The sequence below is a fragment of the Podarcis tiliguerta genome (genome assembly GCF_965153285.1).
Source record: "Podarcis tiliguerta genome assembly, chromosome: Z".
In the NCBI taxonomy this organism is placed as follows: domain Eukaryota; kingdom Metazoa; phylum Chordata; class Lepidosauria; order Squamata; family Lacertidae; genus Podarcis; species Podarcis tiliguerta.
Genome location: NC_139553.1, coordinates 7,685,486 through 7,757,574, shown reverse-complemented (window position 1 = coordinate 7,757,574; position 72,089 = coordinate 7,685,486). Strand labels below are relative to the sequence as shown.

Here is a 72,089-nt window from a genome sequence, read left to right as displayed (position 1 = left end):
TGGAATACAGGGAAGGGAGGTCTGGGGAGGTCGGAGAAATAAGTTAATGCCAAGAATATAATGTGGATAAAAATTGTTTTTATTTTTTATTTTTATTTTTTCATATTTTTTGCTGTTTTGTGTTTGTGTGTTATTGTATTCTTTTATTTTTGTTGTGCTGTGGTTTATTTTTTCTTACTTTTGTCGCTTTATATTTATTGTAAAACTTAATAAAAATGATTAAAAAAAAAAAAAAGAACCTGGCATTTGTCCCTATTGAAATTCATTTTGTTAGCTTGTGCCCTGTTCTCCAATCCGTTAAGGTCATTTTGAATTCTTATTCTGTCATCTTCAGCATTAGCTACTCCTCCCAGTTCGGTGCCATCTGCAAATTTGATGAGCATCCCTTCAATTCCTTTATACAAGTCATTTATAAAGATGTTGAACAACAAGTGGCCCAGGACAGAGCCCTGTGGCACCCCACTTGTCACTTTTTTCCAGGATGAAGGCTGCAGAATGCAGACTGCACTAGATTCTTTAACTGGCAGATAGATTTAGGGTACTAGCAAATCAGGGACATAAAAAGAAATCATGAGATTTTTTTTTTAAAAAAGGATTTGACTTTGATTGCGAAGCTTTTGTAACCTGCTTTCCATTTAGTGATAGGTGGGCTATAAGTGCAGATAAATTAAATTAGAATAACAAATGAAAGGAGCACAAAATCCCAAGTTGAAAGAATTAGGAGGGTGTGTGAATTCTGTGCCAGATATTGCGTTCCCTAACCACATGGAATGTGTGTGGCTCTGACTCCATTACCTACCTATATACCAAGGATGGTGAACCCCAGAACCAGGGGCCAAATGTGGCCCTACAAACCTCTCTGTCTGGCCCCTGGACCACTCTCCTTCTCTGTCTGGCCCCTAGGCCACTCTCCCTACTGGCTCTGCTTCACACCCTCAAAAAATGTACATTTTACCTGTACAGAGTAGGTAGTTTCCAAACACACACCTCTCTATCACCCGTCCAGGCAGTCATATAGTTGTCATTCTTCCATCCACTTTTGCCTCTGGCCCTGATCAGCACTGACATGCAGCCCCAGAGGATGGTCCAGAAGGGAATGTGGGGAAAGGTTCCCCAGTCCTGCTTTTAACACCATCAAAAGTCCCTCTTTCGAAAGGATCCCCAGAAGAGCACAGCAAGGCTTGTGCTTGCTTGCATTCAAGCTGTCCTGTAAAGCGTTTGAGAAATTCAAGCAGGAGAAGAGTCAATCCCTCTCTTGCTGGAGTAGTTCACATTATGCAAGCCAAGGGATCCATTTATTGGAATTTTCTGTACAAATATCTCATCACCATAAAAATAAAAAGGATTTGACATTTGATTTATTTTTTAAAAAACAGCAAAGTAGTCATAATGGAGGAAATCAGAACTTACTTAGTTTTCTTTTAACTCCACTATTAACTCTTCCAGCATTTTTCTGTTTTGCTTTTATTATTTGTTTGTTTGTTTATGCTGCCAGTTCCACCAGTCAAAGTGGTTAAGCTGGCACATGTGAGGTAAGGCGATCTCGTAGGTGATATTACTTTGTTGTTGTTGTTTAGTCGTTTAGTCGTGTCCGACTCTTCGTGACCCCATGGACCAGAGCACGCCAGGCACTCCTGTTTTCCACTGCCTCCCACAGTTTGGTCAAACTCATGCTGGTAGCTTTGAGAACACTGTCCAACCATCTTGTCCTCTGTCATCCCCTTCTCCTTGTGCCCTCCATCTTTCCCAACATCAGGGTCTTTTCCAGGGAGTCTTCTCTTCTCATGTGGTGGCCAAAGTATTGGAGCCTCAGCTTCACGATCTGTCCTTCCAGTGAGCACTCAGGGCTGATTTCCTTCAGAATGGATAGGTTTGATCTTCTTGCAGTCCATGGGACTCTCAAGAGTCTCCTCCAGCACCATAATTCAAAAGCATCAATTCTTCGTGATCAGCCTTCTTTATGGTCCAGCTCTCATTTCCATACATCACTACTGGGAAAACCATAGCTTTTACTATACGGACCTTTGTTGGCAAGGTGATCACCAGCTAAACCAGGGGAACGCCCCACTAACATGCAAATTAATCAGGTCCTTTAACGTGTTGTAATAAATCTGTATCTCCACATAAAAACAAGCACATATTGTGTAAGTTGGATTTTTTTATTATTTTGAATTACATATTCAGGCAGCATAGTTTTTCCAGTACTTTTCAGATCCTCTTAATCCATCCCTGAATGCAGGGGCAGAGGAAGGGGGGTGCAGTGGGGGCGGGTTGCCCTGGGCGTCACCCCTGGGCGTGCTCCCACAGAGGCCCGGGCGGCTTCCTCTGCCGCTGCCTAAATGCCAACCACCAGAGAGATGATTTGGAGAATGAGACTCACAGAACTATCTCAAGAGTAAAGTAGGGGAAACAAAATCCTTGAACTCCACCCAGGACCATTTTACAATTACAGAAGCTTTTCAGTTCCTGCAGCAAGCAAACTCTAGGTAGGGTGCAATAAGAATTGCATGTAGCGTATCATATACAACCTGGCGGGAGAACATGCTCATTACATCCAACTCTCACTTTTTCTCATTAGATTCCCCCCATAAGTGCATCACTTAATGGAGCCGTCTTGAGAGCTGCATTGATTTTCTTCAGAGCAATTTCCATCCACAATGCAAAGGAAGAGTGTGTCTGTGTGCACATAGGTATGAAAGAGACCTTATTACCGGGCTCTGATTAGGTAATTTGGTTTAGGAAGGATACCAGCATCTCTCAGGCAGGGAATATATTACTTTCAATTTTCCTCTAATGAGAGGAAACTTGCTTATGTTCTTGCACTGGCAGCAAGTTTTCCCTGAACTTTTCTGTTTTCTGTTCTGGGGGTGGGGTGGGGGGTGGAGAGAGTACCAGCGACACCCCCCCCCTTTGCCACCTATTTCTTTTTAAAGCCTGGTTTACACATCTGTAACATAAAGAGGTGGTGGAATCGTCAGGTGGCACAACAGGCTGTCCCATTTTGAACTGTAGATGAAGGATACAACTTAGAAGGGTCACCATTAGGCAAGGCCATAGCTAGGGGGTGGTGAGGTGGGCCCTTGCCAGGGGCACAGGTGGGGGCGGGGATGATGACACAAAATCTGCTAAAGATATGTCCATAAATATGTCTATAAATAAAAATATCGATTATTGCCTCATAAGATATTAAATAGAGGGTGAATTAAATGGGTGGAGGGGGCAGGGTTGGAGGAGAGGCGGAAAGAAGAGCTAATTTGTCCGTGGCTAGGGGGTGCAATCTGGACGGTTCTGCTACAGGCGTTAGATCACCTAGCTACGGCTCTGACATTAGGGGTGTGGGAGAAAGTTGTAATTCACTTATCATTTAAAGGTGACCTTCACCTGATCTGCACTTTCCTAAATAATACAGCTAGCATTCAAAATTCATACTTTGCATTGGAAAAAGATTGGAGGGAAGTGACCCAATGTCTATATCCCACGAGTCATCAACAATTTGGGGCATCTGGGCACATTCAGCCTCCCTTATAAAACATTTGAGGAGGGCAGCCCCCCCCCCCAAGTTGATTAGCATTGCCATTCAAATGATGTGTGTGCACCGCAGCTCACCTTGCTATGTTCATTGGAACCAACTTCACTCATTTAGCTATTTATGGGAATTTAGTCTGCATGTGCTCAGAGGCATTGTTCTTTATTAGGTAAAGGTAAAGGTACCCCTGACCGTTAGGTCCAGTCGCGAATGACTCTGGAGTTGCGGCGCTCATCTCGCTTTACTGGCCGAGGGAGCCGACGTTTGTCCACAGACAGTTTTTCCGGGTCATGTGGCCAGCATGAATAAGCCGCTTCTGGTGAGCCAGAGCAGCGCACGGAAACGCCCTTTAGCTTCCCGCCGGAGCGGTACCTATTTATCTACTTGCACTTGCTTCCGAACTGCTAGGTTGGCAGGAGCCGGGACCGAAGAACAGGAGCTCACTCTGTTGTGGGGATCTGAACCGCCGGCCTTCTGATTTGTCTCAGTGGTTTAGACCACACCACCACCCGCGTCCCTTGTTCTTTATTAGTTCTGCCTTATAGCCCGGCTGACAAACTAAGGATGTTTTTGGTGCACTTGACAGTGTCCCAAAACTTAGGCACAACCTGCTCTGTCTTGGGTTCCTGTTGTGCTTCTGCTTCCCACTGGAAACAGAATTTTGGATTGGAGGGACATTAGATCTGATCCACCAGGGCTATTTTAAGGATCTTCTGTCTCATCACATGTGTCTACATGAAACAGCCACTAGATGGAGATAGCTCATTGCACTTATGAAATGTACATCTGCTCTCCTCAAGATTTGATTAACTTGTCACACTGCTGCTCCATAAGCCAGCAACCAGCAGGGGAAAGGAGTAAAAGTTGTTTGCAATGCCTGTAGGCAGTGTCTGTTTCAAAGAGCACAATGCCGTTTTCCCTCTGTAGAGCAAAGAATCCCATTCAAGAATCCCTGATGAGCTTTATAAAAAAGACCAAGGCACACTTGCTTATAAGTAAGCTCCACTCAACTGAACAGAACTTGTTTTTCCATTGTAAGTGAGGATATGATAGAAGTGCATTAAATTATGCATGCTGTAGAGTAGGTGGGTAGAGAGAATTTTATCCCCCTCTCTCATAATCTACCTTAGGGCCATCCAGCGAAGCTGAATGTTGGGAAATTCAAGACAGACAAAAGAAAGGACTCATTCACATAGCGCACAGCTAAGCTATGGAATGAATTTTCTCCCACAAGTGGCAGTGATGGTCACCAACCTGGATGGTTTTAAAAGTTTACACAAAATGGCCTTTAGTGATTATTAATCACTATGGCTATGCTCTACCTTCATCGTGGGAGACAGGACTCAGCTACATAAGTAAAGAAAAAGCATTTAAAATGCATTATAGCACTGTGACACCAGGTGGAGATGTGGAGTTCCGTCTTTCGCCAACATGATTTCTCATTGTGTGTGTCAGGGAAGAGTTAGAAGTTTCCAGTTTCCCAGAGGGAGAAAGCTTTCCACAAGGTGGGTAGGAGAGCAGTGAATCTAATAGAAGGGAGCAAGAGGAACAACAGGGAGGGACAGGATGTTCACAGGAAAGGCAAGGGTTAAGTTCTAGCTCAGGTTCGGAGGACGGGAGATACAAGCCAGCTCTAGTGAGGAGGTTAGAAAAAAGAGCAGGAAAACAAGGGAAAGGCGCCTTCGCCATTTTGAGGGTGGCTGGTCACGGAGATGCAGAGCTCAGAAGGTATCTGAAATAAGGGACTCTGAGGAATAATAGTTAAATATAAGAACCGTTTATAAGATTGTTTGTTAATACACAATAAAAAGTTATAAAAGAACAAGTGTTTTGGTGATCTGAAGAGGACGGCAACCAACCCTGACAGTGTGCCCAGGCGGAGACCCCCTCCCCCCCAGAGACAGTCCAGAATCAATGAATCACACATGACAACATGTTTTGGGATTTAAAATGGCCACAACTTTATTAACAGTTCCAGGTGTAGGAAAGCTTGGCTTAGGCATTGGGCATGTAGCCCTCTCAGCCCCGCAGCCGGGGGACGGAGGCACAGCAGGGTTAGTTGGATCTGAGGGGGCACTGCAAAACACCTGTTTACACAGCCAGCCCTCCCCCCTCTGTGCAACTTTGGGGAGTTCACTGACAACCTTTCAGCGTATGGCCAGTGACTCTTTTCACACAATCCCCTTTAATGGGGAACCCTGGAATGCCGCTGGGGGGGGGGGTGTGAGTCACCACTTCACACCCCCCTATAGGAATGATAGAATAAAGGATTCCACCCAAGGCTTAAAACCGCCAAAGTTGTGACAACTGCTACGAGGAAGGCGAAACCTGCAGAGCAGGGGGAATTCCTTCCCAGCTCTTCAACAACAACCATCATAAGACTGTAGCAACACCCAATAACCTGCAATAGTTAACCTGCAATAAAAGCATGAAATCAAAGGGAGGGTTGGGTGCGTGAAGCTCTGGAGCCGATTGCGCAACCTGCACTGGCTCCGCCCTGCTTTTAAACCCCCAGAGTGGAGCTGAGTAAAGCCTGCTCACTCTCGGTCCATCTCCTCACCCCACTCCCATCGACACCATGGAAGATGGAAGGGTTCATTTAAACAGGCACCAGGAAGGTGGCCCAGCTCTGGCAACCTGGTGTGTCTCACAGATGATTGGTGGTGCTGTGTGCCGGTCCGCAGATGGTGCCCACCATTGAATGGGTGCTTTGTTATTATGAGATTTACAACATGTTTCCTGAAACATTTTTTTTTATGTGTCTAGATCCAGCCACAGTATGCCTCTGAACACCAGTTGTTGGGAATCACAAGGGGAGAGACTGATGTTGCACTCAGGCTCCAGCAGGGCTCTTATGTTCTCATGACTGCTGAGTGCAGGCTTGGATATTAACCTCTAAATTCTTCTCCTGATTTGATGACAATCTAAACCAAGGGTTGTCAACCTGGTCCCTACTGCCCACTAGTGGGCGTTTCAGGATTCTAGGTGGGTTGTAGAGGGTTCTACGGCACAAGCAGGTGGACGACTGCTCATACCCTCAGAAATGTGTTTCTCTCTCCAGAGAGAAGCGAATGGACCCAGCAACAGGGAGCTTCCCCCTTAATGCTCCAGCACTGTGCATGCCCATCAGCCGGCGGCGTGTGGTGTGCATGCTCAGAGAAGGCCCCCTTTTGGCTGTTTGGGGGAGGACGCTTCATTTGCCAGCTTCTGTCAGATGGCTGGATGGTGAGCAGGGTGGGGGGGTGAGGCAGGACACATGCTTGTTTCGCTCACGGTAGAAAGGTTACGGTTATAGCCAGGGCGGGAGAGGTCTCTGCTCCAGAGTGGTTTTCCGTTTTACTTCGCCTCACCCTAAATCAGGGGTTGTCAACATTCCATTGAGCACTGGTGGACAGTAAGGAATTTTTACCATCAAGAAAGATGCATTAGTGGGCACTAGGTATAAAAAGGTTGACTACCCCTGATCTATAGGGACACGGGTGGCGCTGTGGGTTAAACCACAGAGCCTAGGGCTTGCCAATCAGAAGGTCGTGGTTCAAATCCCCAAGACGGGGTGAGCTCCCATTGCTCGGTCCCAGCTCCTGACCACCTAGCAGTTCGAAAGCATGAAGTAGTTAAATAGGTACTGCTCTGGTGGGAAGGTAAACAGAGTTTCCATGCGCTGCTCTGGTTCACCAGAAGCGGCTTAGTCATGCTGGCCACATGACCCGGAAGCTGTATGCTGGCTCCCTCGGCCAGTAAAGAGAAATGAGCGCCACAATCCCAGAGTCATCCACGACTGGACCTAATGGTCAGGGGTCCCTTTACCTTTACCTTACCCATGATCTAAACCAAATTCCAGTCCTACCCACATAACTCCCAACACTCCCCTGCCTCCTCCTATCCAACTCTTATCAATTGCAAAAACGCAGAACATGCTGATGACCCTGTGGTGTGTTTCCCCCCCTCAGTGGCCCTAGAGAGTGTGACAATAGGAGGCTACTTTATGCCATCCGACCATTGGTCCATCTCTGCCTGTCTAAATGGATTTGAAGTTGCTTTGCAGGATTTCAGACTGGAAGGTTTCCCAGCCCTACCTGCAGATGCCCAGCATTGCACCTGGAATCCACTGTGCTCATTGCATGTCTAGCATATAAAAAGTGTGCAAGTGGTACATCATAATGTGACCATTTGCCTTAAGAAAGAAAAGATTTTTCTACTGTAGGAATGGCAGCATCTGTTTTTCCCAACAGCATCCAGAGGCATAGAAGAAACCTCTATCAACTTCTGTTCTCCATGGCTTGGGGAAACACTTTGAGGAAATCTGCCTGCCAGAGTACCTCTGATGTTCCAAGATGAAGGCCTCTCATTCCCTCCACAGAAGAAAAAGCAGCAGAGGAGAACCCAACACCAGTCTCACTCCTTCTGAAGTCCCTTGAAAGCTGAGATCACAAGATTCAGTCGCAAAACATTGCCAGCACATAACTGGAGGCAAACAAAACCATTTATTTGACTAATGAATCCCCTGGGTGGCTGGGTTCTTTTTTATTTTATTTCTTTAAGCAACCAAACTCTTATCATTCGTCATCCTAATTTACTAAGCAGAAATGTCAGCTACAAGGATGAATGAAATGCAGAGCAATCCTGTTAAGGTTCCACAGATAGTTGTGTGTTGTGATGATAAAGGGCTCCCAGAAGGGCAAACATGGAGACTGGTTCTGGCAAGTTGGAAGGGTGCCAGAGAAGGACCAGACCAGATAAAATAGCTCTATGGCCTGGTTTCAGATACTGTCAGGAGGTGCTGGAACTCTATGCAGATTCCCTGTGTGGTGAATCTTCTCAGTTCCTTCATTTCTTGGACCTATTGCATCCACCCAGCTGATCACTGGACACTCCTGGGCAGAAAATAGTGTAACAGAGCTAGGGAGCTTTTTTTAGCCCAGAGGCCACATTTCCTCACTTTCTGGGAATTCCATCAGGAAAAGTAGGCAGAGCAATAATCGTGACATTGTATGATAGGTTGTGTACCAGACACCCAGATTTCTATGCACCCACACACCCATCTCTCTGTCATCCATCCATCAATCCAAGCAAGGTGATGCTATCATATTTCCATTATAGAAATCTATGTTGTAGCCACATTTGGAATATTACGTACAGTTCTTAGAACCATAGAATATAGAGTTAGAAGGGACCTCAAGGGTCATCTAGTTCAATCCCCTGCAATGCAGGAATCTCAAGTAGATTATACATGACAGGTGGCCACCCAACCTCTGCTTAAAAACCTCCAAGGAAGGAGAACCCACAACCTCTTGGAGTCTGTTCCCTCTGTCAGACAAGTCCTACTGTCTGAAAGTTCTTCTTGATGTTCAGTTGGAATCTCCTTTCTTGTAACCTGAAGCCATTGGTATGGCCCCTGCCTCTGGAGCAGGAGAAAACAAGTTTGCTCCATCCTCCATGTGACAGCCCTTGAGATATTGGAAGATGGCTATCATATCTCCTCTCAGAAGCCTGCCTCACCTCAAAAAGGATATTGTAGAGCTAGAAAGGGTTCAGAAAGGAGCAACCAAAATGATCAATGGGGATGGAGCAACTCCCCTATGAGGAAAGTTTTGAGAAAAGGTGAGTCAGAAGGGACATGTTAGAAGTTTATAACATTCTCTGAATGTTCTTGCCAGTGCTTTTTTTCTAAAAAAAAATGTTTAGGGGTACTCTCATTTTCTTACTCATATTGAAATACTGCCCCTCAATGAGGCCAAATTTAGATTCACAAAATGTTTAGGAGTATGTGAACCCCTCCGTCCCCCCAGAAAAAAAGCACTGGTTCTTGCTGTCATAGTTCGAGGACATGTTTCTAGCCTGACAAAAGCATTTGAGCAGAAGGTGGAGCGGTCTGGTGAGGTGGTGTTACCTGAGAAAGTCTCAAGGGCCTGGAGGGCACATTCAGTCTCCAAGTCTAAGATCTGTCACCCTTACTGGATTTCTGTTCCAGATGAGTCTTGCCTGAGCAACCAGGGCTTCCTGAGCTCCATCATATTCTTGTACTTCCTGTTCATTCTCAGGGCCTAACGTCCGACGTTCTTCAGCCCCTTTGCCCCTTCGTCTGATGTTCTTCAGCCCTTTGCCCCTTGGTTCAGCTCCAGGGCAGCTGGTCATCCATCAGTGATGGCTGGTGTATTTAGATTGGTGGGACGTAAGGTAGGGAGACCAACAGAAGGTGGAGACCAACAGAAGATGGTGATGGTTCAGACAGCAGGCTCCAGAGCTCTGCAGATCACAGGATTTTAACTGAGTTTTAATTGGATTTAACAGAAGGTAGAGCCAAAGCCTGTAAATAAGGAGATATGGATTGGCTGAAGGCAGCCTGAGGGTAGTGGGGCCATGTCCTATTCAGCCTAACAGCCCTGTTATTATTATTTATTATATTTCTAGACCGCCTTTCATCCAAGGATCACAGGGCTGTTTATAATATAAAAATACATAACGTAATAACAAAGAACAACAACAACACACACACACACACCCATTGACCATTGTAGGAAACCCGACAGGCTTTTGGTGTGGTCCAGCAGAACTAATCTTACATCCTGAAATTGTCAGTGAGTAAACCCTGCCATCTCCACCTCTGCTACCAAGAACATGGAGTCAACTGCGCTGGTGCAAACTGACTTTGACTAGAAGGGGCATTCGCTTGCCTGCTTCCCCAGTCCTGGGCCTCAACATGCCGACCATGCAAATGATGGTGTCCAACCCACTCTTCAAAATGAGAGCTCACAAAGGTATTTTCATGGGACAGCATCTTGGCTTCTGCTTAGCTATGTACACTAGAGCAGTGCTGTGCTTCCTGACTTTGTAACTTGTAACCCAAGTTATGTCTGGGCCACTTGGTGGATTTTGGAGTAAAGCTTTCCATCGTAACAATGGATTTGAGAGTCTCAGTACCGCATCTGTGAGTGGGAGTCAGGACAGGCTGTCTCCTACCAATACGTCCATGGATGCCCTCCTCTTCTTTCCTGCATTCCTCTCCTCTTGCTCATCCGCCTCTCTAGTCCCCCATGTAAGTAAGCATTTAATACATTCCCGAGCAACACTACCCCCTCTCCAGATGCACAACACATCTTCATTAACTCCCCATGACATTCCAAATTGCTGGCGATAAAGGCAAACTAAATCTGGAAAGACAACTAGAAATACTTTCCCACCCCCACACCTCCTCCTTCTCCGTGCCCCTGCACAGTGCACTTCCCGCCCCCCTGGGGCTAACGTGCAATTACAAAAGATGAATGGAGTGAGCATTCCGCTCTGGAAATGCTTGCAGGAGAAGTGGAGCTGGCATGTCTCCCACCAGATGGCGCTGGAGCTCACCAGATGAAACACCACTGCAGATTTTTCAGATCCAAGGGAACACACTTTTGATCAAAGTTCTGAAGTTGATCAAAGGTCTGAAAGAGATACGGGCTCAGGAGGAGATTCATGATTGGGTCTTTCAAAACTTAAATTGTTTTATTTTGCTTGTTGCAAGTGTGATGGCGGATGGAGTGTTTAAACCCTTACGTCTGTGGTATATCTCCCAACTTGATGTTTGCTCTCTCTGGAATTTGGTAACACACAGCTTGTTCTTCTTATATATCAAAGTCAAGGGCTCTGGATAGCCAAGGGATATGGAGCCTCAGAAAGGTGCCCCTCTAGGCAGGGACACTGAGTGGAAAGGGCCAGGGGGTCAGCCCCTCCCCCCCCCAATTCTGATGAAAGGGCCACTGCCCTAAAGTTCCATGGCAGCCACACAGGCATGCTGGGTGGTGTTCTATGACACATCAGCATGCTCCGCAGCTTGTGAAGTTAGCACACCACAGGGAATGCATGCATGGTGTGCTGTTGTTGCACAGCCCCAGGCCCCCTCAACTGCGGGTACAAGGTGGTGTGTGTGCCTCCAAGTCTTTCTATCTGGCCCTTGGAACACTTCCTCAGCTACACCTTCTGTCCACAGGCTACATACCCTGCTGCCTTTGCTTTGCACTCTGTGTTTTTGTGTAGCTGGAATGTGTGCTTGGTTCTGATAATGACTTGTGTTTGTCTGGAGCAACTGTTACTTGAAAGCAAGCATTGAATGGGGTTGGGCTAGATGACTCTCTGAGACCCAACTCTACAATTCTATTATCTTTATTCTGGCTAATAGCAGCTGCTACAACAAGGCTCAGATGTCAAGAGTCCGGGATACAGGAGCTTGGCAAGAGAACCATAACCAGGAATAGAAACTACGAAGATGTCTTGACAGTTGATGTGGCCCTCCCACCAAACCTTTAAAGATGAGACCAGGCAAGCTCCCCCATCGAACTCTTTTGCCCTATGAGTCTGCTGCTCAAGCACACGAGTGATTCTATCTACAAAGTTGGTGCCTAGTTCTTGATGGCAAGACTGTCTCTTGTCCCTCTTCCAGCATTGATGCCACCTCCTCCTGTTCAATTCCTCCCTCAGGCTGGTCGAAGTCCTCCCTGGTGAGCCTCTACACTCCTCAGAGCAGTGCAGAGAGGGCCGGCACATCTGCCTTCTCCTTTCCGACATCCAGAGTCACAAGGAGAGGACCTCTGTCATTCATACTTGGGTGCCAGTTTTCCAGACACCAACCTGCTCCTTCTCTTGCTGCCTCCTGATTTATCTGCACTACCAAACCATGCTAGATCCTGATGACCTCTGAGCCTCTCATCTGCCACCCATTCACTACTCCCTTGGTCCATGGGTTGTCTACCATTTTCCTCTCTTGAAAAGTGCACAGAGCTGAAGGGGCAACCTGAAAGAGTGACACTCTTCCCTACTTCCTTTTCCAACTATGTTTTGAAAGCTCAGCTAAATTCTACTAGATCTGACTTCCAATTCCCTGGAATAAGCAAAGTGTGTAAATGGGTGATTTCTCTCTAGGCCTGGGTGCAGGGCCATCTTTAGCAGATGCTGTGCTGGGGTGCAAATATCTGCCCAGCACCCCCAAATTACCACAAATAGTGCTAGGGTGGTCATAACTCCGCACTGCCAGCCGTTGGGGGAGGCGCAACTCTTCCCCATGCCGCTGCGGGAGAGCGCTCCCCGCAGAGGCTTGGGAGTGAAGTTGTGCCCCCCCCAAGCCTCCTCGGGAGGAGAGCGATCCCCACAGAGGCTTGGGAGGGAAGATGTGCGCCCGCCAGCCATATGGTTAGTGGGGTGCAACTGTGCAGGGAAAGGGGAGGCCGCCGGCAAAGCCACACAGCTCCCCCACTCCCTGGGGTGCCCCTGAGAGGCTGTCACCCTGGCGCGATGCACCACTAAGCCCTATGGGAAAGACAGCTCTGCTTGGGTGATACATCAATATATCGCCCAGGACTGGTATCAGAAGCAGACCATGATGTTGGCTTCACTCAGTGGTATATTGCTGGTTAAACTGCCACCACTCCTGAGTCCCTCTGCTAGCAGTGTCCTTCCTCCAGTGGTGCTACTAACAGAGGGGCTCAGGAGCGGTAGCATATATCGCTGAGAGAAACCACCATTGCACTTTGCCGACATATGATGCAGAGGGAGAAACAAGCTGTACTAGCAAGGCACCGATACAGCTTGTTCCTCCCTATGCATCTTTAAACTGCTCAACAGTGGAGTGTGCAGCTGCCCTTACCTGAGCCAAGCTGTTAAGAGAGCCTCCAGTGCAATGCTGGCTCCTGTGGGCTGGCAGCAGGGTGGGGGCTCTGCTTGGTTGGCACTCCCTGCACAGAGCAGTTGAAGGAGCCCTGATGCTCTGTCTGCTTGCCCATGAGCGGGAACCTTCCTCCTCCCCAGCCGAGCTGCGCCAAGAACTCCTGGTGATACTGCCCCTCATGTGCAAGCATCAGGAGCTCCAGGGCTGTCTCAGCTGGGGAGGGGGAATCTCAATGCGCAAACAAGCTGCATTGACCCAGCCTGTGACTGCCTGGGTGAAACTGCCTGGGTTCCTGAGGTGAGAGCTGGGGCAGTTTCACCAGGTGCCTCACAGGCAGAGGCCAATACAATTTATTTTTTCAACATCGCAGTATATCGCCAAACCGCAATGTTTGTCTGGCGATACACCGCCATGTTGAAAAGCTGATATTGCCCAGCCCTTTTTCTCTCTTTCTGTTTCTTGGAGGCATGGGAAGCAGATCTAGGCAAGACAACAGAAAAGTGACCAGATGAGACTGGCACCTACAATACTTGCTTATAAAATAAACTTGCATATTCAAACACATATCATATTTACGTGTCTGGGTAGGCTTGTTTAAACCAAGTAAGGTTTTAGTAGACGCTGAATACAGTACAGTACAGTGAAGGAACCTGCCTGATATCAATGTGGAGGGTTTCCAAAGGTGGTAGCACAGTGAAAGATCAGCTCCTTGAAAGCTCAGTGCCGATGTTATATGACATTTGTTATATGCCAGTTCCACAAATGAGTGTTGTTCGAGTGGGCATATATTGGGTAATATCCTTTTGTGATGTAGTGGCACGCCCATTTGGATCAGGGCTCAATCCAGCTGAATGATCCTTTATTTTCAGGTGATGCTCCTGGTGTTTGGGGAGAGGTTTTACTGCCAACTTCCTGAACACCCGCATCTCGCTAAAGGGTGCCCAAGCCTTGGTGAAGCCTCTCCTTGTCCCCCCACTGCTGCCACCAAGGAGACCTGAGAGCTCCCCCTTGCAGTACCCTTAGGGTTTGTTCCTTGTTTTTGTTTTCAGTCAAACCATCTCAAAAGACCTTTGAGGAAGCTGGAAACTGTGAGCAGGTTTCATGTATGGGAAGTTCCATGAATCATGGAAATCTGAATGAAGTCATTTTCAGCTTGAACCTGGTTTCTGTGAAGTAAGCCTCAGGTTTCTTCATTGCAAATGAAGGCAATTTTAGAAAAAGAAGAGTGGGCTGGGGGAGAGACCAGGTTTGTATGGAATCGGGGGGTGGGGGGGTGACTCCCCCACCCCATTATAGATCATTGGAGTTTGCTCTTGTTTCCAAAGCTTGGAATTTCTTTCCCATTTCTTACAGAACTCAAGGCTTTGCCTCTCGGCTCCCATGTCTCCCCACTGCAAATAGGCTTTTCAAAACATTTTGCGTGCCACCATCAGAAAGGATAGGGGAGGATTTCATTGTGAAGCTCACCACACCAAAAACAGTTATGTGAATGGCTTAGAGGCTGAATGTGCCACAGAGCTGGCCTTGGAAATTTTAATCTTTGGAGAAAAGACAACATGACGGATGCATGACATGGAGAAGTGAATGGAGAAAGGTTTTTCTCCCTCTCTCATAATAATACTTTGTTGTTATTGTTTAGTCATTTAGTCGTGTCCGACTCTTTGTGACCCCATGGACCAGAGCACGCCAGGCACTCCTGTCTTCCACTGCCTCCCACAGTTTGGTCAAACTCATGTTCCTAGCTTTGAGAACGCCATCCAACCATCTCGTCCTCTGTCGTCCCTTTCTCCTTGTGCCCTCCATCTTTCCCAACATCAGGGTCTTTTCCAGGGAGTCTTCTCTTCTCTTGAGGTGGCCAAAGTATTGGAGTCTCAGCTTCACGATCTCTCCTTCCAGTGAGCACTCAGGGCTGATTTCCTTCAGAATGGAAAGGTTTGATCTTCTTGCAGTCCATGGGACATAATAACACTAGAACTTGTTGATACCCAATAGGGCCAAATGTTGGATGATTCAGGGCAGATGAAAAAGCCCTTGTTCACACAGCACAGAATTAAATTGCAGAACTCACCTGCGCAGGAGGCAGTGATGGCAACCACTCTAGATGCTTTCAAAAAGACCCTCCTATTTTGCTAGGAGGGAAGAGTGCTGCTGTGGTTCAGCCCTGCTTGCAAGTTTCCCATAAGCATCTGGTCGGCCACTGTGAAAATAAGATGCTGGACCAGGTGGGATGTTGGCCTGATCAAGCAGGATTTTAATATGTTCTCATGGATATCAGGAGAAACATCTTGAGGATAAAAGCGGTTTACATTGACATCAATTACCTACAGGGGCATAGAGATCTCTTTTGATGAAAGCTTTCAGACAAAGGCTTCTGAAGTTGCTATAGCTTAGGAGGCGGGGAAGCTCAGGTTGGGGATCAAATGTGGCCCTCCAAGCCTCTCTGTCTGGCCCTCAGGGCTCTCCTGAGACTATGCTCCTTCCCAGAGCACACCTGTGACCAGCAGTGCAGCACAGGCACGATTGTGCACCCTTGAAGGAGGAGGGGCATTGAGGGAGCCAACTGCACCCTGGGTCAAGCCTGAACTAGGGGTGGAGCTGCCACAGCTGGCACACTACAACTGAGGAGAGTGGGTGGCAGCGTTCCTGCAACTCTCCTCTCTCCACCCCTGGTTAGTCTTCACCCAGGGTTGGAGCTGTGGGTGACAACGTTGGGCCGATTCAGGATCCAATGAGGTAGCCTGTCATGGGGGCACCTGATCACGTCCCCCCCAAAAAAACATGTGTCTGAGGGCATGCCCCTCCCTCTATGCTACAGCCTGTCAGTGGCCTTGTCCCACCCACTCCTAGAGGGCTTTTGCCTAGCTGGGTTGTGCCCTTGCTGTTATAATGCCTCTTACTTCCCTAAGTATGTTTGTATAAACCACTTTATTTCGCATGCCTTGAATGTAGGGATGTATGGGAAGATTTTCCCATTTCAGTTCCTCATTTTTTTCAATCTTCACTTCCTCACGTTTCTGCATTACTTTGTGGTTTAAAAAAAAACAAAGTTGCTCATGTGAAAACTTATCTGCATTTAGGAGTGAATGTCTGCTAATGCATAATGTTTGTATACAATCTTGCCAAATGTGCTCATCTTTGCAATCATTCCCCCCCCACACACACAATGTAATGCATTTTGGCTTATTAGTTTAATAAATATTTGCATCTTTATGTTGTTTTGTTTGTTGTTTATTGAATTTATATACCGCCCTATACCCAGAGGTCTCAGGGCGGTTCACAGAATAAAACCACAAAATACCTAATAAAAATAAAACCAACAGCCCAAAAAACACCCCCACATTTTAAAAGGGCAAAGGATGTAAATCAGATTAACCAAAGGCCTGGTTAAAAAGGAATGTTTTTGCCTGGCGCCTAAAGGTGTATAATGAAGGTGGCAGGCGAACTTCCCTGGGGAGAGCATTCCACAGACGGGGAGCCACAGCAGAGAAGGCCCCATTCTCACCCACCGAACCTTTTGAGGAGGAGGCTGTGATGTTAACATATGAGAGTACTGGAGGTGAAATAGTTAAACAGGTTACCCAATCAGAACCCAGGGGGTGGAGTCAGAGGGACTATAAAACCAGCTCTGGGAGGGGCAAAGAGGGGAGTTCGTTGGGAGTTGGGTGGTTGGTTGGAGTGGGAGTGAATTGGGAGAGAGTCTGTAGGTTGAGTTAGTGTCGCGAAATAAGCTGAGTCAGGAACAGTTATGAGCTAGGAAGACAAGTAAATATCTGAGAGATGGTTTAGTGAGTGAGAGCAGGTAGCGGAAGTTATAGGTCTGGATAGGCACCCCATGATTGTAATTGACTGATACCGTTTATGAAACCACACGCTTGTTAAACTGCAATAAATAAACAGAAGTTTATGTTCCAATTTAACCCTGACTGGACTCAGTATTTTACCAGGTAGGGCCTGGGTGGTGGCAGCGAGAAATAAAGTGGTGGCACAGGGATCAATAGACCGTGAAACATCCGGGGACCCTGTGAGATTGCCACAGATGCACACGAAGGAGGGCCTCAGAAGATGATCTCAGGGTCATCTCGGTTGGTTATCACCATTTCCTGTGGGAGCCATTTCCATGGTTTAACTATGTGACGGGTGGAAATATGCACAGCATGTGTATTTCCACACACATTATGTGTCCGGAGATCTGCACTGCAAAATTTGGAAGTGTGTGAATTTCAGAGGGTGGCCGTGTTCCAGTTCTCAAGCTCTTTTTGGAGAGTATGAGTAAGGTAAAATCAACTTTTAAATGTGAATAGGAGCAAATTTCTCCTCCAACCCTACTTTAACATAGCCTACCATGCAAAAGAAAGAGTCACATCAGAGCTAGCATGTGTGATGTTGTAGGTGATATGGTAGCAGAGGCATTGCTTGAGCTCATGGCACCTGGAGCGGGAGGGCATAAGCAAGCACCGGGGGAGCGGGGCGCCGAGGGTGAAGGAATCTGGCGTGGCACCCAGCCCTGCGTTCCAAGGGAGAAATGAGATGCCATGGCCAAGAGAACCCAGTCCTCCCTCGGCTGCAGGGCCCCCAAAATGTGCCCCCTCCCCAAAATGCACCTGGGCCCCCTGCCCCAGCTGCCCCCTCCATGCTATGCCACTGTATAGTAAAGGTAAAGGTACCCCTGACCGTAGGTCCAGTCATGGACCACTCTGGGGTTGCGGTGCTCATCTCAATTTACTGGCCGAGGGAGCCGGTGTTTGTCCGCAGACAGCTTCCGGGTCATGTGGCCAACATGACTAAGCTGCTTCTGGCGAACCAGAGCAGCACACGGAAACACCGTTTACCTTCCCGCAGGAGCGGTACCTATTTATCTACTTGCACTTTGACGTGCTTTTGAACTGCTAGGTTGGCAGGAGCAGGGACCGAGCAATGGGAGCTTACCCTGTCGTGGGGATTCAAACTGCCGACCTTCTGATCAGCAAGTCCTAGGCTCTGTGGTTTAACCCACAGCACCACCTGCGTCCCTTCTCCACTGTATGGTAGGCATCTTCAAATAATGGTAGGCATCTTCAAATATTTGAAGGGCAGGACCCAAACCAATGGATTCAAACTACAAGAAAGGAGATTATAGCTAAACATTAGGGAATGGATAATCTTGGAAGGTGGTTGGTCCTCCTTGGTTGGAGGATTTTAAGCAGAGGTTGGATGGCCATCTGCCAGGAATTCTTTAGCTGTGATTCTTCCATTGCAGGAGGTTGGGTTACATGACCTTTAGTGATGCCTTCCAACTGCATGATTAGTGGATGCCTTAAAAGGAACTAGGGTTTTCAAAAAGTGAAAATCCAACAGCCCCAAAGGAACCGAAGGTAGAACGGAAACCATACTTAATATTAACCAGTTGAGTCAAAGTAATGTTGGGATGTGGACACTAGGGGGCAGAATAGGTTAACAAGTAAACTCAGGTGGTACCTGCTTACTCTATAGGAGGATTGGCACAGAAGCATCATCCTTCATACTGACCTGTCTCCCATGTTCCACTTGCTGTGAATTTATGGAGCAGCGATTGTGTGAGTTTCCTTCATTATTCCCAATGGCATTTTCACTTCTTAAGTGTGTTTCCATAATTATGGTAATTATTTTTTTTCAAAAAAAGAATAATAATCAAACTCTCCATGAGTAATGGGAATGCCAAAAGAAACCTGACAAACCATAATTTTATTTTGCTGGGCGATAAATCAAAATGCGGGCTTGATTTCACAGTTGACTGGGATATTTGTTTCACTTGATCGCACCTGCGTCCCAGACGTTTCTTGTGCCAAGCATTCTCCCCAAAGGCCCAGCATGGTGCTGCAGAACCTAAATCTTCACCTTCGAAGGGGCCAAGCTCTAAGGTGATGCTAAAATGCTCTTTGTCTCATAGAAGGTGGAGGGAGCAAGAGTCCTTCGCTGACCTATGTTGGTGGCTATGGTAGGATGTTCCTATTTTCATTAGAGAAATATTGAAGGGTTTATAGAGTTATGTAACCCCCGAGCCAAGGAGATAAGTAGCTTTATAACTTTTAGAAGACATTTAGAAGACATCTGAAGGTAGCCCTGTATAGGGAAGATTTTTTAAATTTTTATTGCTTTACTATGTTTTTATATATGTTGGAAGCTGTCCAGAGTGGTTGGGGCAACCCAATCAGATAGGAAGGATGTTGTGGTTGTGGTTGTTATTTAGGACATCCCTATTGGGAGGGTATGAAATTAGCAACAGCCACTACCCTCCCCTTACCCTTTCTTCAGGACAGGTAGAAAAACTGACCTGGTTGTGGAGTAGTTCATGTGTAAATGAAGATAAATTAAAGGGATGGGTTAAGGAATCATTATATTTTCATTGTTACAATACCCCAGTGCTGATTGCTGCTGCTATTCATTCACAACTGTATTCTTGCAATAAGCTTTTAATTGGCAATATGTAGACACATAAATTGAAGTCATTGAGGTTTCCGCTTTTTGCTTAAGAGAGTCATTAAGAGAAGCACTTCAGCACGTTTGGATTGCAAGAAATCTGGGGCCTTTCCAGTCGTCAGAGCAGATGGTAAAGGCTCATCAGGGGCACATTTGTCAGAATGGAAATTCCTCTTTAGACTTCCCAAAGGAATAAGCTTTAGACACACATTTCATAAACTATTTTGGTGCATCTGGCAAGGAAACATCACTTTTGATGTCACTTTTTCCTGAAGGGGACATATTGCAGAGATGAGTTGCCCCTCACATCTGTTCCAATAAGAAGCTACAATTGGCTGGATAAAGGCAACCACACAGAACTCAAAATGCTGGTGTGACTGCTAAGCCAGGCTTGAAAACAAACTTCAGCAGATCTTAAAAGCCCAATTCTAATGAGATTTCAAAGCTCTGAAATTATTTCCTGGCTCAGATAGTAATTTGAGCTAGAGAAGAATTATTGGGGATGGGTTGTAGCTCAGTGGTACATACAAAAGATGTTGGGTGCATCTTCCACATCCCCAAGTAGAGCTGGGAGAGACCCCTTTTTGAAACACTGGAGAGCTACTATCAGTCACTGGAGACAATACTGATCTAGATGAATGGATAGTCTGACTTGGTATAAGGCAGCATTCAATGTTCCTACCACCATCACCCACTCTGAGTATCAGCCCCCAACTCCCCTAAATACCTCCCTGGTTGGCGTTTTACCTGGAAATGGCAGCAGCAATTAAACTAACACTCTGGAGAATTACATGTCCCATCAATTGCTGAATCCATGCATATCAGCCAGCCAGGATGCCAGGTTGGGATGGCAGGATACTAAAAACCCTCCCTCCTCCCTCCCTCCACTACTGATCCCACTGTTGCTACATAGCCAGGAAAAGTTTCACTTTTGTGAAATATAGTTTACTGGTTGCTGGTTTCAGACAGTGGACATTCCCAACCCTACCTGAAGTTGCTGGAGATTGAACATCAGACCTTCTGTGTGCAGATCTCTCTGTGGCTTTTGATATCACTGACCATGGTGTGCTCCTGGAAGGGCTCTGTGGGATAGGCAGCAGGGGTATTGCATTACAGTGGCCCTGTTCCTATCTACAGGGTCAAGTTCAGAGCGTGGTTTTTCGCCCTCTGACAGCTATGGTATGGAGTGCCACAAAGCACTATTTCATCCCCATTGCTGTTTTTTCATCTACATGAAGTTGGTGGTCATTAGGATATTTGGGTGCCAAAAAGAGCATAGGAAAAGGCCTAATATTGATCATGGTACATCTAGCTCTGTACTGATTTGCACTCAGCTCTGTTTTTCCATAGCATCCCTGCACCAGTGCCTTGACGAACCAGTGAGCTGGACAAAGGGAAGTAAACCAAGCTTGAATTCTGGCAAGAGAGAGATGAGTGGACTTTGAAAAATCAACCAATTGCCTGGTTTGAAGCAGGAAGCACTCCCACTGAAGGAGTAGGTATGCCATCTGGGATGGCTCCTGGATCCAGCTTTGTCACTGAAGGCTCAGGTAGCCTTAGTGGCCAGGAGTGCCTTTTTACTGCTATGACTGTTGTGACTGTTCCTGGGCTGGAACCGCTTGATCACATTAGCTCAGGCATTGGTAACTTCAAGACTGGACTACTATAATGCACTGCATGTGGAGCTTCCATTGAGGTTGACTTAGAAACTCTGGATAAAACAGAATGTTGCCACACAACTGCTTGCAGGAGTGAAATCCTGTTGGCATATTAAATCTGTGCTCAGGTATCTGTACCAGCTGCTCATTTGTTACTAGGCCAAGTTCAAGGCCCTTCATGGTTTGGGACCAGCTTATTTGATGGATTACTTTGTCTGATACATGCCTGTTTAACCACTTTGATCTGTAGAACTTGTACTTGTACAAGTGCAGCTCCTATCCTTTGGAAGCCACCCCACTCACTGAGCAGGCCTACCCAGGCATGTACCATATTTTTCCATGTATAATATGCCCCCGTGTATAAGACACTCCCTACTTTTGGGGACCCCAAATTAAGAAAATGGGGGGGAGAGAGAGATGGCTCAGAGATGTTGAGCCTTATGGGGAGAGGATTGCCAAGGGTGTTGAGATTTTTTAGGAGGGGAATGCCCCGAAAATAACTTACTTGACGCTGCCAATCGTGCACGTGGCATAAGAAAACACCTTCTTTTAGAGTAAAATAACCTTGTCTTATACACAGGAAAGTACTGTAATTTAGTTATCTATATTTCTGTTTCAAATATTTACTGAATATTGGTGATTATTTTATGCATGCAGTCATACCTCGGGTTAAATATGCTTCAGGTGGAGCGTTTTCAGGTTACGCTCCGTGGCGACCTGGAAGTAATGGAACACGTTACTTCCGGGTTTCGCCGCTCGCGCATGCGCAGATGCTCAAAATGACATCACGCGTGTGTGCAGAAGTGGCGAATCATGACCCGTGCACGTGCAGACGCGGGTTGCGTTCTACTCAGGATGCGAACGGGGCTCCGGAATGGATCCCGTTTGCATCCCGAGGTACCACTGTATTTATTTCTGCTAACAGTTTTGTGGATTCTAGCTGCATTTTGTTGATAATTTTATTACATACACAACCTAGAGGAGGATTGGGGAAATGTTTTCAGCCCAGGAGCTGCATGCCTTTCTTGGCAAACTTTCAATGGTCATATGCCTTGTGGTGGGTGGGACAAAATAGGTGTGTGGGGGGGAAATGTATTCAAATTGTACCATTGTATAGTAGGCTCGGACTGAGAGAAACCTCCATCTGAAATTCTGGCGAACAGTTGCCAGTCAGTGTTGGCAGTACTGAGCTAGATGGAATAATTGGTCTGACCCAGTGCAGGGCAGCTTCCTAAGTTCCTAACCTTTATTAAATAACATTGATTGCAATGTTTCTAGTTTGTGTTCCTCGATCTAACAAGGAAACCTAAAGAAAAGTTTCATGAACTCATTTGAACCTTGGAGTGGAGATGCTGGGGAGAAATGTCAGGGTGTTTTACAAGTCAGGTTGATGGTTCTAGCCTGTTCTTATTTTTGTCTAAATTTATGTACCCAGCCAAGAGTATTATATTGTTTGGAAAGAGAAACAGAGAGAAAGAGAAAGAGAGAGAGAGAGAATATGTACACAGAGGCTTACATTGGGGGTGAAATGGAGGGGATGGTGTTCTTCTTCAAAAAACAATTAATTTCATATATTTTGGACAATGACAAAGAGGGAAACAAAAAGCCTTCCAGGACAATATTTGCTATTGGAGCTCAGATGGAAATTCTACAAAATGCTGGCTTTGCCCCATGCAGGCTTCCCACTCCACTGTTCTTAAAAGGATGAGAAATTGCTTATCTTAGCATTTGTAAGTTTATTTTTGGATGTGATTACAAGGCCTGTCATGTCAACTGTCTGAGAAGGTTGCATCCATTGTCCTTAGAAAGCTAAAGTGTGATTACTGTGGGGATTGCTTTTTTCTGTTACTCAATTGTTTAAAATCAGAGAAGTCACTAAGGTTGTTCTTCGACCCAGCTGTGTTGATGGATTAAAGATGGAGTCAAATATTTACCACAAGCCACACACACAAAAAACAAAAAACCCAGAAAAACAGTCAGTGCCCATAGGCTGTGGCAAGTGGCTGCAAGACGCTTCCCTCAAGATAACATCCAAATAAAACCTTGGCTCTATGTCACGCCCTCAAGACTGTCCCCAAACCACACCACTCACTGGCCCCAACCTGCAGCTTCTTTGAGTCTCCCCCAGATGGATAAGATATAGAGGGCTGTATGAGTGTGTGTAGAAACTAGACTGCTATAGGTAAAGGGACTCCTGACCATTAGGTCCAGTCGTTGCTGACTCTGGCATTGCGGTGCTCATCTCACTTTATTGGCTGAGGGAGCTGGCGTACAGCTTCCGGGTCATGTGGCCAGCATGACTAAGCCACTTCCGGTGAACCAAAGCAGCGCACGGAAACGCCGTTTACCTTCCCGCCGGAGTGGTACCTATTTATCTACTTGTACTTTGTTGTGCTTTCGAACTGCTAGGTTGGCAGGAGCAGGGACCGAGCAACAGGAGCTCACCCCGTCGTGGGGAATCAAACCACCGAACTTCTGATTGGCAAACCCTAGGCTCTGTGGTTTAACCCACAGCGCCACCCGCACTATACTGACTACTATACAGAGGTCAAATTTACATTAGTTTCTCCACCCCGCTTGACTTTGTGCCCACCACTGTTATATGCTCCCCTGCAAACAGGAGTTGCCCAACCTATTTCAGTGCCTGAGGTGAAATGGGAAGGCATATCCCCCAAGTGTCCTGATTTTCCAGGGACAGTCCTGGAATTATAAAAGCCATCCTGGCTTCTGATTCAATCCCAGAATGTTCCTGTTTCCCCTTCCAGTGCTGCCGCCACTGAGCTCAGAGAGGAGGATGAGCCAGGGCTTGTCCCGAGCAGTGGTGATGGTGGCTGCGAGGGAGCAACGCATGGCCTCCCCATGGCCACTGCTGACAGTCTCCTCCCTTGGGAAGTTCATTGTGGTTGCTGGAGAGCAGGCAAGGAGGAGAGGCTACCAATGCAGAGGCCAGCTCTGTGTGGCATGCCGGCTCAGAGGGGCAGGCAGAGGGCTGGGAGAGAAGAAAGGAGGAGCAGAGCACAGCGCAAACAATCTTGATTTCTTTTTTAAAAAATAAAAATAAAAAAATGCTTTAGGTGTCCATGTCTAATTTTGCCCCTTTCTATTTATTCATTGGGGTGTATTCCTCTTTATGTAAATCTACGAAATCTACTAAAGAAGGGCCTGTGTCCTGTTAATGTACTGGTGGTGGCACTTGTCCTACTGGTAGGAAATGATCGAGGGGGGGGGGCAAAAATGGGGGGTTGGGGAAGGTCAGTTGGAGGGTATTGGAAGGTGCTGCACTGCTGCTGCCCCTGCCCCACCATTGTAGTCTTGCTTACTGAGACTGCATGACTGAGGCTTCTAGGTTCTCACAAGAGGTCTGTGAGATGTTGCCAGAACCCAGAAGCCTCAGCTGCTTCTCCTTGCTTCTCCGGTGCCAGCGGCAGAGGGCAAGCAGGACACCCCACCCACCCCCATACCATGGGAGAAGTGAGGAAAAGCAGCAGCAGCAGTGAGATTTTGTGAAAGTTCCATATGATCTTGTTTCTGTGGGATTCTGCTGCCCAAGGCAGTTGCTTCAGTCCACCTTCAGGTGGACGGAAAGGGAAGGCAGCCCTCACACTGAAAAAGACTCCCTGATGTGGCTGTATATGTTGATTTTATTTGAATCTGAGAGGGAGTTATGATAAAGGGGGTTTCTTTATCTGGACATACTGGAATTTGAACTTGGGATGTCCTACATTCAAGGCCCAAAAAGGGACTACTGAGATACTGTGCTTGTCAGTAGATCCAATGATTACTGGGAAGTTTGCCCAATATCATTGGGCCTATTCTGGCTAGAAAGGCCATGTTCCTTGTCACAAATGTCCTGCCATTCATAACAAAAGAACATGTATCAGGGCCCTGCCAGATTTAAGATGTTACATGAAACTCTATGGGAAATAAATTGTGGGTAAGCCTGCACCTTAGGGGGAAAGACACTGTGTTCTTAAAATGTTCTTGGAGGGTTTGACACACAAAGTTGCCTCAGGTTAAGTGCCTCGTGTACTCTCTTTGGGGGGGGGAGTTTTCACAAGAAAGAAAAGCTTTTACAGGGATATTTTTAGAGAGATACAGAATGGTGAGAGATTCTGGCATAGGAGCCAACTCCTAGAGGCCAAAGTGCCTTCGCGCCCCCTCCCCAAATATTTGATGGGTCTGCCCTCCCCCAGATGATGGGCATTGCGATTCAAATGGTGTGGGTGCACTGCATCATGTGATCGATTATGCAGGGTGGGGCTTACCTGCCCACCACCCAATATTTTACTCAAGTTGGTGTTGCAAAACAGCAGTGTCCGGGCTGAAGGAAAGCTCCACGCAGCAAATGAGGAACAACAAAAGGTTTATTGCCTGGCTAGCCAGCAAGCTGACTCAGAGGAATCAGTTTCCAAAGTCTGAGCCCCCTAATAAAGGGAGGGGCTCCTTCATATATACATTTCTGTTATCTCTTAAGACACTACATATGCATAAACTGCCGCAAAATCCTTCCAATCCTCGGCTACATAGCCCTATTAGCGATTTATGGTCTTTCCTTAATTGCATATACTTTAAGCAATCACACAAAGAACTCTCTCTAAGCAGCACCTGGCTGCACACGATCCCTTTGCATTCCTTTCCCTATATGGGTTTACCTAAGGGAGTTTAGGACATGGAGCAAAGGCACATCTCCCTTTCTTATGCAGACACTCTGGAATGTGTTTTTGCGAGGCAAAGATGAGGATAGCCTGGCTTGAAGGTCTCTATATACATCATTGGCACCCCTGGATTCTGGACAGACAAAAGGAAGTCTTGTCACATGGAAAATGGAGCAAGCTTTGTTTTCTGTTGCTCCAAGGGTCCCAGCCAACAGATTCAAGTGACAATAAAGGAGATTCCAACTAAACATTGAAGGTAAAGGACCCCTGACCATTAGATCCAGTCGTGACCGATTCTGGGGTTGCGGCACTCATCTCGCTTTATTGGCCGAGGGAGCCGGTGTATAGCTTCCAGGTCATGTGGCCAGCATGACTAAGCCGCTTCTGGTGAACCAGAGCAGCACACGGAAACACCGTTTACCTTCCCGCCGGAGTGGTACCTATTTATCTACTTGCACTTTGACGGGCTTTCAAACTGCTCGGTTGGCAGGAGCTGGGACCGAGAACAGGAGCTCACCCCGTGGCAGGGATTCGAACCGCCAACCTTCTGATCGGCAAGTCCTAGGCTCTGTGGTTTAACCCACAGCGCTACCCGCGTCCCTAGCTAAACATTAGGAATAACTTATTGATGGTAAGAGCTGTTCAACAATGGAACACACTCCCTCAGGTAGTGGTGGACTTTCCTACATGGCCATCTGCCAGAGATTTTTCACCTGTGATTTCTGCATTACAGGGGTTGGACTGGATGATCCTTGGTGTCCTTTCCAACTCTACAGTTCTATGATTTTAGAAGTGCTTCTTCACATAGCACACTTAAACTATGGAATTAGTTCTCTCAAGAGGTAGTGATGGCCACCAACTTGGATGGAATTAAACAAATCTATGGCAGTTAAGGCTATCAATGGACACTAGCACTGATGACTATGCTCTACCTCCACTGTTGGAGGCAGGTTATTCTCTGAATACCAGTTTCCAGGAAGCATGAAAAGGGAGTGTGCTGTTGCGCTCTGGTCCTACTTGTTGGCTTCCCTTTTGGGCATCTGGTTAGCCACTATGAGAGGCGGATGTTGGACTAGGTGAGTCTTTTTCCTAATTCAGCATGGCTCTTCTTATGTTCTTAGTCTTAGTAAGGGTAAAATGGTATGAAAAGAAGCAGGGAAGAGAGAGTAAGGGAATGAGGAGGCATAAGCTCTATTCAGTCATTCCATTAATGTCTTAAATGTCTTAGCTATCAGTCTCAGTTTCCTCTTATCCACACTAAACATACACAATGCCCTCAACCATTCCTCATAAGACTTAGTTTCCAGGCCCTTAGTCATCTTGCTTGCCCTTCTCTACACACGTTCTAGCCTGTCAACATCCTTCTCTAATCATGACACTCAGAACTGGACACAGTATTTCAGGTGTGTTCCAGATGTGTTCTGACCAAGGAAGAATAGAGCATGACTATTACTTCCCTTGATTAGTACACTATACTTCTGTTGATAAAGCCTAGAATAGCATTCTCTTTTTTTGCTGCTGCATCACACACTGTTGACTCATGATAAACTTGTGTTCTACTAAGACCCCAAGATCCTTTTCAGGTGTCCTCCATCTTCTATTGGTGCAGCTGGTTTGTCCTGTCTAGGTTCAGAACCATACCTTTGTCCCTGCTGACATTTATTTTGTTAGTTTTGACCCAGTTCTCACATCCGTTAAGGTCATATTGAATCCTGATTCTGTCTTCTGTGGCATTAGCTACCTCTCCCAGTTTGGTGTCACCTGCAAATTTGATGAGCATCCCCTCAATTCCTTCATCCAAGTCATTTATGGAGATGTTGAACAATGGGCCTAGGACAGAACCCTGCAGCACCTCACATCTAATTTTTTTCGAGGATGATGAGGAACCATTAATGAGTACTGTAATCCTTGGGTTTGGTCAGCCAACCAGCCACAAATTCACGTAAGTTACCTTGTTCAACCCACATTTTACCAGCTTCCTTGCAAGAATATCATGGCAGACTTAGTTGGTCTCTAAGGTGCTACTGGAAGGAATTGTTTTATTTTGTCAAAACTCTTACTGTAATCCACCAAACTTGTAATGCCATCAAAAAAAGAAATGAGATTTGTTTGACATGACTTGTTTTTAAGAAACCTGTGTTGGGTCTTAGTAATCACATCATCATTTGGATATAGCACATAACCTACAAGGCCACCTTGTAAAATAATCCACTAGACTGGGGATTCTAAAGTGGACCATTGTTTTGTTTCAGGTCATGATCCATTGGGACTGAACAGGGTAGGCATAAGAATCTAAGAGCTTGCTGGATCAAGCCAATGGCCCATCTAGTTCAACATCCTGTTCTCACAGTGGTGCACCTGCAAACAGGATTTGAGCACAAGAGCACTCTCCCCTCCTGTTGGTTCCAACAGCTGGCATTCAGAAGCATCACTGCCTCTGACTTTGGAGCATAGTCATCATGGCTAGTACCGTCAATAGCCCTCTCCTCCATGCCTTTGTCTAATCCTCTTCTAAAGTCATTGGGGTTGGTGGCCATCTGTGCCTCATGTGAGGCATTCCATGGTTTAACTATGAGCTGCATGAAGATATCCTTTCTTTTATCTATCTTGAATCTTCCAGCACTCAGCTTTGTTGGATGTCCACAAGTTCAAATATTGTGAGAGGGGTATGGCACATGGACACCAATTTTACAATGGCAATGCCCATCAATTGGGGGGGGGGCAGTCCCCTCAAATATTTTATTTGGGGGCTGAATACCCCCTCGTCCCCTAGGAGTTTGCTCCTATGCTAGTGGGATACCTACAGATGGTGCTTTGAAGTAAGGCATCCATGAAACTAGCACTCTAAAAATGGATCCTTCTAGGGAGGAACCCTTATGAGCTCATCCACCTTTTCATTGGATTGGCTGGGTTGGATGGAATTTATCAATAAAAGCAGGAATGAGATGACTCATTGTTATCTCCCTGGCAATGAGGTAATACACCTAAAAGAGGATGTGACTCTCATCTGTAAAACGTATTTCCCCCTCCTCTTTGAATTCATTTCCCTGATGCAATGTGGCACAAAGAAATTAGAGTCATTGTATTAAGATTAAAATGGGTATCTGTGTCAAGGCAATTTAATTCCGCCCAGAGACAGCAATTCAGAAAATAACCCTCTCACACTGGAACTTTCTTCCCTAGAAGCTCAGAGGGCTTCATCCCACTTGCATATCGGCACTACACCAATTTTAAACAAATTGTGTGTTTTTTTAATTATACAAGAGGCTATAAATTGTAGCTTTGAAGACACAGGGATGGATAGTCATAGATCATTTCCTAATGAGTCGCAAAATGTTATTGGGATAAGGGAAGGAGCAAGGAGGCAAGATATCAAATGAGCTGTCATTTGAGTGGCGGAGTTTGTCAGGAACTTCTGCCGCTCATTGCCTCTTGTGAACAGCATCAGTGCAGCTTCTTCCAGGTTGTCTCCACCAATCGTGCCTGTTGGCTTCTCCTGTGCCACAAGAAGGTTGCCAAATCAGAAAAAAAGATACATTAACAAATGAATGAACTGTGCCCTGAGGACTGAAAGACAGCATTTACTTTTGCAGCCAGAGGACTAAGGCTGCAGCAGGCAGATAGGAGGGAAGCAGGGCAACTCTATCAGTTCTGCTGAAACCTGCAACATTTGCATCACCTCCTTGTTTCCTCGGTTTCTGCATGAACATATCCCCTCCTCCCTCACAATCCCCATTCCTTGTATAAAGGTAAAGGACCCCTGACAGTTAAGTCCAGTCGTGGACGACTCTGGGGTAGCGGCACTCATCTCGCTCTACTGGCTGAGGGAGCCGGCATTTGTCCGCAGACAGCTTCCGGGTCATGCGGCCAGCATGACTAAGCCACTTCTGGCAAACCAGAGAAGCGCACGGAAAGACCGTTTACCTTCCCGCCAGAGCAGTACCTATTGATCTACTTGCATTTTGACGTGCTTTTGAACTGCTAGGTGGACAGGAGCTGGGACTGAGCAATGGGAGCTCACCCCGTCGCAGTTATTTGTGTATTTCCTTGTGTATTGTGCCTTTTAAACTGTGAGCCTGAGCACAGGGACTGTCTTTTCACTGATCCTTGGCAGCTGATCTAGGAGTCTTTTCAGCTGAAGAAGAGAGTTAAAAAAAATAGTTCTTAATAAGAAAACATATTATTTCTTGCCATGTATTATTTTACCATTAACTTGAAAAAGAACGCATGCATTTCAATACTATATAAAGACCCTTTCCTTGAAATAAGGAAAAGGTGGAAAGCCTAGTCCCAATGGGATTACCGGTACATATGCATTACTGGCCCTACATGTCTAATTAAAACAGTAATGCAAGTGGATTTCTTTAAAATGCTTGATCAATGTTGGATATGCCTGGCAAAATTCAAACCATGCATTCATCAGCCATCCAGACATTGTTGGAGGCAAAGTAATACAAGTGAAGCAATTGTTTTTATGCTTGTAGTGGAATGTGCAAGCCTATTAGAGGGACGTGATGCGAGATGTGAAAGGATGGGTCAAGAGTTCCAGTAGCGCTTTTCATTAGGATTTGTTTGAAAGGTGATGTTGCATTTGAAGATGAAGAAGTAATGGGTGCTTATTGATTTCTGCACACACAAATCAACACAAAAATGAAACGGTAAGATTTCCCAAACTGTGTAAAAGTGAAGAACACTAGAATTTATGGACATCCAATAAGCTGGATGCTGGAGGATTCAGGATAGACAAAAGGAAGAACTTCATGCATGATATTGTTAAACTGTGAAACTCACTCGCACAGGAGGCAGGGATGGTTGCCAACTTGGAGAGCTTTGAAAGAGGATTGGACAAATTCATGGAGGATAAGGCTATCAGCAGCTACTAGCCATAGTGGCTGTGTTTTGCCTCCCTCCACAGTCAGAGATACCACAGGGGTGAGGGAGAGTGCTCTTGTGCTTGGGTCCTGTTTCTTGGTTGACTACAGGCATCTGGTTGGCCATTATGATAACAGGATGCTGCACTATGCTTCTCATGTTCTTAGTATCTTAAGAAAGTAGGAACGCATCATGGGTCAGTGGTAGGGCACAGGCTTTGCTTGCCAGAAAAAGACAATTCCCACATTCAATCATCAGCATCTCTGGTTAAAGCAGGGAAAGACTCCTGTCTGAAACCCTGGGAAGCCACTGCCAGTCAGTGTTGGCAACAGCTGGGTAGGTGGTCTGACTCAGATTAAAATAGCTTCCTCAGTTAATTTTCTCAGGCATTTGTTGATGATTTAAAGCAGAGGTGAGGAACCTCAACCCTTTGCCAGCCCTGCTCCGTGCTCCCCTCAAGTGCTTTTGTCTGGCTGGAATATATGTGTCCTTGAACTGTGATAATGCTTGTTGATTGCCAGGATTGAGAGATGTTTGTGCATGTTGGTGCGTGCTGCATGAATGGCTTTTTTTGGCTTTTGCATGAATGCATTCTGGAAGGCAGCCCGCTGTACAAAAGATGAGAGTCTCATCCAGTTCCCCAATTTTTACCTCTGGCCCTACCCACCACTAGGATGCATCTCTTGGAAGATTGCCCAGGGCCAAGGGCTACCTAAGAATATCCACAGAACAACAGTTTCTCAAAAAAAATATCATGCAAAATCCAACCAGCTCAAGCCATGTGGGTTTATTAACAAGTGACACAGTTGGTGAAGGCTACAGCAAACCACATGTCTAAACTGCTCAGAAAGCCACATAATAGAGACAAACATAAACAAACCTATATGCTAACTCTCTTCCTACATTTACTAGGGCACTGCTATTGCAACACCTAATAATGTAGGCTGCAACACCAAAGGTCAATCCACCTGCTTATCTTCCAGTGTGATGTATTCTGTCACCTGCCAGCAAATCCCTTTGGCATTCTGCATAGGACTAGAAGATCAGTTCCTATACAAAGGAAGAAATGGGCACAGAATTAGCATCAGAAACAAGCCAGCAGGAAAACATTTCATTCCCTCAGAATGCTCTGTGGTGGACATCTTTGGTGGCACTTGAAACATCTGAGAACTGGGAGGGAGGCATGGACCATCTTCATTTTCCCCAGCACTTCCTGCATCGGCCACCAGGGCTGGGGCTATGAGAGACAGGAGCAATGGCCACCACCCAGGGAGGAACTCCTGGCCAATCTAGCTTCTTCGTCACTCAATAGACTCATGCGCCAGTAGACTCAGTAGCAGAATGGCATTTGCTGGAACATCAGAGAACAAATGGTGGGAGCCTCACATATATCTTTGACCTGGTGCAGTGGCTATTGCATCACTATCTGTTTTATTGTGATTCAAATATATTATAAAAGTAAAGGGACCTCTGACCATTAGGTCCAGTAGCGGCCGACTCTGGGATTGCTGTGCTCATCTCGCTTTACTGGCCGAGGGAGCCGGCGTACAGCTTCCAGGTCATGTGACCAGCATGACTAAGCCGCTTCTGGCAAACCAGAGCAGCGCACGGAAATGCAGTTCACCTTCCTGCCAGAGCAGTACCTATTTATCTACTTGCACTTTGATGTGCTTTCGAACTGCTAGGTTGGCAGGAGCAGGGACCAAGCAATGGGAGCTCACCCCGTTGCGGGGATTCGAACCGTGGTCTTCTGATCAGCAAGCCCTAGGATCTGTGGTTTAACCCACAGCGCCACCTGCATCCCTCAAATATATTATAAGCTACCTCAAAAACTTCAGTTAGTGGGCAGGGTATAAACACTCCTAAATAAATGAATAAACTTCCATGTGCAACTGCTGAATTGCAACTTATCAAGAAGCTGAGTTGTATAGATTTGAGTCTGAGTTAATACAATGGCTTTTGATCCCACTGCAGGGATCATCTATTCAGCAGTGCTCGGTTATGAAAGGTCAGTATGCTTATTTTGCACATTTATAAGCTCAAATCAAATGGTCACTCACAGACTGTACTTTTAGTATTTCATTGCCATTTAACTTCAATGTTTACATTTCCCCTGTACACCTATGTGTATACAGTGGTACCTTGGGTTACATACGCTTCAGGTTACATACGCTTCAGGTTACAGACTCCGCTAACCCAGAAATAGTACCTCGGGTTAAGAACTTTGCTTCAGGATGAGAACAGAAATCGGGCTCCGGCGGCACGTCAGCAGCAGGAGTGGTGCTTCAGGTTAAGAACAGTTTCAGGTTAAGAACGGACCTCCAGAACGAATTAAGTACGTAACCAGAGGTACCTCTGTATATATTTGCCAATGAGAATTATACCATATGCATCTAATTCTACTCCAATGGAGGTATATGCCATGATAAATGTGTTAGTCTTTAAGGTTCCACAGGACATTTTGTTGCTTAACCTCAAATAGTGTTTTGAGTCAGCGGGGTGGGGGGGAGTAGGAAATGAATTGCTTATTGTTCTTTCCATACCTTCATACCAGCTTTCCCCCATCAATTCACAGCTGGGAAAAGACACAGTGCAGAACCTCTGATAAAAGCCAAACCATCTTTTAGTTGGCTTGTTCTTTTACTCATGTGAACCTTATAGGGCTGTTGCTGCTTTGTGTGTGTGTTTTGCATAATTTAAACAATATTAATATGTATTGGCTCATTTATCAGCTTTTCTGTTTTACTGAAGAAACTGTTGCCAACATGTGGTAAAATCTTCTATTGACTATATCACCCTAAACTTGGACCCCTCCCTTGGTAGGTCTCCTTTCCCGCTTGGACACATGAAATCCTTCTTGTTTGGTTTTGTAAATACTGCAAAGGCATTAATGCCTATGGGGAACATGCAGGTTTCATTAGAAGAACAAATGAGGAAGCTTCTTCCCCAAATACATGCCACCCAATATGTAACAGACTTCACAAAAGCAGATGGTTTCCAAATAGGAGATGCGCTAGAGTTGAAATCTAACTCAAAGTGGCACTAGGTGATCTAGATGCCCTGCTTAACCCCACATGTGTGACAAAACCCAAATATAAGAAAAGACTCACATCTACTACTCCAGACTTCAGCCTTATCCCTTCAGGAAGAGGAATCTGATCTCAAGGTTATGAGACTTCAGGAAATGAAGCCCAGACAGAAGTGGTGGTGAAGGGTAACAGCAGCAGAATCAGCAGCAACAAAATGCATCATCCAACCTCTTCTTTAGTTTCATTCCCTGTGTCAATAAAAAGGTAAAGGTACCCCTGCCCGTACGGGCCAGTCTTGACAGACTCTAGGGTTGTGCGCCAATCTCACCTAAGAGGCCGGGAGCCAGTGCTGTCCGGAGACACTTCCGGGTCACGTGGCCAGCGTGACAAAGCCGCATCTGGCGAGCCAGCGCAGCACACGGAAACGCCGTTTACCTTCCCGCCAGTAAGCGGTCCCTATTTATCTACTTGCACCCGGAGGTGCTTTCGAACTGCTAGGTTGGCAGGCGCTGGGACCGAGCAACGGGAGCGCACCCCGCCGCGGGGATTCGAACTGCCAACCTTTCGATCGGCAAGCCCTAGGTGCTGAGGCTTTTACCCACAGTGTCACCCGCGTCCCACCCTGTGTCAATAGTCAATTCAATTTGGGATCTCCTAAACAGTGGTGTCCTCCTCTGCTGTTACCTGGACCTTCATTATCTGATGCTCTAAGCTAGGATTGCCTGATCAGGAGCATCCCAGACTCTGAGATTTCAGGATCCAAACCAGAATCAAGGATGTCATGGGAGACGGTCTTGGTGATGTCCCACTACCGAGCCATGGAGATGGAGGTTAATTGGGGGAGGGGATGAGGATCAGAGGAAGGCAGATACCCAGAGAGCCATAATTTGCAGCTGGCTCCTATTAGGCTAAAGCTTGCATGCTGCACACATAAGTCTTCTTAAAAAAATAATAATTAAGCCACTCTCACCCACCTGCAGATTCAGGCAAACCTGGAGGGGTCAGGCAAACCTGGATACTTCAGGTCAGCTATGGAGAGCTCCAGACCTCCAGAGCTGACCCTGCTCTAAGACATAGCTTACTTAGCTTGCTTGTCTGGCTGTCAGCAGCTGGAAGGCTCCCGGCCTAGATAAACAGCACACAGTGGTGGTAATTACAAGAATGGAACAAAGTTCAAACTAAAGAATGCAATATTAAGATATAATAAAACAGGCAGGAGAAGTTATTATGTAAAGAACCAGAAGAGGATGTTGAGGGAAATAGATGGTATATCATGCCTGTAAAAATGGCAAAAATGTATAGAACAGGCTCCAATAAATGTTGGAAGTGTAAAGAGAAGGCATGTTTTATCACCTGTGGTGGAATTGTAACATATTTTTTAAAAAAATTTGGAGGACTTCCGGTCTACTGCAGAATGGAAATGATGGTGCAGCTCATGTCGTCTGATTAAAGGGAGACCATTCTGAGGCTGTTTGGGCATTAGGGGAGAGTGCCAGGGCTAGGCACCCCCCTAGAGAACCCCATGGATGAAGTGGGGCATAAAGAGGACCAGTGGAGCGATTATACTCCCGCAACCTCCTGTGAACCCACTGCTGCCGCGAGGTGAGTGGAGCGGGGGAGGAAAAGCAGTCGAGATTGCTCACAGCTTCACCGCAACCTTACAGTCAAAGCCACAAGTCATCACCGAAAGCAGCAGATTTTCCAGCAAGGTCTTTGGATCTAAATCTTATTTAAGGAGAAAATTAAAAGCTTTTAAAATAAAAAGTTGATTTGGCGAAAACGGAAACAAAACAGGAAGTCAACTTCCGTTTTCTGGCTCACAGGCAATTGCAAAGGGAACAATTTGTGAGTGAGAGAAAAAGACTTTTTGCAGCCTTTAGAGGGACTTTATTATATCATTTTATTGGGTACAGAGATTTCCCTTCTGATTGAACTTGACTGGTGAGTTTGAAGTTGATCTATTGCTCCTTGTTATTGGCATTTGGAACTTAAACTAGAAGTCGACTGAACAGCTCTGGTATTAGTATTATTGCAGCTGGCAGAGGCTGACAATTGGTGATCGCATCATTTGGATTGCAAAAAACATCCATTTACATGTCTGCTTATTTGGAGGTCCCTGGAACTTCACAATCGAACCTGAAGCTTGGAGGGGAACACTCAGCTAATCCTGGGGATTTACAGCTGGAGGTGAAAAGTTGGAAAGCAACATACTTCATAAAGTGATTGTAGAAGACCAGGGCATGGAACAATTTGGTATACAATTGCCAATTTTGGAATTATAAAATAACTGTCTTGATTGGATGTACAAACTACACATTTTAATGCTTCCAGATTAGACAGGGCTCCGTCATCGCTTATCATCAAAGGAGTGACCCAATGTTGTGCTCCTCCCTCCAGAAGGTTAATGAGGAATCTCACTCTCTCTCCGTCGTCTAGTAATTCCTTCCCCATAATCTTCATGAGAGACGCGGGTGGCGCTGTGGTGTAAACCACACAGCCTAGGGCTTGCTGATCAGGTCAGTGGTAGGCAGTCGGCAGTCAGCGGTTTGAATTCCCACGATGGGGTGAGCTCCCATTGTTCAGTCCCTGCTCCTGCCAACCTAGCAGTTCAAAAGCACGTCAAAGTAGATAAATAGGTACTGCTCCAGCGGGAAGGTTTCCGTGCACTGCTCTGGTTTGCTAGAAGCAGCTTAGTCATGCTGGCCACATGACCCGGAAGCTGTCTGCGGACAACTGCCGACTCCCCTTGGCCTATAGAGGGAGATGAGAGTGCAACCCCAGAGTCTTCTGCGACTGGACCTAATGGTCAGGGGTACCTTTACCTTTAATCTTCATGAACCAAAGAAATCCCATCCTGAACGATAAATAGTCCAATTTCCCCCCAGAAAACTTGGGGGGAGGACCAACTAGAGACTTAGAAATTTGCAAGTCCCGTTCTTGAGATAACTGCTTGTTCTGCTCTCCAAAAGCTCCTGCTAGATGATCGAGCTGTGATTTAAGTTCCAAATATTGTTACCATAGTACCTGATAGGGGTCAGCTTCAGTGCCCATCACCCCTGCCCCCCTCAGCGCGCCTCCAGCTTCTCCTTGCTCTTTGGACATCCCGACTCTTTCTTGGCCATCTGATATGAAGAGTGGAGATGCTTCAAGCTGGCAGGAGCTGGCAGGCTACTGGCATATATAAACAGCACACAGTGGTGGTAATTACAAGAATACTTATTGTATACAGTCATTAGCCTCAGAGCCGCACACACTAGCAACTATCCATCGCAATTCAATTGAAGCATCTGAACCATCATCACATCTCCGGGAGGAAACAGGAAAGTGTCTACCCCACCTCCTTTTTGATTGACGCCTCTGTTTGACCTTTGTTCTTCTGCAAACCCTTGGACTTTCAGGGTCAGCTCCCACCCCTGCTGAAGATTCTCCCCTCCCCTGAGAGGTGACTAACGGCTGCTCGCCAGAGGGCTGGCATGCATCCAGCCTGCTCTCACTGTATTGATAAGGTAAATTCTCTCCTCCTCCTGGAAAGGGGGACTCTAACCCACTGCTTTTGGCTGGCTGAGAGAAAGGCATGTCTCTCTCTTCCCCTTCTGACTGACTGCCTTCCCCCCTGCTCAGACTGCTCCTCTGGACTGTGGGAAGCTGTGTCCATGATACTGGCCCTGAGTAAGTCCCCTAATTATATTGACCACTGGGCCTGCTAGGAAAACAGGCCTTGCTCAGTTGTCCTTTTGCAAATGCCAGTGTCATCTTGAAATAATGTCTCATTGGAGCAGTTATGGTTCTTTCCAGAAAGAAGAGAGGAGAAAGAATATAATTAGGCTTGGTTGGCAGCACAAAACTGCACAAATAAATATGTATCATGCGACCAAGTCACCAGGAGGGGCACATTCTCCTGTAATTATGCAAATAAATCCACAGGGTGCTCTCTGGGATCAACCGCCTTGTACATTTGTATTAATCAGAGGCAATGTAACTGACAAGGGAATCTATTGCGCTGCTTTCCTGGCAAGAGGCAAATCTAATGGCAGAGGAGTCTGCACCACAGTCTGCTGCAGAAGGCAGAGGGCTGCCTGCCTTATCTCAACAAGTCCTTTAGGTATCTGGGGGAGGCCACCAAACCCGCTGCAGCTCTGAATAAATAACACTTTCTCCACTTCAAAGTTCACCAGTTCAACCCTCCACAATGCACACATACAAATGTTGATTGTCCCCTGGAATTTGCACTGTTTTTCATATCCTCCTTCTCTGTATAGGATGCTGGGGCATCTGTTTAATGCAAAGATGTTTGCATATCCTCAGATGAACTTTTCTGACACTTCAACAAGAACAGCTGGATTTGGGGGCAAATAACACAGCCCTGGATTTTGTATTCAAGGCCCCAAGCTGCCTGATTTATCCCTGGGTTGAAGCCTCTACTTTATCAAGCAGCAGATGAAAAAAGGCAGTTGGTTTCTGGTGTTTCTCTGATATATTTCCCCTTCTTTCTTTTTTTTTAAGAACAAAACAAAAAAGATTTTCTAACCATTTAAGAAAGATGAGAAATGTTTTGTTTGGAATGGGGCAAGAATCTGTTTTTACCATAAGAACAGTGGTATTCAATCTGACCCATAATCTGTCTTGCCCAGTGAACAGATTGGGTGCCAGGATCATATCAGTGACTATAACAGTCAGTTCTGAGAATTTCACGTCACACTGGAGTGTGACCAAGACACATTGTTTGAGGAACCAGCTTGTGGGGGAAAGAAGGCAATCCTCCAGGGCGCTAATACCTCCCCCTAAGCCCTCTACCCCCCCACCCATCTCCTACCCAATGAGGCCCTTGTTGCCATAGTGGGTGAATAAGACTGACTTCACATCAGGTCTTTCCATTGCTTTGCCAGAAAAAGCAGCTTGTGAGGGCTTGTGGGGGGCAGGGAGCAGCTCTGATGGTGAGAAGGCTGCAGGCAGAATTTGAAACTTGATAGTTGAGAATGGGGTTTGTGAAGAATATGAGAGCTCTCCAAACCTTCTCTTTACTCAGACATCTCCAGCATAGGTGCCCTTTATGTGTTATTGGACTCCAACTCCTATCAGTCTCAGCCAGCATAACAAATAGTCAGTAATGATGGGAGCTGCAGCCCACCAAGAACACAGGTTTGAGGAACACGGTGATTAGCTTTTGGCTGTGTTGGAGGATTCAGGACAAACAAAAGGAAGTGCTTCTTAATACCATGCATAGGTAAAGGTAAAGGTACCCCTGCCCGTACGGGCCAGTCTTGACAGACTCTAGGGTTGTGTGCCCATCTCACTCAAGAGGCCGGGGGCCAGCGCTGTCCGGAGACACTTCCGGGTCACGTGGCCAGCGTGACATCGCTTCTCTGGCGAGCCAGAGCCGCACACGGAAACGCCGTTTACCTTCCCGCTAGTAAGTGGTCCCTATTTATCTACTTGCACCCGGAGGTGCTTTCGAACTGCTAGGTTGGCAGGCGCTGGGACCGAACAACGGGAGCGCACCCCGCCGTGGGGATTCGAACCGCCGACCTCTTGATCGGCAAGCCCTAGGCACTGAGGCTTTAACCCACAGCGCCACCCGCGTCCCTATAATACCATGCATAGTATGAGGCAATGATGGCCCCCAACCTGGGTAGCTTTAAAAAAGGATTAGACAAATTAATGGAGGTAAAGGCTATCAATAGCTGCCAGTCCATTTGCTTTGCCTACACAGTTGGAGGTAGTAATGTTTCTGATTACCAGTTGCTGGAAACCACAGTAGAGGAATGTTGTTGCACTTGGGTCCTGCTTCCAGGCTTCTCAAAGGCATCTGGTTTGCCACTGTGATAAAAGGATGCTGCCACTGGCTTGATCCAGCAAGACTTTTCTTTGGTTCATGTGTTGTAATACATACTAGAGAGTTTAAGTTGATTATCACACAGCCTGCTATTCATGCAGCCCTCAAGACTTTCCAGGTTACTAGGGCAGGGGTCAGCAAACTTTTTCAGCAAGGGGCCGGTCCACTGTCCCTCAGACCTTGTCAGGGGCTGGACTATATTGGGGGGGGGGGGGGAGGAAATGAAAGAATTCCTAAGCCCCTCAAATAACTCAGAGATGCATTTTAAAGAAAAGCACAATGAAAAACACAATGATTCCTGGACAGTCCGTGGGCTGGATTGAGAAGGCGATTGGGCCGGATCCGGCCCCCAGGCCTTAGTTTGCCTACCCATGTACCAGGGAGATCTTAACATTCCTGTCTTCTCATTTCCTGGGAAGGAGAGCCATAGGAAGGTGCCTTAACACTATGTCATGCTATCTGTCCAATCACCACAGATTCTCTACTCCAGTTGTCAGCAGCTCTTCTATGGTTTCAGAGAGCTTTCCCCATCATCCTGCTATCTGTTCTTTTTTTAAAATAAAAAACCCTGGAAATGCCATGGATTGAATCTGGGTCTTCTTCACTGACACTGGCCTACCCCCCCCCCTAGCCCCTGCACACACATTTAACCATATGTAAGCGCATAATGTGGAGCCTTATTCCCACTTGCCTCCTCAGCACCTTTGTCAAAATTTCTGTTTTCTCATGCCATGCATCCCTCCAGATGTTTGTGAAGAGGTAACAACTCAAAAATTTAAATTTAAGACAATGGGACCATAGGCATTTGTGTCAGACATGGGGAACCATTGCAGATCTTAGCAGTGGGGAGAAAATGGTAAGATGGGAGTGTGGATTTAAAAAGACTCACTTATCAGCTGACTGATAAATATGTGTGTACATTAGAATCAGTGCGTACACTGTAGAGTCAGAGTGGGTCCCAATGGTCCCATTCCTGCAAATGCAGGAAATCCACTGCTACAGCATTAGGGAAGGGCTGTAGCTCAGCGGTAAAACATCTGCTTTGCATGCAGAAGGCCACAGATTTAATCCCCAACACCTCCAGGCAGGGTTGGGAGAGACTCCCTGTCTGAACACCTAGAGTACTACTGCCAGTCACTATCCTGCAATGTGTACTCTTACTGGGAGAGAATGAAGAACAGGGCTGGGGAACCTCAACCCCAGGGGGCAAATGTAGTTCTTATAGCCTCTCTATCTGTCCCTTGAGACTCTTCTCATGCTACAGGTCCTCACTAGCCACTCCTCTCCCCAGCCCATGGTCCTTGGTGTTTCTGCTTTGCATCCACCTTGAGTGCTATCCCCTTGCTGAAAGTCAAGCAACTTGAGTCAAGCAACTCTGATAATGCCTCTATTTCGCCTGGGTGGAGGATGAAGAGGGGTGGGAGAATGTGTGTAGAAACTAATGCAAAGGTAACACTGACATTTGTTGCCCCCCCACTTTCATCTCCGGCCCCCCTGGTATGTGGCCTCCCAAAAGTTGCCCCAAAGGAAATGCGGCCCTTGGGATGAAAAATGTCCCATCCCCATCCACTCTAAAGGGAAATAGGGAAGACAGGGTATTGATCAGAGCTTCACTTTTATTGAAGTATCAGCAAATGCTTATCCAAATTCCATTCCAGCCAAAAAGGACCTCAACTGACTGCCAATGCAATTAAACAGAGAAGGGGGGAATAAAAGAATAAAAACTGCCTGTGGTCAGATTTCTAAATGGCTATGGTGTCCTGGATCCCACAATACACTCTTACTTGAGATTAAGACATATATATTTATTGAGATAGAGTAGAATTACAGGCTCAGCAACAGGTAGCAAGACTCAGCAGCCATTATGCTCAGGTTAGTGACTGGAATGGCAAGACTAGGCAGACCAGAAGCAGCACTTCCAACTGATGGAATGCAAGATCAGGGCGCAGAATTCAAAGGTGTATGGAAGCAGTGGCATCCCAATGAGTTAACATGCCCACCTGCCGAGCATTTTGAGACTGTTAAGCATGCAAGTGCTCACTACATCACAAGGGAATGTGACAATTCCCAGTGACAGGAACATCACTGAGTCCTAGACAACCAGCCTGTGACCCACCCCCTTCTGACTCTCATTCACCCACTACTAGCAATTGGTTTAATTTTGTTTGTTTGTTATATTTGTGTCCCACCTTTCCTCCAAGGAGTTCAAGGTGGCACACATAGTTCTCCTCCTCTTCATTTTATCCTTACAACAAACCTGTGAAGTCACCCAGTGAGCTCCATGGTCAACTAAGGATTTGAACCCTAGTCTCCCAGGTCCTAGTCTATCACTCTAACCACTACATCATACTGGTTGATTCCCTCCCCAGATTGTATTCCCATGAATCTCTAGCTGGGGTGGGGGTGGATTCCCCAACCAGAGTAGGCACATCCTGGGAGAGGGAAGTAACTGCCTCCTCCAGCCTCTGTTCCCTAGTCTCAACCCCCTCCAACACATGTCAGCCTTCTGTTCTCCATCCTTGTCCATCTCACCTTGCCAATGCTTGAGCCTGGCAATACCTCAGGGCTCTTGAAACTGGGCACAAAAATTCACCGAGAGACAAAAGAACGTAGGCTGGGTCTTTAAAAACAAATCAAAACCTCAGCCTTTAGGTGTTGTGGGTTGATGGCTTGGATTTCCCATGCTTTTTGTTTGGCTGACTAATAGCCCCAGAAAGTGGCTTTCAAGGTCAGGTAAAGTAGGGAAGGAGGACATCAAAACCTTCTGCAAATGCCTACAGTAAACGGCTGCTACAAAGAGAGAGATAGAAAACTTCCTTGTAATATAAACCTGTAGGTTTGAGTCCTGCCTTCTGGAAGAGTGGTGATACCCTCCCAGGCTTCCCAGTATCCAAAACAGTATGCCTCTGAATGCCAGCTGCTGCGAAACACAAATGAGGAAATTGCTGATGCAGCCAGGTCCTGCTTGTCAGTTTCCCATTGAGGCATCTGATTGGACACTGAGAGAACAGGATGCTGGACTAGATGGGCCTTTTGCCTGATCCATTAGAGCTCTTCTTATGAACTTAAGGAGATGATCTGCCCATTATCCATGCCACAATAATGCCCTGCATTACTGCAATGCTCAGGCCCCCAATGAAAATGGACGTTGCAAGAATCAGGTGATATCCACAGGTGATAGTTGACACCAAGCAAATTAGCCAAAATGTCTAGTTCTAAAGGTGATCTATGCTGGAAGTACAAAGAAACAACCAGCACATTTTATCATTCATGGTGGTCTTGTAGAATAATAAAAGAATTTTGGGAGATGCTGTATAATGAACTTAAGAAAATGTTTAGAAGAATGTTTTTCCCAAACCCAGAAGATTTCCTTCTGGGAATAATAACAACAGAAATCCCACAAAATCGAATTACTCTATGGATGTATGCGACCACAGCTACCAGAATTCTGGAAGCTCAAAAGTGGAGAACAGATAAAGTACTGCCGCTAGAGGAACAGCACCTTAAATTATTAGAATATATAGAACTTGCCAGCATAACAAATAGATTCAGAAACAAAGAGAACAAAAATTTAAAAGAGGATTAGACATTTTATATAGTTTATATGGAAAAACATTATAACAAAAAAATAAGCATGACAGGCTGCCAAAAAATACTCAGCAGTAGAGGTTATATAAGGTAATGAAAAGAACTTAGTAGAGTAAGAAAATGCAGTTGACCGAACAACGGGAGCTCACTCCGTCTCGGTGATTTGAACCACCAACCTTCTGATCGGCAAGCCCTAGGCTCAGTGGTTTAGACCACAGCGCCACCCGCGTCCCTTATTTTTTCTTATTATCCTGTATATAACACAGTATGCGTTGATGATATGACAAAACAGAAATGCAAATTAAAAATATATCCAAAAGAGAGAGAGAGAGAATAGGATGTTGGAGTAGATGGAATGCTGCCCTGATCCATAAGTGCCTATCTTATGATTTTATAGAATGAATCAGTCTACCCCTGCTTCTCTATGGTTGAAGATCTATTTGCTTAGCATTTGTCGCCAAATGCTTCCCCTACCCCACAAGCACACACACGGCTGCATTCAGAGTCAAATGAAAGTGCCTGAGTATTGTTGCCATGACTTGGTCCTTTAGATGTTTTCATTGCTTGCCGCCACAAGATGGCATTGTGGATTTAAGGGAAAATAGCAGAAGCAAGCAAGGAGGGAAGCAGACAAGGAAAAGCAAAAGGAAAGGAAAGGAAAGGAAAGGGAGAGGTGGTGGAGTTCTTCCCCTTTGCAACAATGGTGTTAAAAGGCATACAACAGTTGGTTACTTCAAACAACCTATCATACTTCAGTCATCATACATCCTTTTTGAGAATTGGCGGGTGGGAGGGGTGAAAATAGTTGTGTGAATGTCCCAATGCATGTCCCAATGCATGTTCCAGCTGTTTATTATGAGCCATCAATGCTCCTGGCTGCCAATTTCCTGTAACCTACAAAGCTGCAGAATAAATACAAAACTTGCCTCCACCAAGACCTGGCTTCAGTTGTCATTCCATGACATCATTATGAAGCCAAATCCGAGTGAAGGCAATTCTTGACCCCACATTCTGGAGCCTTGTGGGTTGCAAAAGAAGAAAAAGAAGTCCGACAACAACTAGCAAGTTTGCTCTGCACTTTGCTTATGTTTGAGCTCCCCCTAAAATAATTGACCCCAGCCAATAAAACTTGATCATTGTGTTCACAGGCTTAGCTACAGCCTGTCAGTCATGAGACCCTGGAGCCAGAAATCTCTAAACTGGGATCCCTGGAGAATGTATGTTCCAAGCCAGATTCTCCAGCAGAAGCAGCACCTTTCAAACCAAGATCCTCACAATCCCTGAAGCCTGCTTGATGCACAGGCATTACCACGAGTGCCAAATTGGCCCCATGGCTGTGGGTGCCCAGGGCCATGGGTGCCACGCAGCATGCATGGCCAGGCACTGAAATTGGAGCCACTTGGAGCACTTTAGATATGTGGCTCCTGCGATGTGGTTTGAAATGTTTCAGCACCATTTCCTCTCTGCAGAGACAGGGGACCTTTTAGCATGGTCTGCCCTTGGAGGTTGACACATCCGAGTGGTTTCCAAACAGCTCTGGGGTTTAATCCAGCCGATATAGCTGGTGTCAAAGCCCTGGTTGATCTGTGGAACATCCAATGGTTCAGGCTGCAGACACAATTACCCCTGAGCACCCTTACCCATTTCATAGAGCCCGTATATTCCCAAGCTTAGAGCAAAGAAGCAAGCTAGGTGAAAGCTTGAATGCAAGTTAGGAAAACTCCAGATGAATACAACCGAACCCTGGTGCTGTGTATTTTCAAGCTTACTCAGTGGCAGTGAAGGCAGCAAAGAAGGCATACTTTGTTACCTCTGCTGCATCCTCACTATGCCACCCGGCAGAGCATTTCCAGGTAGTGTGGGGCCTTTTGCAGACTGGCCCCCCAAAAGTAGTGGAACCAATGGTCGCTCACTGTGATTTGTTTGCCAAGCATTTTGAGGATGAAATCGCTTGCATTCATGAAGACATTGATTCTGCTGTTATAACAGATCATTCCCATGAGGTGCCCAGAGCACTGTCTAGTCCTGTTTTATTGGATGAGTTTCAGTTGATGCAGCTCAAGGATGTGGACAACGCACTTGGATTGATTTGGGTTACTACCTGTAATCTGGACCCTTGCCCCTCTTGGCTGATAAAATCCAGCAGAGAGGAGACAGCTGTCTGGGCCAGAGACATGGCCAATGCATCTTTACAAGAGGGGGTTGGTCTCTGCCTGTTCAAAGGAGGCAGTGACAAAACTATAGATTCTGAGAACTTAGGTAACTACAGGTCAGTTGCCAACACACACACACACAAATACATGATTTTTAATTGAGATTTTCCCATAATACAGTAAATTTGCAGCTACAAAACAAAGGTGAAAAACAGAAGAATAAAATAAAGGGACAATAGAAAAAGAGTGTAAAGAAATAGAAAGATAAAATAAGGAAAGGAAAGGAAACATTAGCAAAAAATACCAAAGAGGAACTTCAAATTTTCCATCTTTACAGAAAAGAAGAAAATATGATAGTTAAAACTTTCGGTCCATGGGAACATCCCACTTCACTTTCTGTTAAACAATATTTCTTTTAAGTTAAAGTGTCTCAGAATCATTCATTTCCTTTTCCTACATAAAGTCCAAGGTAGGTTCCCTAAATGTTATTTATTAACCATATTTTTCCCCCTTTTAATTTTACCTCTATTAATTCCCAACACCATTATGCAATATTTAATAATACTAAAGTCTTCCACCCATGTCCATATTAAAGTCTCTCTAGTATTCCATTTTTCTCTCATTATATAGCTACTCATTCATGCCCAGTTTCATATGTTCAGTTCCATGACCTACTGTATTCCATTTCCTGTTGTGCTTACAATAGTATCCTGATCTGCTCCTCTACAACATTCCATTTTCTCCCCCCCCCCCAGTCTTTCTCCAGAGGTAATACCATAACTTTAATAGCAACATTCTCTGAATTTGCTCCAGATAAAGAAAAGGATACTAGTATTCCTATCATCCATAGGAAGCTTTCTTGTCCAAGCTTTCCACTTTGCTCTAGCCACTTTAACATTTTTTTTCAGCAACAGAAGGTGGTACTCAGATTTCCCCCAGCAGATGGAGGAGGGGTCTCTTCCTTGTCCCAAATATGTTTTAAAGGGTTTTTTCTTTGGGGGGGTTGTTTTTGTTTTAAAGAAGAGGGTGTAATTCTTATTACCTGTTTTCAGGTGACTGCATGGCTTTTAAGTACCATATCATTCTCCTTGGCTAGCCAGTTTGTTATAATTCCTGTCAAACTGCAAAGCATAGACAGCAGAAAAATGGCTTCGATCCAAACATCTTGAGGTAACTCCCAGATCACTCTTATCTCCAGAGTGATTAATAGAGCCAAACTATCTGTCTGGCTATTATCAATCACCATGCAATTATCTTCAGTCAGCTGAAGCTACCAGTATGATCTCTGAACTGCCATGCATCTCTCCCGGAAGTTCCCACCAACTTCCCTTTCTTGAGCAAGGTTCTTGAGGCGGTGGTTGCTGACCAGTTCCAGGCACTCTTGGAGGCAACTGATTTTCTACATCCATTTCAACTGGGGTTTGGGCCTGGCTTTGGCACAGAAACTGTCCTGGTCACTTTATATGATGACCTCTGTTAGAAAAGAGATGGGGCAATGTTTTCCTGTTAATTCTCCTTGACTCCTCAGTGGTTTTCAATACCATTGACCACTGTATTCTCTATCCAAGTTGGGGATGGGCGGCACTGCTTTGCAGTGGTTCAGGTCCTACTTGGATGGTCATCTTCAGTGGCTGATGGTTGAGGACGGTTGTTGTTGTGTGTGTTTCTTCCACCATGGGGCTTTCAATGTGGGGTCCCTCAGTGTTCAATTTTATCCCCTGTGTTGCTTAATATCTGTATGAAGCCATTGAGTAGAGACATCAAGAGGTTTCGAATATGCTGTCAGCAGTACGATGATGACACGCAGTTCTATTTCCCCATAACATCTACAGGTGTGACAGTGGATGTGTTGGACTGGTGTCTTGCCTTGGTAATGGACTGGATGAGAGCCAATAAACTGTAGCTCAGTCCAGATAAGATAGAGGCATTGTTAGTGGGTGCAGAGGCGTAGGGGGGGACATGGGGACTGTGGCCCTGGGCGCAATTTTGTAAGTGGACACAAACAGGAGCCCTGAGAGCAAGAAGGAACTGCGCCTCGGTTGCAGCACTTGTGCTTAGTACAGCTCTACCCCAGGTAAGGCGGCAGTTTCTCCGCCCCTCTCCTACCCCGAACTGTGGCATGCGGAGGGTGCCCCTGCCCCCCTTGGGGGTGTGACCCTGCCCAAGCCCTGGGGCAGCATGAGCATATGCTATGCCACTGACTGGATGCATGGGAGACTGCCAGCTCTTGTGAAGGTTACACTCCCTCTTAAGGAGCAGATACATAGTGTAGCTTGTGGGTGCTCCTGAATCCTTTACTGTCGCTTTAGCCCAGGTGACTCAGTGGCATGGAGTGCTTTATGTCAGCTTTGGCTGGGAGCCAAACTGCACCCTATCTGGACAGGGATAGCCTAAGTTCTGTAGTCTATGCTCTGGTCACCTCTTGGGTGGAATACTGCTGTGCGTTGTACATGCTGGTGCAAAATTCAATAGCCAGTTGGCTCACTGGAACAAGATGGTTTGGGCATATAACACCACTCCTGTCACAACAATACTGGCAGCCAATTAATTTCTGGGCTCAATTCAAAGTGCTGGTATTGACATATAAAGCCTTACATAGCTCAGGACCTCAATACCTTAAGGGCCACCTCTGCCCATATGAAGCAACCCAAACCCTGTGCTTATCATCCAATGCCATCTTCTACGTCTCCCTACCCGAGAGTTTTGGAGGATGACAACATGAGACAAGGTCTTTTCTGTGGTGGCTCCCTGTCTGTGGAATGCTCTCCCCAGAGAGGCTTACCTGGCACCATCATTACATGTCTTTAGGTGCCAGGCAAAACTATTCCTCTTTGGCCATTAAATACTCTATGGCCTGGTAAATGTGGGAAGGTGAACTGTTATTATGATTACTTTATTATGTTGTTGTGTATTATGTCTTTATTATTATGTTTCATAAATTGTGGCCTTAATGTTGTATAATCCCCTGGGCTCTTTGGATAAAGGGTGGTATATAAATTTAAGCAAACAAACAAACAAACAAACAAACATGGCTGCAATACTTTCTAGGAGCAGTGAGATGTGGTGCTGTCACTCTCAGAGAGATTGCGGGCAGGATTGGGTGGGGATGACTACCTTTTATGAGCAATTCCTAAGTGTACACAAAGTCACTGGGAATGTGTAAACATATTCTTGACTGGGGCCAGTTATAGGGAGCATATGACTCCCTTGTTACAACAGCACCACTGGCCTGGTCTGTTTCCAGACACATTTCAAAGTGCTGGCTATAACCTACAAAATCCTAAAGTATAAGCTACACTGGTACCTTGGTTCTCAAATGCCTTGGCACTCAAACGCCTTGTTTCCCAAAAACCAAAAACCTGGAAGTAAGTGTTCTGGTTTTCGAACATTTTTCAGAAGCTGAACATTCAATGCAGTTGTCAGCTATTGTTTCCGGGGCGCCTGCACCAATCAGAAGCTGCGCCTTGGTTTTTGAACATTTCGGAAGCCAAACGGACTTCCAGAATGGATTAAGCTTGGCACTTTTGTTTTCGCTATTTATTTTGCGTTTTTGTTTTTGAGGCTTTTTCAGTTAATTTGTTTTTGTGACAGTGTGGAACCCAGTTCAGCTACTGATTGACTGATTGTGTGACTGTGGAAATAGATAAAAGCCCCTCATCCAAACAATGACTATCATCAGTGCTAGTAAGAAAAAAAATAAAAATTAATTTTTATCATCTACAATACTGTCTTATTTATTTTATTTTCAGGTAGGTCTGACACAGTCAAAATAAATTTAAAAAATTTAAAAATTGTCCAGTAGCACCTTAGAGACCAACTAAGTTTGTTCTGGGTATGAGCTCTTTCATGTGCATGCACACTTCTTCAGGTACCTGAAGTGTACAGATATAGAAGTGTATTTCGGACCAGTTCAGATTTCCCAGTCTTCTTCATGAGCAGTCCCACATAGAGTGCATCGCAGTAATCCAATTTGGAAGTTACTAGAGCATGGAGTACCACGGCCAAGTAATGTCTGTCCAAAAGAGGCTATGGCAATAGTACATAAAAACATATGTGAAAAAGACTCATATTACACCATATGCAGGAAACCACTCACAATATAGCCAAGAAAAAACTACAACCCATTAAACAGAAAGAAAATACAAATTTTCTTGTGAAGCTGAATGTAGGAGGAATGCACTGTAGTAGAGTTGTTGAAAAGATCTCCGGATTATATCTCGTTTCATTACTTCATCAAAGTAATATAGAGGGGTGTGATTTCTCATGATTGACAATTGAAAACAACCCTCTGCCTTCTTATGTGTCCTTTCCAAAACTTAGATTTTCTTTATCTACCTATCAAACACCCAATTAAATCAAAGAATAGGCTTAATCTGGCAATATAAATTAAATTGCCTTCTTAATTAATTACTTGAGTCTGAATCATCTAAAGTAGCTTAACCAGAAGAATTTCCCCACATGGGGTTAATTGTTCCCCAAAAGTCTCACTCAGCTCAGTGGCTCTAAGTGTGCATAGGAGGGTGACCAATACAATAAAGGTCTCTTCCAGCTCTAGAATTCTGTGATTCTATGAGACCATTGATCCTTTTAGCTCGGTACTGTCTACACTGACAGGCTAATATTCTGTCTGTTATAGCCACGTTGCCTAAACTTACTCACACTTGGCTAGGAATCTAGGGTTCTCTCCAACTATATTTTACTCAGAGCAGATCCATTTAAATTAATGGACCTTAGTCATGTTCATCGATTTCAGTGGGTCTAATCTGGGTAGGATTAGCATTGGATACAGCCTGCAAACTTGTAATGGTTTCCAAGTTAACCTTTGTCTTTGATATGGTATTGGTATAATGGTTTTAAAGCAGTGACAGAAGATATCACTAATTATTTGTAGCGCTTAAAAAAAAACTATCTGAACTATCCATTTCCTTCCAATTCAGAGGTGTAAATTACAACTGTAACACAATTCTTGTTTCACTGTACAGTCGTACTTTGGTTGTTGAAAGGAATCAGTTCCGGAAGTCCATTCGACTTCCAAAAATGTTCAGAAACCAAGGCACAGCTTCCGATTGGCTGCAGGGGCTTCCTGCACTCAATCGGAAGCCTTGGAAGCCACATCGGATGTTTGGGTTCCAAAGAACTGGAACCCAAACTGGAACACTCACTTCTGGTTTTGCGGCGTTTGGGAGCCAACATGTTTGACTTGCAAGGCATTTGGGGTCTAAGGTACGATTGGGCTGACATTTAGTTATACTCAGAGAAGACACATTTAAATTATTAACCCAAATTGCTCATGTCCATTGATGTCAGTGCCTCTACTCTGAATAGGACTAATATTGGCTCCAACCCATCATGTTTTAACTAGACACTCAGAGTATACTCACTGAAACTAAGTTAGTCCATCATTTTCAATGGTTCTACTTTGAGTAGGACAAGCATTGAGTGATACTCACTATTTTTCCATAATTCAGCTAAGTTTTACTCATAGTAGACCCTCTGAAATTAATGAGTGTACTCTGAGCAAAACTTAGTTGAATATGACACTTGGAAATAAATGGCCCTAATCAGTTTCAATGGATCTCCCAAACAGAAATAAATGGAAATAATCATTAGTCTATTTCTATGCCATGTTTCCTGAGCATGCCAAATGAACAACAATAAAGATAACAATTCAAAAACAAATCAGAAGTCGGAAGTTCAACATGGAGGAGACCTGCCTAAACTCAACTGGAAGAGAATATTTAAGCACATATCATAGAATCAAAGAATCAAAGAAATTGTAGAGCTGGAAAGGAACCGAAGGGTCTTTTAGTCCATGCAGGAATCTCATCTAAATCTCATGACAGACGGCCACCCAACCTCTGCTTAAAAACCTCCAAGGAAGGAGAGTCCACAACCTCATGAGGGAGACTGTTCCATAGTTGAGCAACTCTTACTGTCAGAAATTTCTTTCTGGTGTTTAGTCAGAATCTCCTTCTAACTTGAAGCCATGGGCTCGGGTCCTATCCTCCAGAACAGAAGAAAACAAGTATGTTCCATCTTCCATGTAACAACCCTTTAGATATTTGAAGATAGCTATCAGTCTCAGTTTCCTCTTATCCAGGCTAAACATGCACAATACCTTCAACCATTCCTCATAAGATTTAGTTTCCAGGCCCTTGGTCATCTTGCTTGACCTCCTCTACACACATTCTAGCCTGTCAACATCCTTCTCTAATTGTGGCACTCAGAACTGGACACAGTATTCCAAGTATGTTCCAGGTGTGTTCTGACCAAGGAAGAATAGAGCGGGACTATTACCGGTACTTCCCTTGATTAGTACACTATACTTCTCTTGATAAAGCCTAGAATAGCATTCTCTTTTTTTGCTGCCACATCACACTGTTGGCTCTGATTAACTTGTATTCTACTAAGACCTCAAGATCGTTTTCAGGTGTCCTCCATCTTATATTGGTGCAGCAGGTTTGTCCTGCCTAAGTTCAGTACCATACCTTTGTCCCTGCTGGCATTTATTTTGTTAGTTTTGCCCAGTTCTCCAATCTGTTACGGTGATTTTGAATTCTGATTCTGTCTTCTGTGGCATTAGCTACCTCTCCCAGTTTGGTGCCATCTGCAAATTTGACGAGCATCCCCTCAATTCCTTTCTTCCAAGTCCTTTATGGAGATGTTGACCAGGACAGAATTCTGTGGCACCTCACTTGTCACTTTTTTCCAGGATTATGAGGAACCATTAGTGAGCACTCTTTGGGTTTGGTCAGCCAACCAGCTACAAATCCACCTGTTATCTCATCCGATCCACATTGAACCAGCTTCCTCATGAGAGGATACCATGGGGGACTTTGTCAAAAGCCTTACTGAAATTAACATACACTGCACCCAAAGCATTCCCCTGATATGGAGTGCTAGACTTGATAGCACATTTGGTGTCATGGCGGGGGGAGGCACCAGAGGCACCAGATATGGGGACACAAGGGGCATCAGCCCCCTCAATATTTTGAAGCAGGAAGCCCAGCACCCCCAAAATTGAGGGAGCTGACATCCCCCACAGCCGGTAGCCCTCAACATGCCCCCCACCTCTGGTGGGGAGCCCAGGAGCTGGAGGGAGTTGGGATGAGTGAGGTTGAAGATCACCTTCCATGCATCCTACCCCCACTTGGTGCATCCCCACTCGATGTCCCCATTCCCTACCTCATATGCAAGCACTGGCATCATGGCGGCAGGGGCAGGATGCCCACGCAGCCTGACCCAGCCTGGTGTGCAAGCACTTGTGCACTGGGCAGGGCACAATACATCACATGATGTGTCACATGACATGCTCCCCAGATGTGGGGGCTAGTCGGCACCCCTGAAAGGCACACAAACCACCCACAGGCAATGGAATCCCTTCTTCTTATCCGTAGCCAGAAGCACATTTCTTCCTGCGTATGCCGGGAGCTTTTTCTCAGTTCCCACTTCCAGCTGTGAATGTCAGCCTCCCCCCACCCCTTCTGCCAGCCGCTTACAGTACATCTGCAACCCTGTGAAAGGATGGGATGTGTGCTTTTAATTGAAAAAAGGCGTCAGGCTCTGGGGACACAGCAAAGTCATTGGGAGCATGCGAACAGCAATTTATATTGTCAGTTCAAGTTACAGTCACCCTGGCATGCAAAATCTGCAGATGTCAGTTACTCTATATGTGACTTTGACACGCCACAATGAAGTGAGGGGTGGGGGTGTCACCATCATCCCTTTTCCAGAGCTTTACAATGAGGTCTTAATAAATGGTGCATGTGATATGATGGATGGAGCTTAGATACATGCAAGCATGTTTGCTTGCGCATGGATACAGAAAAGGTGGTGTCAGGTAAAGCTTTGTGCACACATTGCAGTGCATTGGCGGCAGCGCTCCACTTTTCTCACCAGATGCCCTCAAATAGCTTTTTGCTGTTTTTGTTATGCAGCCTTTTGAGAGAGAAAATTAACTGTCCATTTCTTGTTCACCACATAAGGAGGAAACTTCCTTGTCTCCTTTCCAAAGCAGTGTGAAACTCTGGGCAAATATAGGCAAAGGTGTCTCAGGTGATGTTCAGCAATCATTTTATACTGTGGCCTAGTAAGTAAAACCTGTTTATTTTCCAAGTCAACCGGTGTCTGGGCTATACCACTTCAGACTGCATGCATGCAAGTTTAGGTGGAGGCCCACATGATGGAGTGCTCCTCTGTACTTAAAATACCAGCATGTCAGGGAGAGGCCCAGGCTAGATGTAAGTTTTCTACGTGCATGGTATCATTTTCATTTTCTATGGAGGAGTATCCTATCCTATGAGCTCCTACCTTGAGTCCCAAATCGTGCAGCTTGGACAGAAGTGGACAACTTCATTGAGACAGAAGCATCTCCAGTCAATCTGAACCCAAATTTGCAAGATCAGACTAATGTAATGCTACAGCTCAGCTATAGTTCTGTCCATCTATACTACCAGTACACACACACGCACACACACATATCCCACCTTTCCCTGCAAGAGCTCCAGGAGGTTTGTGTGGCTTTCCCCAGTCCTTATTTTGTTCTCACAACAATCCTGTTCAATAGTAGGCAGTGCTGAGAACCCATGGCAGATCCAAGCATGGGCGTAGTGAGGATTTTTGTTAGGGGAGTAGGCCTTGGGGGGGCAAATCTCAGTTTACAATGTATTTTTATTTATTTTTATTGATTTTAGGGGGGCAGCTTGGTCTTTCAGATCCTTTTAGGGGGAGCACCTTGGTCTTTCAGATCCTAATCCAATGCTCTAACCACTGCACCACTCTAGTTCTTCAGTAGCACTGTCTACTCTTCACTGACAAAGATTCTCCAGAGTCTGAGTCTGAGACTTTTCCCATCACCTATTACCTGAGATCCAGAGAAACTGGGGATTGAGCCTGGGATTGAGCATGAGACCTTTTGTGTGTAATAGCAAGTGATCTACCACTGAGCTATAGGTCTCCCTGATTAGTCTGATCCTGCAGGGGAGGTCATTTTATACATCTACATTAATCCCAGGCAAGGATGAACTGTTGCCTGTTGGGCAACTAGCAGCTTGCTACCGTCCCACCACCAAAAAACGAAAACAAAACCCTTAGTGAACCTTCCCCATATTCAGGAGCCTGAATCCCTCCTTTGAAAATCACAAAAACAATAGCTGTGACCATTTTCATCTTGAACTTAGTAAATATCCACACTTCTAAGCTGTCCACAGAAATGCATTGGAAGCCTTCTTCACAGGGTCCTTATGATGAAAAACTGGCTAACCCCTAGACCAGTGAGATATAAATGAAGAACTGTTTTCAGAAATTGGCCACCTAGTACTGCTGGCATCAACAGTCTGTTTTCAGTTTCAGATCAAGTTAGAAACCAGCCCAAGGTCATTTGGAATCCTGGAGATTCTCTGTAGTTCTGCTTATGCCTTTTCAAGCAAGTGATAAGTTAACACTTTTTGCCAGCAGGTAAATCCTTTACAGGAGTGTTTTGCTGAGTGTAAATGGATCCCCTCTGCTAATGGCCCAGTCCATCACCTTGAACTGTACTGCTATCCCCTTTCATATTCATTTAAAAATAGGAAATGGTGAGTCTCAGGTGCGCTTGCAATGAATGCCCTTGCTGAACAGGCAGTGCTTTGAAATGCCATACCAAGAACCGTCCCCTCCCAGCAAGGAGGATTCTGAAATTACGGTGGACATAGGTGGCATTTCAAGAAGCTAAGGTTTCCCCTTTAAAAATCATTTAATGAAGTCTGACTTCACCCAACACATGGCACAGCCAGGCTTTTGAAATATGCTCAGATTTTCCCCTTTGCTTTCAAGGTACTTAAGTAATGGGAGGGGCAGAGGGCATGAAAATTCAGGAAGATGTTATGCAGATGAAGCAACTTGTAGTTCTCTGGCTCACCACATGGAGCAGCTACACACATATTGGAATGGACGTAGGAAGCTGCCTTAGACTCAGCCTAGTAGATCTAGCTCAGTATTATCTAAACTCACAAGCAGCAGCTCTCCGTTATTTCAGGCAGGGGTCTCTCCCATCCCTACCTGGTGATGCTGGGAATTTGACCAAGGACTTTCCATATACAAAGAATACAGGGCTCTACCACTGAGCCCAAAGTAGATGTCCTTCCTCATCTGAGGGCCTTCAATCTGAGTCCTTGAAAGGCATGTCTTAGAAGATGAATAGGACAGAAATGCCTTCTTCAGACTTGCCTTTACATGAAGAAATTTAACTTGGTTATTTTTTAAAAAAATGCATTCGGATGCTGCTGTATATGATCCAATTGTTCCATCTTGCTCAGCGTGGCCTACTCTGGATGCTGTGGCTCAAGCTGAAAAGGGTATTTCCAGTCACCTTTTAGTTCAAATGCTTTTAACTGGAGATGCCAAGATGTGAAGACAGGGTGTCCTACACCCAAACCATAGGCACTATGACTGAGCTTTGAGAATGTAAGAAGAACCCTACTAGATCAAGCCCATTTCCCCATTCTCTATAAAAGACCTCTTATAAAAGGGTCCGTTTTAACTGCAGAGAGTTTCATTCTCCCCCAATTTCAAAATCTTTTTTTTACTTCAGTCTATACTTTGACATAATTATCATGAAATAAATGCAGATTGTTAGTGCTTAACCAAATACATATTTTACAGTCTTCACCACCTTAATTCCGCTTATTTTTTTGTAAAGCTTATTTTCCTTGCATGTCTATATTCTTAGCTAACATTTTAGTTTTATTCTAATTTACATAAAAACCTGCCAAGTCCCCATATTATTTTATCATTTCCAACACCTTTGTTTAGAGTTACCATACGGCTGGAATTTCCAGGACATACCTGGAATACTGACCAGAATAATACAGATATATGGCAACCCCATGCCAGCTGTGTAGTTTTTGCCGATTTTCCTAAAACATAGTTCAAAAATGACTTTTTGTGATTTTGTCAAAAAAAGCATATATATATATATATAGTTTCTAGATTTTCACGTTTTGAAATATGGCAACCCTATATTTGGTACATTTCCCCCTGGGTTCTCTAACATTGATACAACATCATCTGCAAATGCCTCCAGTTTATAACTTTGTTGCCTCAATTGGATTCATTGCACCTCTTTATTCTTGTTGTGGAGGTGTGGGGATGATTAATAAAATCAATCCTTCTGGCAAACCGGGAATATCCCTTCACTCACCTACATTGAGGATATTCCACACCTTTCTTCAGCAGAGTTTCTCTTTCTTTGAGAAAAATAAGTGGCTCCCTTAAATTAAGTTTTAATAAAAAATAAAGCTACAACAAAATAACACGAGAGAAGCTAAATACAACATGAGGCAAGTCTGAGGCAAGAAATAAGAGGCAGTTGGTCCCTCATAACTGACACTCTCAACTGAATACACCCTAAAGGGAAGGGCTGATTCTGGAGCAGAACACACAAGCCCCGCCCACCAGATACCAAACATTCTACTGATCAAATTGGGCCCCAGTGTTTTTCTTACAATCCCCTCTCCCTGAGCCTAATTGGAATTAATCAAATTTAATTTAGCACGTAATTTTTCAAAACTTTCTTTAGACAAAGGCTTTATAAAAATGTCAGCTGTCATTTCTATTGTTGGACAATATTACATTTCTATAAATCCCTTCTGGCTCAAATCTCTTCTTGCATGACATTTTTGTCAATATGTTTGGTACATCAATTTATCTTCTCTGATTGCACCAATTTCAGGCAACTCTGATTGTCTTTCATAAGCTTAATGGGCTTAGAATCTGGCATTCCCAAATCCTCTAAAATTTGGTTAAGCCATTGTGCTTCTTTGCACACTTCTGCAGCAGAAACCTACCCTGTGTTGTTGAAGAGTGAGATACTGAACTTTGTTTATGACTTGCCTAACTTACAGCTTCATTCTCTGTCTCCAACCCAGTCTGCATCTGAGAATCCCACTCATTTGGGATCCTTTGCAGCTGACAATTTTAATTTAAGATCAACCTTTCCCTTTAAATATCTTACTTTTCAATGCAGTCCAGTCTCTTTGGGTAGGTGAACTCACCTTTCTGCATAGTATACCCATTGCTGAGGCAATATCAAGCCTACATGTAGTAGCTACAAATAATAATTTACCTATTACAGTTCTGTACAATTCATTATTACATAAATCACACTCAACCTCTCTGGAAAGAAAATTAGTACATTGGAGTTGACACAGAATGTGCTTCTTTCAAACCAAAAAATTATATTAAGTCAATTATTTTCTGCCTTTGATTAAGAAGAAAACTACCATGTTCCTCCCTCTCTGCTTGCATGCCCCCAAAATAAGATACGTTTCCTAGTCTTTTAATTTCTACAGTGGTACCTCTGGATGCGAACGGGATCTATTCTGGAGCCCCATTCGCACCGAGAAGCGAACACAACTCGCATCTGCGCGTCTGGGTGTTGCTCTTAGTAGAAAAAGCCAGAAGTTCAATTCTTGTATATTTTTGTTTGTAACCAAAATTATATCATCGAAATATACAAGCAAAATAATTCTTTTTTCAATTCATTGTCTTGTATAGAGACATGGATCTACTTTGCTTTCTAAAAAACCTCATTTTAAAAGCAGATTATTTAACTTTTCATTCCATGCTCTCTCAGCCTTTTTTAAACCATACATTCCCTTCCGCAGTTTACAAACTAGCCCTTCATCTCTTTCAAATCTTTCTGGCTGAATCATATACAATTCCTCTTCAATTTCCCAATTTAAGAGAGCAGACTTTACATCCAGTTGTTCAACACAAGTTGCTTGGACGCTGCAACACTAAGTAAAATTCTAATTGTACTATATTTAACTACAGGCGTGAATGTCTCATCATAATTTTCAACATATTTTTGTGTCTATGCTTTGCTACCAGCCTTGCTTTATACTTTGTACATTTCCATTCTCATTTAACTTTTCCTTAAACACCCATTTGCGCCCTATAGCCTTTTTACCCTTTGGCAATTTAGTAAGTGTCCAAGTGTTGTTTTATTCAATGCTCAATTTCTTCCTTGTCTGCTTCTATCAACTTATCAGCTTCTTCTGCAGGTAGTTTGTCGATTTCTTTCCATGTGTCAGGTTCACAATTAGGCACTGCTCTTGCGATGTATGATAGTTGCTCTGCTGGCACACCTTTGTTAACTCATGATGAGTGTCTGATAAAAGGTTCTAATTGTTCATCCATATCATCACACGCAGCATCTTGTCCTGACTCTGTTTCCCCTGGTAAAGTACGGTATCTTACTTGGACTAGTTTCTTTCAACTTCTGTGATCAGTTTTACTGGAACCTCTTCAGTTACCAAATCAGCATTAGTCTGTTTCTCTTTAAAATTGTTCTGATTAGGAACACATGCACAAGATTGCTCTCCTTCTCTAAAATACACTACTCACTTTCACTTCTCCTGTCCTTGGATTAAGAATTATGTAACCTTTGCACCCCTTCTCAAAGCCGACAAATATTCCTAACTCAGTCCTGGTGCTAAGTTTGGTATGTCTTTATGCTGGCACATATGCAAAAGCTTTTGTTCCAAAGACTCTAATGTGACTGATGTTCGGTACTCTTCCAAACCAAAGTTCAAATGCTGCTTTATTTGCAGCTTTTGTTGGCAGTCTGTTCTGCATACATCTGACCATCTCCATCAGAGAGCAATTCTTTCTCTCTGCTATTCCACTTTGTTCTGGGGTAAATGGGGTAGTGTGCAAATGTTTAACATCACTGCTGTCTGAAAGTATTGCTTGTGGCTTCCTTCTGAATTGATTTTTAACGCTTGTAAAAAACATCTTCCATTTTTCTACAGTTTCTGATTTTTCCTTTAAAAGATAAGTTGTGTAGTATATGGAATAATCGTCAATAAATGTTAAGATATACTTATTTTTCCCATGAGACATCGGTTGAATTGGACCAGATATATATATCAGTATGAATAAGTTGCAAAGACTCTGTTGAGCATCTCTAGTTTTGCTTGGGAAAAGAAGGTATTGTTCTCCAGCAAAAAACTTTCACATACTTCACTAATTCAGGTCAACTTTACAAAGGTTTAATTTCCATTCCTCTCACCAAACCTTTCTTTGGCAGGTCTGCAATAATCCTGAAGTTTCTATGTCCCAGCATTTTGAGGAATACAGGTTGCACTTGAATTCTTTTTGACCATATTCACCCTTTCTTGACCTATATCTAGCACAAAGATTCCATTCTTTTCAAAATATTGTGCATACAAAACTCCATCTTTGGTAATTGCACATCTGTTGTGATTAAAATTTCCATCAAAACCATGCTTGGTCAGAGTTGACACACTCAGCAAACTGTCTGTTAATTCTGGCAAGTAAACTACATCTCTCACTTCATTACAAACAGTTTTTCTGCCTTCAACACACTTATCCGAACCTGCTCCTTTTCCTTGCGCAGAAATTTTGTGGCCATTTGCAACTGTAACTGTCTCTGAGGCGTTTTCATTTAACTCTCTGAAAAAATTAGCATCACACGTCATGTACAATGAAGATACTGAATCAACTAACCAACTAGAGGAGTTACTATTAATAGCATCTGTTTTCCTATAACCTGAGATTGCTAGATAGTTCTGATAGTACCACCCTGGAAACTATCTTTATTAGTGCCACTTTGTTTTGTACAATTCTGTGCAAAATGTCCCATTTTCTCACATGAGAAGCATCCAGTTGTTTCTTTTTTGTCTGCACCTTGAAAAGCACTTTCATTTTAAAAATTATATTTATCATTCTTTTGTACAGCAAATACTTGCATTTCACCCTCTGCTGCCTTTTCTGCTCTCCTAGCAGCCTCCTCTTTAAGTCTTGATACAACATACTTTTATGCCAAGTTTATCTTTAGTCTCTAGTGCATATATCAAAGAATTGTAACTTTCAGGCAGACTTGACAGAATTAAAATCACTTTGTCCTCTTCTTCAAATTTCTTGCTTATAGAATTTAAATGATCCATCAACTCTATCATTTGACTTTTCTAAATCTCCATTTTCTTTCAATTTAAAACTAAACAGCTTTCTTGATAAATACAGTCTCTCATATAACTCTTTCAGACCTTGCCACAACTCCATGGCAATCTTAAAATTGCTTATGTGGTGTAAGTCACTCACATGAGTTGAATTGTCTGCCCTAGCGTTTCTGTCGTGCTTTTCCCACTTCACTTTCTCTGCCTCTTCTGCTGGTGCAGATTTTTCAATTGTTTCCCACAAATCCTTCTTCACCAGCTCATTATCCATTCTAGATTTCCATAAAGGATACTTACCCGTACTTGAAGTGAGAACAGGCACAGCAGGCTCTAGGGCTTCCACAGCTTTTATATACGTGGCCATAATTTCTTTTCTCTCTGCCAGACGGGGCCCATAACCCAATTGTTGTGGAGTGGGGGATGATTAACAAAATCAATCCTCCTGGCAAACTGGGTATATCACCTCAGTGATGCAGTTTAGGACATTCCACACCTTTCCTCATCAGTTTCTTTCTCTTTGAGAAAAATAAGTCGTTTATGTAAATGTAAACTAAGCTTTAGTAATAAAGAAAACTACAACAAAATAACATGATATGAGGAGCTAAATATAGCATGAGGCAAGTCTGAGGCAAGAAACAAGAAGAGGCAGTTGGTCCCTCATAACTGACACTCTTAACTGAACACACCCTGAAGGGAGGGGCTGATTCTGGAGCAGAACACACAAGCTCCGCCCACCAGATACCAAACATTCTACTGATCAAATTGGGCCCCAGTGTTTTTCTTACAATTCTCTCTTATTCTTCTTGTCAATACATCTAATACCAATATAAACAACAATGGCGATAATGGGCAACCTTGTATTGCACCTTTTAAACACATTTGAGTAAGATTATCATTTACTATAACATTTGCAAGTTGTTCCAAATATATTGCCTTAATTCCTTTACTCAAATTCTCTCTAAACCCCATTACCTCTATTAATTTCCCCATACACTGTCAACTTGTGCATGGGCGCACAAAACAATGCGCTATACAGTGGTACCTCGGGTTAAGTACTTAATTTGTTCCAGAGGTCCGTACTTAACCTGAAACTGTTCTTAACCTGAAGCACCACTTTAGCTCATGGGACCTCCTGCTGCTGCTGCGCCGCCGGAGCACGATTTCTGTTCTTATCCTGAAGCAAAGTTCTTAACCTGAAGCACTATTTCTGGGTTAGTGGAGTCTGTAACCTGAAGCGCATGTAACCTGAAGCGTATGTAACCCGAGGTACCACTGTATATCCAATGCCCCATGCACATAGTTTCATTGACACATTTCCTCCCCACCCCCAGTATCTCTGCCAAAATCTGTTCTGGGGTGCCTCCAACCCTCCAGAATTCCTTTATATTTATTTATATATTTGTAAACTATACTTTCATATGAAATATCACAAGGCAGTATGCAGTTGAAAAACAATAAGCAAACCAAACACACCAATACGAAATGGTTATCAAATAATCTCAGGTTTGAAAGGCCTGTATGAACAATATCATTTTAAGAAGATGACTAAGAAGAAGCAGGGATGGGCTCCACCTGAACCTCTGTTGGCTAGGTGTTCCACAGGACCAGCCATGCAAAAGGCTTGGGTTCTGGTACAGGCCATCTGCACCTCAGGGGGCATGGGGGGGACTAACTAAAGTGCCCCATTGGAAGAACTCCATCTGTTGCATCAGCAGAGCTGCAGTGTTTATAGTGACATAGAATTTATAGGGGTACTTCCCAGCCCTCCACATCCTCTAGCTGCCCACCTATAAGCAATCAGAACCTGAGTAATAGATTTTGACTCCTTCTCCACTTTGTCAGTTTGCCAGTGTAATAACTGTTATCCCCCAAGATTCTGGCAGAAGAAGACAGCTTCCTGACACAGATTTAACAGTCAACTCACTTCAGTAAGATCTCGTATTTCTTAGGACTTCATTACATTTACAAAATACTTTACTTATTCATTTACTGGTTCACTGTGAATCAGTGTCATCTGGCATTACAACAGCACTACAATGAAGTCATAAAACACAAAGCGTCTGCAGGCTCTTTTCAGGATCGTACATTTCTCAGGTGGGTGGGCCTCCTCTGTTGCTTCCTTGGAAAAGCAGAAGACACATGCCATGATACTTGTCTGTGGAGCTATATCGGGGGGGGGGGGGGAGCAGGAGTTGCCAATTTTTTGAGGCCATTGGGAGCATTTGGAATGTTGAGGAAGTGCTGTGGGTGCCAGTCACAAAGTGGCTGCTGTCGGGTACATAGCATAACACAGAATGACTGCCACATCGAAAAGGGGTTTTGAAAAAAGAGTGTAAATAATGTTCTTCACCCTCAACAGCTATTCTTATCTACATTTCCAACTGCCAGGGGAGTCTTACCCATAGAGGATAGTGGCATGGGGTGCCAGGGTGCTAAGTTCTGGAGGGTGCCAGGGAAGAGGCAGAGGCTGGACTCAGCTCACCGCCCTCACCCACCTCCGCCATGCCGCACCAAAGCAGCGCTGCCTCTGTCCAGCAACATCAGGAGAACCACCAGTTCCCCAATGCAGCTGTACCAAATTTGTAGTTTTTTTATTTTAAAAAAAAATGAAATGGAGGTTTGCTTAATGCATCATTTCCACTTTGGAAACAAGTCTAGGTAATTCAAAACTCCACAACATCAGGAGAAACTGGGATCATTTTGGAAACATCCCTATCTATTTTAATCTTTGTGGTCTGCTCCTTGGAGAGCTTTCCACTAACCTATCACAATGTGTTAAGAACAGAGAGTATTGCAGAAAATTCATTTCTTGGATCTCTGGCCACTAGAGATTATTACAAATTTAATGGATGGCACTTAAGTGTTTAACTGTTGTACACTGTGCCCTTCATAAGCACAGAAACAGACTGTTCTTTTTCAACAGACAAGAATCTTGTCTCTTTCTCCCCATCTCCACACCCTCCATTAGCTTCCAAGGTTCTGGGGAAGGTCAAACCATTACATCACCAATTGCACCTCAGTAGACATGATATGATCCCCAAACTCCAGGCCTGGTTTAAAACAGAAAGCCAGGCCAATAGGCATCATTTAGGAAAAAATATAAGAGCTGGGAAAAGGAGAAAGAGAGGAACACGTGTTCTCCAACTGTTTGGTTTCTATAGTTGCTCTATTGTTACTATCTCCTCTTATATATAGCCAGTGCTGGTGCAGTAGTGACCTTGTGCCAGTGACTGCCTCCCAGATTGACCTACTTCATAGGGTTGTTGTGGGGATTGAATAAGATGGGAGGGGGGGAGAAAACAGTGTATGCTACCTTGAGATCCTCAGAGAGGAAAGCTGAGCTATTAATGCAATAAGTAATTACTATATATCTAATTGTCAACTATCCTGTTTCACCAACATACAGGTCTGTATTTATGCACAAATTAAATAAGCTTCAGTTTAGGACCTTGGATTGTGATGGGGCTCTAAATACAAAAGATAAAATACTAATTTTCAAGATTTACATAAATGCTTTAAAATAAGGGAAAATAAAGACCCTAAGCCAAACATTATCATTCTGGTATCACAAAAATGTATTAAGTGCTAAAGGATTATTTGATAGACCGGTCCGTTTACTGAATCACTTTGGCACAAACTGCTGGAAATCATATACCAATTTTGGAAAAAAAGTAAAAATAATATACAAGTTTACCACCCCGTTTCCACCACTCTCACCTCCCACCTCTCTTCTCCTTCAATCCTATTCTAGATACAACATTGTCTTACACTGAACATAACTAAGAGATTCTATGATCTGGAAAAAGAAAAAAGAAAAAAGGCGTTGGAATGGAACAATGACTTGGAAGAACCACCAGCATATAATATTCATTGCTGTCATCCAGCTGTCTACTGGAAACACAACCTTAGTAATTCAGGAGACCCATAGGAAATGAATGAAGTCCCAGCTAGGGAAGAAATAATCTCAGTTTTGGTTTCTTTCACTTTCTCTTTGTGAAAGGATCTCAGCTGGCATGGTCAATCTGTGTATGGCTCCCCAGCTTGCCTGATACACTGCAATGACATTAGGAGAGAAGAGGACCTGTTAAGGGATGCCACACGTCAGGAAGATACAAAGAGTGTCCTGCTTAAAAAACTGTGTGTGGGAGTGCCTGGGTTTGGGCCCCAATGAAAAATCCCCCCACCCATGAGGGTTGGACCAGTTAAAAATCTATACATGGGATATAAAATAAATGTGTGGTCTCTTTCTAATGTTAATAATAAATATGATACTATTCATAGCTGCTCAGAATATTTAGATCCCAATGACATATCAATAATGCCCGCTCATGGGGTCCCAGTGGTGGGTGAGGTTAGTGGGCCAGTGTGCAGCCTCGCCATCTTCCCGGAGCCATGCCGTTCAGTGGCCATTGCTTCTTCCCCTTTGGTTGTCGCAGAGACCTCATGAATGTGAGTGCTGTGGTGGTTCACATCCCTGTGCTAAATATTTTCATGCCACGACCTCTTTTCGTAGCTTCTGGAACTCAGGACTCACCTCAGGAGAGAAGACGTTTACAGTGGCTGCTGGTACTTTCTAGTCAGCAAAAGGATCTGCTCAAAAACAACACACTTTTCTCCCTAGCCCCCTCCCCGGTCTCTCTTGCAGCGATGTTACCTCTCTTCTGCGTATACCCCAACAGGAAGGCGGTGAAATATCTGGAGGAGAGATTTCTTGAAGGCTTTCATATCCCAGCGGAAGATACTCTGATTATAACTAACCCACCAAATCAGAAGTCAGTGAGGGAAATGCTACACATCACTCAGAAAAAGATTGAAAAGGAGTGTGAGGCAGGGTCACAAATCTGTTTCCAAATCTGCCTTTTAACAAATTTATAGTGTCACTCCTCAAGATTATTCCCCAAAAGGTCCTGGGTGAATTCCGCATGATTCACAACTTACCGTATATTTCGCGCCATAGGACGCACCGCCCTATAGGACGCACCTAGGTTTTTTTGGGGGGTGAATAAATAAAAAAAATTATTTCCCCCCCCCAGGCACAGGGTTGGCGCGGGGGAAGCCTGAGCTTCCCCCGACCCCAGCCCCCAGAACAGCCTGCTATCCGCAAGCCTAGGGAGCCGCGCCGGTCTCCCCAGGCTTGCGGACAGCTGTGCGAAGCCCAGGAGAGCAGGCAGCTCTGCACGAGCTTCCGGAGGCTGGCGCGGCTTGGCGCTGGGCTCCGGAGAGTTGCGCAGAGCTGTGCGGAGCCCGGGAGGGCAGGCAGCTCTGCGCGATTCTCCAGAGTACGGCACAGCTTCGCGCCGGGCTCCGGAGGGTTGCGCAGAGTTTTCTGAAGTCTGGAGAGCGAGAGCCTCTCACTCTCCAGGCTTCAGCGAAAGCCTGTATTCGCCCCATAGGACGCACCCACATTTCCCCTTCATTTTTGGAGGGGGGGAAAGTGCGTCCTATAGGGCGAAAAATACGGTATCTTACCCAAAAGGTGGTTCAGTAAACAACATCATCTCGCAAGAGAAGTGTTCTGTTAAATATGCATCATTGGATCATGCAATCAAATAAATTAAAGAGTGTGGCCCTGGAGCCCTCTTGGCAAATTGTGATATTGAATCTGCATTCCGCAGACTACTCCCAGTTCACCTGGATGACTTCTGGTTGCTGGGTTTCAAGTTTCAGGATCAGTGGTATTTTGACAAGGTCGTGCCCATGGATTGTTCCATAGTGTGTGCAAACTTTGAGACTTTTAGCACATTTGTTGAGTGGGCTATGAAGGTAAAGTCAGGATGCCCCTATATTATTCATTACTTGGATGACTGCTAGATAATGGGTCCTCCGGACTCAGATGCTTGCTCTGGGGCATTAGCTTCATTTATCAAAATTGGGAAAATGGATGTGGAGCATCAACTTCAAGAACTACATCTTCTTCTTCATGTCCTTCAACACTGGAGGCATCTTTGTCACTAATGTCAGGAAGTTCTCCGAAGATAGGCACTGGAATTTCATCACAATGAGCTACAGGACATTGTGCTGATTGAAGATCAGGATACTTGAGGCTGCTCCGGTTCTTTCTGTTGATCCCAGTCACATCAACAGCGCAGAAGTAGCAGTCAGTGACATGGTTTGCTGGCTCCCTCCAAACCATGGAAATTCCAAAGTTCAGACTCCTCTTGCCATTGGTCCACCCACGTAGAGTCTCAGTGCATGCCTTGCACACCATGTGTGGCGCCCAAGCTTTATCCTGGTCACCAAGTTTAATACCAAAATAACTTTATGCTTTGCCGCACCAATTTATGGAAGATTTCGAGGTTTTATGACTTCAAACTGATCCCTTTTTTACATAATCACCCAGAACTATCGGACCTGAATACTTCTTGTCATTAAAATAATCATTTGCAATCAAAACAATTATTCGACATGGCATTTTACCCCCACCAACGTCTTCTAAAATGCTCCACACAAGCGTACATGTGAACAAAAATGTAAAAAAACAACATGTGGCCGTAGCTCAAAAACTTGACCTGATTGAGCAAAACCAATGTGATTTTTGGATTCAGCGCATCAGATTCGTCCTAAATCAACTGAAAAAACACAGACAACAAATTTGTTGTTGACCAGTGTTAGCATACAGATGCTTTGTTTATACAGGTCATTAGCCAACTGTAAATACACAAGGCCTTTAGTCAAAGTTACAGCCTGTTCATCAAAGTAGCTTGAGTGGGAAAAGGTTTACATATTTGATCTCCTCTATTCTTCATATCCAGCAGGGAGCTATTGCCTCAGCTTGGCAGCAGTCCTAAAGCCACTTAATGCAGATGACTTAATTGTGGAATTGACAGGACAACTCGTGAGTAAGTGCTTTGAGGGCTATGAGCTTAACTCATCTTAGAACTACTGAAGTCAACAAAGCTTCAAAAAAAGAAGGAAAGAAGAGAAGGATAATAATGGAATTAAGGCATTCAGAAGCTCAAGGTTTATACAATTCTTACCTTACCTCTCCCCTTCCCAGCCACTGCAGTCTTTCTCTCTGTTTCTTCCCACTTTTACTTCAGAACTTTGCTCTCTTGAAAACCATGACACAACAGGGGTGTCTACACATTATATTCAGTGAATGTACTATCTGTGTACACAAGCTAGGACTGGATTAAGACCTTTAGAGGATGTAAGCACTTAAAAATTTTTATTGCCATCATACATACCTAATTTATAATATAAACAATAACGAACCATAAAATTATATATATATATATATATATATATATTTGCTTTCGTAGATTTTCACGGGTACAGGAATGCAGGTTTTGGTGTCCTCGGGTGTCTATATATATATATATATATATACACACACATACACACACACACACACACATATACATATGTTGGGCTCGCAGGCAGTGACTCAGCTCTACTGGCGCTTTCTCCAACACGTGGACAAGAGGTCTCTTCTTATAGATCAAGGGTAGCCAACATGGTGCCCTCCAGATGTTGGTGAACCACAATTCCCATCAACCTCTGCCACCATTGTTAATCATAGTGATGGTGAGAGCTGTAGTTCCACCATGGAGTGCACCATGGACCCTTGCTATGGATCATGTTCTGCCCTTCAACAATTTAGATGGTTCAGTCTTGGTCCAGAGGGTCCACAGGCTTTACATCTTTATCAACACCCAAAGCTTCATTACAGACTAGATAAGCACATTTTATCAAACTTTCCAACATTTTCACAGCCATATGCTTGCATACCATGTAATTCTGAATCTTTCATTATATGAACATGGAGGCAGTTGGGGGATGTGGAACACTGTAGCTATTTTCAGGTGGGATTCAGTCACACACCAGCAAATGAAGCTTGCACAGTTAAGATTGTCTGGGAGATCTTGCACAAAAATACAATCTCCTCCAAATAATAATAATAATAGTAATAATAATAATAAATTGATAATGAAGGTGATGGAAAAATGCAGCAGGAAGTGTGGGATAAAACCGTAGTATAAACTCAGTACAACTATCCCAATCCCCTTTGGCAGACAGTGAATTCATGTGATAGTGCTCTCCAGGTGTTCTTTTTATTGTGCTTTCATGATTATTTCTTCTCGTGATGGTTTCAGGGCAGTTATATATAATCACACCTTCAACACTTTGTGTACTGTTTCTTTTTTATTTATATATGTATGTATATGTCCGCAAGGGACAATGACAATAAAGATATCGTTATCGTTATATAGAAATTTGGTGCCACCACTGCCTCCAAAAAGTTGCTTCCACCGGATATAGAATTATGGCCTATGTTTCTTTCCCTCCCTCCCTCCCTCTCTCTCTCTCACACACACAGAGCAATAGCTAAAATAGCTGTGCAATATGTGATATCTGTAGGTGAAGTATACCAGCATTCCTGCTGCTTTGAAAACGGCCTTTAATAAAACTTACATAGACAGTCCTGAAGTTTTGTTGGCTTCAAATAAGGCTTAATGAGATAAAGGCTGAGGCATGTCTTCCAGAAGTCACCCTAAGAACAGAAGAAGAACTCTGTTAGATTAGGCCAAAAGCCATCTAGTCTAACATCCTGTCCTCACCGTGGCTAACCTTTGGGAACCCTACAAGCAGGACTTGAGTGCAACAGTGCTCTCCTGTCAAGCATGGAGAGTCCTTCCCTCCCTTCGGTAACTTCACAGGTAAGAATTAACAAGCAATTGATAGATTTATAGTCCTTTTATTACAGCATCATGTTGCAAGCACAAATACACAGGTGTCTGCAAGGAGAATGGTTGCCTGGTCAAATCATCTTTCTGACTTCTGCAGCATTTTGAGCACCAGCGGGAAATTCCTCCCTCCCTCTGACTCCTTTGTTCTCTGATACGTTCAGACCTCCGAGGCCAAGGGACGGGGAGGTCCTCCACACTATGAAGAGATGTCTCAACTAGCTGCTGCCTCCCTTCTGGTTCTGTCGTCATTATCCCATAACTGGGTAACTCCCCTCAAAGCTGTTCAGTTTCTGCCTCTCTCTCTGCTTCTGAATACATTGTGAGCAAGGGGAGCAATTCTTCCACCAGAGAGAAGCTGGTCTGCCATAGAATGCTGTCAGGGAACTGCCATCAGTGTCCGAGGGAGAGAGCAAGCTCCGAAGGGATCCCAGAGAGCGTCCCGGGAGTGGGAGGGGCAGCCCATCTTCTGGGGAAGAGAATCAGCGTAGCTCCAGTGGAGAAGGGGGAGAGATGGGGGAACCGGTGAGGTGATCCCATGACTCCTTGCCGGGGACCAGCAGGGAGAGAAGGGGTCCTCCGCTGCCCACACCCTCCTTGCGCAGAAGGCTTCCGTGCAGGGAGAGTAGGAGATGACTTGGCGTCAAAGAGCTTCTTTGCTGGAAGAAGTTTAAGAAACGCCCACTGACGGATTCTGCCAGCGATTGAGACGGTCATGGGCGAGTGGCTGTCTGGACAGGAAAGGTTCACTCAGGCAACCCAGCCAGATGTTGGGACAAGCTTACGCACGGGCAACCCCTAGAACCATTACAAATGCATTCCCCAGTACTCATCTTCAGACCATTCCCTGACATCTCCCCACCTGTGCAGTGGAGGTAAAATAAGCAATTTGAATTCAGAGGCATACGCCCTCCAACAGTGGGTGTAGAATATAGCCATTGTGGCTAGTAGCCATTGCTGGATACAATGTCTTATAGTCACACAATTTGCAGGCGGCATGTATACCATGACTTCCTACTGGAATCCTGTAACTTGTAACACCACAAATGTTCCTGGTGTGTATGTTGTCCTGCTTTTGATGTGCATGACCACAATAAATAACACTGGGGGAAGCATCTCACAATAACTAACAAAGTGGAATGGTGTGGATGCACCAGTATAAATTCACCACTAATGCCCTATTATTGAATCAGTGACATGTTGCAGAATAACCTCCCCGCCCCCCCCCCCAAAAAAAACCACAAAATGTCCAGAGAGACTCTGGGGAGGGGGGAAGCGATGCCATTAGATCTAGTGATGGTGTTTGGGCTGTATCACTGTAGGTAGCAAAATGTAAGCCTCTTTACTGATTTAGAAGAACTCTGGCACCCCACCCTGTATTTAAACTTTCATTTCCTCTGATATCACCACTCCAGTTTACACAGTACAGCTAAGAGGAGTCAGTTGTTTCCGTGGCTTTTATCCACTCTGGGCAAGTTCAGGCATGTTCAGACATGCCTGTGCATATCTTGAAGGCTTGGCTTTTGAACTTATTAAATAAAACATACACACAGGGGGAAAGTGGTAGGGAGGTACAGCATATTCCCCCATCCCAGTCCTGTTTCCCCACATCTCTCCCACACAGAAAAGTTTGACATCAATTCATTATTCCAAAAGTTCAGTTTATATACAAAAGACTTTGATTATGATTTTACTTAACAAGGCTCCAGCTGCTGGTATTTATCTTCTAAAGGAAGAGGTTCAAAATCAGACGAAAAAGAAGAAAGATGTAATTGCGAAGGGCAGATTCTTTCCCTCCCTTTTCTTAACCAAGTCAAACCCTCCACCCCCCACATGGAGCTTGCTTTAAGTTTGCTGTTGGGGCTTCCCACCGCTACAACCCTCCATTAATATTAATAGCATGCAAAAACATATCATATTAGCAAAATCTGCTTTGCAGAAATGAGTATGTATGGGAAAATTGTATACAAAAATTGCAAATTAAGAGAAAATAGCACTGAAATGCTGATAAATTTTCATGACAATTAAAAAAAATAAAAATGTGGAAAACTGAGAAACTGAGCGAAACTGAAACTAACAGTTTTGCCCATGCCTAATAAGATTGCAAACTTAGTGTTTTAAATAAAAAATGAGTATCGGTAGTCAGAAAACTGCAGTAACCTATAATGTTGCTAGTAAAAGACATAGGAGTCTGCCTGTGAAGAGCCCTGTGAAGTCCAAATTTGGATTTTCATTTGCTCAGCATATGAATTTTACGTGCAAATACCACATGTTTTAAAAGTACAGCCCTCCTAAAGACTGCTATGTTGCCAGATGTTGCCCCCACAGATGATGCTCTGGCACCCTTTACCATTATAGTTTGCAGAACATGTTGCACGTGCCAAACAATTCGAAGGGAAAATCTTGAGGGATGCATAATGAGATGCCTGATTTTCAGTCAAAGCATTGTCCTGTCTGGCCCAGTCCAGCTACAGTTACTAGCAATTGATTTCCAAGGCCTCAGGTGAAGATATTTCACAATCCAGCCTTCCAGTTCCTGGGAATGAAGCAGTTGGTTTTAATCAGAACATCTGGTCTAACACCTAGGTGCACACCTCCACTTCTCCCTAAGACAGACAAACCAATTCCTGCGCACTTGGATAGATGGCATGCATGCCATGGTCCACTGTGGAGGCTGGTCTGTTAGGGCAAATGGAGAGCTGCCCCATCAACCTCAGATCTGCATTCAGGCATCTCCATCTGCCTACCTTACTTGTGTAAGGTGTAGGCAGACTTACAGGGGGTGTAAGTCTCAGGACTTATCCACCCTTTCACTTGACCTGCGTTTTGCTCATATCGTGTAGCGAATAATTATCCTGGGTCTGAGCATTTTAATTGTTGTTCCACAGCTGTGCCTTGTGAAAATCCAATCTTACCTGCTGAATTGGAACTTCTCAGGTGCACAGAAAATTCAGAGATATATTTTGATTAAATGAGCCTCTAATGACTAATGAGTAATGTATCAATGTATATAGAACTAAGTAAGAGGGTTAGGACAGAAACTTAGTGACATAGAT

The 72,089-nt window shown here is 44.7% G+C and overlaps 1 long non-coding RNA gene across 7 annotated transcripts; it reads right to left on the bottom strand.

Annotated features, from left to right (window-relative positions):
• Nucleotides 1-26,501: 26,501 nt before the first annotated feature.
• LOC310669343 lies at nucleotides 26,502-61,024 on the bottom strand. 7 transcript variants are annotated; one of them, XR_014507111.1, is made up of 6 exons: nucleotides 56,807-61,024; nucleotides 56,566-56,771; nucleotides 36,837-36,983; nucleotides 31,752-31,833; nucleotides 29,933-30,046; nucleotides 26,504-27,332 (listed from the first exon to the last, which is right to left on the bottom strand). It is a non-coding gene; the product is annotated as an uncharacterized lncRNA (long non-coding RNA). The 7 variants fall into 7 exon arrangements; XR_014507112.1 differs by having other exon boundaries at nucleotides 26,502-27,332; nucleotides 31,664-31,833; nucleotides 56,566-60,649; XR_014507113.1 differs by having other exon boundaries at nucleotides 26,504-27,033; nucleotides 56,566-60,649.
• Nucleotides 61,025-72,089: the final 11,065 nt, after the last annotated feature.